Source organism: Micrasema longulum, unplaced genomic scaffold, assembly GCF_059751315.1.
Source record: "Micrasema longulum isolate JH-2025_06_02 unplaced genomic scaffold, ASM5975131v1 h1tg002977l, whole genome shotgun sequence".
NCBI lineage: Eukaryota > Metazoa > Arthropoda > Insecta > Trichoptera > Brachycentridae > Micrasema > Micrasema longulum.
In genome coordinates this window covers 1-53,302 of record NW_028280090.1, presented here as the reverse complement: position 1 = coordinate 53,302, position 53,302 = coordinate 1, and the positions used below count along the sequence as shown (strand labels likewise).

Genomic DNA, 53,302 nt, shown 5'->3' with positions numbered 1-53,302 from the left:
TCACTATTTTAAATCCTACTCAATCGACCGAAAATTTGGACTGTATAATTATAATGTATTTTTCAATACATAGACATATTTAACTGCAGTAAACTCACTTTTAAAACAAGAAAAAACTATTATATGAAAAAAAATATGTTTCATAAATCGGGTGTGGTCCCGAGGCTAGTGTTGCGGACTCACGGATCAGAGGTCTGAGGTTCGAACTACACTCTACCCCAACTTGATTTCCATTTTCTAATAGTGAGTTATTTACAACTCCTTGAAAATGGCCCCAAAATCGAAATATTTGGGTAAATAATAAAAACGCTAATATTTCCTTTTTTAAATTACATTATAAATTTAAGATGTTTATAGTAAATAGTTACTCATATCAAACACACACTCAACCTGTCCATAAACCCACCCTCACATACATATTCACATACCTACCAAAACCTCACTCCACTCACCCACGCATCCTCAAACACAAAAACTCGCACACATGCACTTCTACGTATTAATATCTAACTGAACTGGATTTTTATAATTGTGTTTATCTGGAAAACTGATTTGGCTTTATTTTATGTTTTTTTATAATGTTGTTTATATTTTTTTGTATTGCTGTTGTTTTTCTGAATAAACAAAAAAATAATAAAATCAACAGTTTACGTTTTATCATTGTATTATATCACCAAAACTTGCATATTGAGTTTGAGTTATTGTGCTGTGCGTCGATCGCAATATTTGTCGACGTTTCGGATCGGTTGCAGCGCCTATCACCAGGATTGTTGTTGACGTAAAAACAACCCAGAAAAACTCGGCGTGCTGATCATTCTTGTTTAATACAGAATTGTAAAAAGTACCGTATTTTACTTTCCAGCACTTCAAGCTTCATTTCCTTCTCCAACTCCGGTATTTTGACCACCGATTGGCTTACAAGACACACTCCCCAAAGAGGAAGCTGATAGTGGGAGAGGACCAGCTGAGGTCGGGGATCTGGACACCTCACGTGTACATCTCCAACGAGCAAAAGTCATCCATTATGGGGACAGACACAAAGGACGTGCTAGTGTCCATCAGCCCCGAAGGAGTTGTCCTGTTTGGGAGACGATATCAGGCTGTCATCTATTGTTGGATGAACTTACAGAAGTTTCCCTTCGACGAACAGGTCTGCTCCATGAACTTTGAGAATTGTGAGTATCTATTTATTTTTGTACATTTGCTTATGCACGCAATGTACTATTTCCAACTTCCTTGAGAATCATTCAAATTATGTAAAATATTATTGTGTTTACTAGACTGATGAACTACCTGTCGTCAAATGTAATTAATTTAACAGCCAGTAGTAATTACAAAAGTTTACATGCGATCAAAGCCTAAAACTGTTATCAACAACAAATTTGTCTTGGGAATTTAAATTGGGACTTTGTTTAAATCATCCGAATTCAACACCTACGGGATAAAATTTATGACACCAATTCTTCTCATATCCTGTATTTGGTGGTGTCTCGGCAGATAAAAAATATAGTTTGAGTGTGAAAAAGAACCAGAACCCGGGAGGAGCGTTTTTGAGTCAGATAAAAATCCTGAAAAAGGGAATATTAGTTCTCCTCGTAGTGATCGGCGCATTCGCCTACCATTCTTGAGGTCCTCAAAAATGGTGGGCGGTTTAATGGTCATTAGTCAAGACATTGGTATTAAAAGCGGTTCTGTAGTACAATATTTTAATGTTTCTGGACTGGCATCTGAAGCGTATGACTGATCATCTTGCCTTCATAGTGCCGTGCCCTTGCACCACCAAGGGTGGTTAGAAAACCGATGAATGATGGTGATATTTGGTGTAAGGAGCATTTCAATATGATATGATACATGGTTTCTACAAAATCAGAACGTTGGTTACAGCATTTATTTATTAATTAACGTCCAAAGGGCTTTTACATGTGCAGAGGTTATATAAAACTTACAAATATAATTTAGAAATTTGAAAAAAAAACTAGGTGCTCAATTATTATTTTTAACTTTTAAGAATAATAGTTGGTATCTTCATAGTAAATTATATGCTCGCAATATAATTTAATGCTTGAGATATCTATCATCATCTTCATCATCATTCCCTTTCCGCACCTAATGGTGCATAGGGCACTGTATTGGTAAACCAATCGCAGCGTATCTTGATCATTTTTGCTACATGAAGGTAAAATAATCAATATTACGCTTCGGGTACCAGTCCAGGGTGTATGAAATATTATAGTGAGAAAACACCATTTTAACCTATTGCACCACTAATAAAGATGACATAGTTAGTTCATACAACACACTTTAATTTTGACACATTTTTTTATTACAATAACATTAAGACTAAATAAATATTTTGTAATAAATAACAACAACAACAAACCATCACACCGTTTCCCCGTAAGGGTAGGCAGAGAGGATTGAACGCCATAAAAATCTATATTTGCATACAGATCTCGCTTCCTCTACGTTCATACATCTTCTCATGCACGCGCGCCGATTATTCCGACTTTTGACTTGTCCATTTTCAAGTATTTGTTTGTTTTTGGTCATGCCATGTCTTTCTCGGTCTTCCTCTATTTCTGCATCCATCAACATTCACATTGTAAATATTCTTAGCCGTTCTTTCGCTGTCCATTCGCTCTACATGCCCAAACCAGCGCAGAGCTTCTTTCTTGATTTTGTCGATAATGCTTGTCTCAGCCTTACATAATGTACGGATCACAACATTTGTGCATCTATCGTACATAGTTTTACCACACATTTGCCTGAGAGATCGCATTTCGACAGCATTCAGCCTACTTTCATCCCTGTTATTCTAAGTCCATACTTCGCTCCCATACATCAGGGTCGGGACCAGGACTCCATTGTGAACTACCAATTTTGCCATAAATAATATGAAATAAATTGAGATTATTACATTATATTATTAAATCGAAATATACTTATTTATGTAATTTTAATGAATAAAGTTATTGTCATTCAGTTTTAATGTAAAAAAAATCACTTTGAATACCTACCGGCGAATCGCCGGCTTTGTGAGTCAATGACAAATTGACCATGGCCGGTGACTCGCCGGCTTTGTGTTGCAATGGGTTAAATACATATTTCATATCAACCATGTCGGGAATCGAACCCAAAACCTCTTGAATGGTAAGAAAACGCGCTGACCATACACCACGAGGCCGACAATCACGAGGCTGAGATATCTATTACTTCATTTATTAATTTATTTATTTACATACATGTAGTTTACTACACATTATTTGAGACATAAGTCCCAACTCCTGTGATTGAGTCCTGTGTTGAGATGGGACGAGCAATTAGTTGACACAGACACGTGAGTATACCACCACAAATATAGGATCAGAAACACAAAAAACAATTCAAAAAACATATATATGGCACATCAATATGGTAAATAGTGAACTCAAACATTCGGAAAATTATCAAGGAGTTTCCTACTCAAATCTCTCCCACTAAGGAAAATCCAGTCCTTAACTCCTCTTTTGAAAATAGTTTTTGTCCTTGAGAGATTAATACGCTCTTCCAAAATATTAAACACTCTCGGTGCGACAAATGAGAGATGTTTCTGAGCAAAAGTCGTACGGGTTTGGGGTATGACATAATTCGTGCTAAATCATTCAATCATTTTGACACAATAAGCAATCAACTTTGAAGGGTACACGGCAAAAACGGGATCACCAAATATCGAATTTTGCCGGAGAGCAAAAAGATGAATAAACACGTTAAATTGTGTTATTATAAAATAAGTTTTTAATTAATGTTTAATATATTTTTACAAATGATCACGGAAAAATTAACAAATACTTCTACTTTAAATTGTTTTTAAAACTCCTTTATTTAACTGACAAAAATGAGCTCGTTGCTTTCCGCGCGTTATGACTTTTTTTACCACCTGTGATACCATATTTATTTTTTGCAATTTTACAAAACAGTCAGCCACTTTTAGTTAGTTTCAAATATTCCATTCAATCGAATGAGAGAAAAAATTGAGATATTTCTCGGAAATCCAAAAAAATTAAATATGCCCGTTTTAGCCGTGTGTTCTTCATCTATGATCGGTTTTTGATCGGCCAATGATTATAATAATTTCTGAGCGGGTCATCTCTCCACACACTGTGGATATTGTGCATTGAAACAGGGCGTATGTCGCAGGGATGTACAACGCCAGCGAAGTGCAACTCCACTGGGAGGAGATGGCGGCCGTGACCCTGGCTCCGGAACTCCACTTGGCTGAGTTTGCCCTGCTCCAGCACTGGACCAACGAGACCCTGGTGCAAGCCGACTGGAAGGATCCCAGGCACGGTGGATTCAGTAAGTCGTACCATCTTCTTTTCGTTTGAATTTCGTCTAAAAAATGGCCCTCGACACTCCTTATTATGTGTGGTGTCTTCCGTTTAGTTAAAAGAAAGTAATTTGTGTAATTTCCGATTATAGCAACCTGAAGTAATATAAGGTACAGCCTGTTCTGCTTATTATCCTATTAACCCAGATACAATAACTTACTCTTTGAATTATGATCACAGTCGATGTCCTTTACCAGTGATTAGTAATCTTTTTAAACTGAAAAAAACATAACTTGACCCAGGTGGTGTGTCACATCTAGAAAAATTAATATTTTTCGCAGCCCTTATTAAAGAATTTTGTTTTTAAACTATTAATTTAATATTAATGAAATCAAAAACAAATATTTTTTTATATTACTTATTTTTTTGTTGCTAAAATGAATTCGCCAAATCTTCAATTTACCTTTTCTGTGCCACTAGATATTGCTATGGCAGTTTCCAGCAGGCCGCGTAATTTTAGGCGATTTTTAGAAAATCTCATTTGATAATTTTGATAATTCCTCTTGTCCTAGTCTTTCATCAAGCGTCTAACAGATGTCTCCGAGTGTACAAAATCTAAAATCGTTCAGAAATTCTTCACCTCGCCGCATAAGGCACATACAAAGACACGCGTCTTTACGTGCCATTTTTGTATGGCCGGCCCTCCGAGCACCGAAACGGAGAGCGTGTTAACTCGCTTTCAGCACTTAACCCGTGAAAGGTTAGTATTTAATACATTTTAGATACAAGCAAGCGTTACAAACTTCTCCGGTCAGTCAGTTTCTTCTGTTTGATATTATTGAACGCCACGAATAATGTCTCACAAAAGTACATTGAGGGATATATTGTTTTTTTTTTTTTTTTTAATTTTAATGGAATAACCCGCTAAGCCTCTATTTTGAAGCTTGTCAGCAGGTGGGATAGAGGGGATATGAAAAGAGGTAATGAAAAATACACCACAACACCCAGACCAATTGAGAAAAAAATATTTCTTCGATTTTTTTCTTGCAACCGGCGGGAATCGAACCCGCGACGCCAGTTTCACAGTTGGCCGTCTAACCAACTGCGCCACGGCGCCTGTTAATAAAGCCATCGCTAGATTTTCAATAAATGATGCGTGTCATACGTTACCCAAAGTTGCCCTATATTTACACATTTTTTGGGGGATTTGACATCACAAGGAAAGGTTTAAAAATATTTTCCAAAACATCCCTTGCTTTGAATGAATCTTTATGGCAAATTAATAGTTTTATTAATGACACGGGTGAAATTTTTGAGCAATATGCGCTAATATAACACCTTTGTTCAAGCACTGCTCGGTAGCCTTGGTGGACGAACAATGTTTTAGCTTATAGAAGGAATAATCTTAGAATAGAAAATTTAGAAAAATACGTAATAAGGAAGTTCAGCGTCTTTTTTTTATTTGTTGATCAACTATTTAAATAACCCTTTTTTTTATACATCGTATTATCAGCGCTGTGATTTTTTAAAGTTTTGTATTTCTGAAATAACTCCGCGTGTGACGTCAGAGGCTGTTCTCTGTTAGTTCTTCCGATTAGTTCATTTACGGTAAGCCAACCGGATATCCTTCACAGTTCTCATATCATTGGTTGGTTCAAATGAACCAGTGACGTCGATCGAAGTACTGCGTTTTTATTAAAATATTTTTTTTTACTATATTTAAAAAAAAAAAATGCGTTACGACTTAATGCTTTAATTTTTCCGCGCGCAAAAAAACATTTTTTGAATAGAATTTCCCATAGGACTGAAGTTTCTCATTGTTAACAATAATAAAAACTCGGAGAATTTTATTACTAAATGTTATCAAATGTTTGTATACACCCACTTGCTGACTTTTCTATGCCTACCGGTTTTGAGGCGTACCCGTCTCTTCGTCAGGACACTAATTAAACCAACATTCAAAACCCACTACACACCTTCACCATAGTTGTTGCACAAAAATATAAAACCAACACGACATGCGTTTTAATAAGCACATGCACTGATGAGGACAAAACATTCACTAGATTATGAAAATATTTTATGTTGTTTGAGAAATAGCTGAAAAAAAAAGAAAAAAGAGGAGGGGATTGGTTTTATATTTTTGTGCAACAACTATGGTGAAGGTGTATAGTGGGTTTTGCACGTTGGTTTAATCAATGTCCTGACGAAGAGATGGGTACGTCTCGAAACCGGTAGACATGGAAAAGTCGGTAAGTGGTTTTATACAAATATTTAATAGCATTTAGTAAAATGTTTGACCACAAAGTAAATGCTTTAAATATTAAAAAGAATTTTATTACTCTAAGAATAAAAACACAAGTTGTTTCAGTTTCTCAAAATAAAGAAAATAAGTTTATGTTGCATATTTTCACACTTTAATTGTATATTTTAAGTATTTTTATGCATTTTAGCCTTTTTATTTTTCATATAATCCGGTCTTTAATTATACTTCTATTATAACTAACGCTAAACTGAGCTTAGAGGAATAAGCCTCTATTTTTTTTTAAATATTTTATTTTATTTAGTTCTATAATAAACATAACAGTCTTATATTTTTAGATCCTTTTGTTGCATAGTTATGAAAGAACTCATAATTTTTTAGTTTGTTTTAAAAATATCTCAGAAGTATTCCTTTAATAATTTTGCTAATTTCATTAGCAACATTGAATTTGATTCTTTGATCAATTGTCATAATATCTAGAAATTGAATCATTTTCTTAACTTTCGTGCGTCTCCCACATCTTAATATTATACTCATCGCTTTGTTTATCATTCATTTTGTTTTTCCTGCATTTAGATTTAGCTTATTTGCTTTAAGCCATTTGGAGACTGTTTTTAATTCTGAATTTATTTTCCTTATTGCTGCATCATAATTTTTATCAGCTACATAAATTAACGTATCATCTGCAAATAGTTGAATTTGGCAATCAGACAATGTCAAAGTCATATCATTGATGTACAAAATGAATAATAATGGCCCCAGAACAGATCCTTGTGGAACACCCAAATCATTTCTTTTGTTGATCCGACGTTTCATTATTTACTTTAGTCATTTGCATACGATTGGTGAGGTAATTTTCAAACCATTTTAATTCTATGTTTTGAATACTAATGATTCCAGATTTTTTAAATGTAAATACTATGAATTATCTTCCTCTTCTTAGACTTCTGTAATGAGCCCCTGTCTTTAGGTATTGTATTTTGTAATTAATGCATAGTGTATATATTTATATGTTGTACAACTGTACAAAATGAGACATGTTTACTCTTGTGCAAGCAACTTTAAGTCTGACAGGCCTATACGAGATAAAAAACTATTGAAAATTAACAGTGAGCAGTCTGTTATTATTTTTGTATATTGCATCATTTCTCCGCTGGGCACCCTTGAATCACTCCAATATCTGTAAGCTGCACCCTCACAGGACCGCCGCAGTTCTCACTCTGGTGTACAAATACAATACATAATTTAGATAAGCAGTTTCAGAGTATTTGTGCATTGAGTCGTTGCTTACTTTTCTCTTAAGTAACAATATTTTTGTTTGTTTCTGTAGAACCACAGTGGAGTCCATACCTCGGTAAGTCTTAGTAAAACGAACATACAAGCCACAGTCACTGGTTGATTCCTCGGCTCGCTTGCCTCATTTATGTTTGTATTTACATGTACAACCTTTCTACTAATACTACAGGGGATACAAATCATCCTTTTTACACCATTGCACGAGATTTTTTTAAACAATCTTGCAATTTCATCCGAGGCGCACATTTGTGTTACACAATAAAACTGTTTTATGTTCATAATGTTTTACTGGGTAGGTACTGGAAGAATTTGTAAATAAAACGTTTTTTTTCTGAATATTTAACTAATAATCGGATTTTCTAAATCTGTTTGGTTTTTTGCACCATCATAATATCGTGGGGAAAATTCTACAACTAGGTAACTTCAAAATATGTTTACATATTTTTGGATCTTGGTCCACGAATGTTATAAATAGACAAGTGGTGAGTTATCACAATCAATATTATGATGATTTGAATGCATGATTTGTCTATTTGTAGCATTCACGGAGGAGGAAAAAAAATGTGTTTTTAGAGGCTAACTCACAAATAGCTGGCGCCACATTCAACAGTATGAAGGCTGTCTGGAGATCGGATATTTACTCAGTGAAAACCAAATGCCGCCTACATAATGCAGGTCTCCTGGCCTGTTGTTGTGCAAAAAAAAAAAAAAACGCCTGCATCTCACCTATTCTCCTCTACGGATGCGAATCGTGGTACCTCACTGTCTCAGGAGAATCTTGGGTGTGCGGTGGTTTGACTTTGTGAGAAATGAGGTAAGAGAACGGACGCAGCAAACTACGGTGACAACTGTCGTCAAGCAGAGGCGATATGGTTGGCTAGGTCACTAGGTACGGCGGATGCCTCCTGAGCCGTCCTTAACGTACACTGCTGACAGTTCGTCGGCAGCTTATGTCAGAACTTCGGAACGAGAACCTGACTTGGGAGGACGCGAAGAAGTTGGCAGCCGATAGAGATGCACGAAGGCTCTTTGTGGATACCATATGCTCCAACTAGGGAGTGGACATGGAATGATCAACTCACAAAACCTGATTTTGAAGTAACCTAGTTGTGGTAATTACCCTGCGGTGCGTCTGTGTACCATTTTTTAAATATTTTTTCAGCACTGTCACCGTGGCACAAAAGAAATCAAAAACATTTCCATTCGCAACATGTTATTAAACTTTTGGTATTTTTGTTTACTCTCGTCTCGAAATCACCTTTTTCATAAATAATGTTCTTTTTAGTACAAGAACTGGTATTTTTAATGTTCATGGATGGATTTATGGAATGGGTGGATGGAATGGATTTAGAATGATTAATTGTATTTTCAAAAGCAATATGGGTATTGTGGAGAAATGTTTTCATACATAAATGTAAAAACGAAATTCAATAAATAAAAGCATTTTTTATGCTAATAATTAGCAAAAAAAAATTTTTTTTTACTGGACAGTATTTCAAAGATCTTCATTGCTTTAAAAATGTAAAGAAAAATGTGATTTTTCCCTATTGTGAAGCTAGTTTTGTGTTTTATTATTTTTAAGAGTCGCAGCAATAGAATGATTGAGAATATAATAGGTTATTTATCAAAAAGTTCCGAGTGTTAAGAGGATATTCGGTGGAAGAGATGTTCGAGGATTATTCCTCTTATACTTTTGTATTTAAACATAGTTTTTCTCTCACTTTCTCGCAAATGCCTCCCCAATACGGTGCGAAAAAGTCAACTGCAAGTCAGACTATGCCTAACTAATATCGACAAAATCGAGGTCTCGTATTACCGATTTCCGCACTTTAAAATGAATCAATTTTGTTTTTTTTTTTCAAGAAAGATTACTATAATGAAATTTTATGTGCCAGTACTTTTTAAGTTTTTTAATAATATTTATTCTATATATAATAGTCCTAGGTTCGATTCCTGGCACGGTGGATGTGAAATATTGATTTTAACGGTGGTTCTACAATACAATGTTTAGTCCCTGGACTGGCACCTGAAGCGGAAGACAGGTCACCTTCCCTTCTATGTGATAACAAAAATGATCAAGATTCACTAAAATAGTACCAATTTAGTGCCCTTTGAACCACTGAGTGCGAATACGAAAATTGTGATGATGCTGATCATATTTGATTAAAAATTAATAGCAGAGCACATTTGGTATAAAGTTATTGTTTAAAAATTCCTGCTAAAATTCTATATGTGTCATCTAATATTTTGTATGGTCGAGAAGAAAAGAGGTTTTCTAACTTTGGATCAATACCTCTTTTTTTAAATATATTTGGAGTCCCCAATACTACCCATAGGATCACAACTCACAGCCCATCTTATTCAAACTTTATTTTCAATGCGAAGAATTATCATTGTTGTTTAAAATGGTTACAGTTGGCAACTTCAGTTCTCTGTCGTTCTCCTTCAAGCTGGCTCGGGAGATGGGATACTACATGATAGATTACTTCATTCCCTCCATGATGATAGTGGCCATCTCCTGGGTGTCCTTCTGGCTGCAGGCCGACCAATCAGCTCCGAGGATCACCCTAGGTAAGTTATATTTATGATACAGTCGGTGAATTCCCTGTCATACTACATTAATACTGACCATTTCTCCAAAGTACCTACTTGAAAATTTAAAAAAAAAACTGTTTAATTTGAAATCTCATGCAGTACAGATCCAGAACCGAACCTATCATAGGTTCAGTTGTCACAAAGAACCAGGCACTTGCTAATAAGGGAAGGAAGAATAATATCTGTACTTAAAGCTGAAAGGCTGGAAGTCAAATTTTTGCCAAAATTGAGTTACGGGTGTCATTTTGTTCATATATTCAGATTCTATTAATGCTAAAAACATTGGAGTCCTCCGGTATACCACTACTGAAATAGCTTGTTCAAAAACACCAGTAGTGCAATAATACTCGTGCTTTCAACAAAATGCAACGGTTTGCTGGTATTAAAGCAGTGGATACTGAATAAATTCCACAATCTTTACACAAACTACCTCTGACGCAGCGAAGGATTTTGCACAAAATTAAGTCTTATTATTGTCATAATCAACCATTATATCATTTCTTTTGCCATTTCATTATTTTACTTTGCTTTTTTCACATACTGTTTTCTTTCAATTACTGTTTTATTGCTATAAATATTATGTCATTAAATTTATATTTACCTGTTATTTTCATTAATAATTAATGTTTTCATTTAAGAAAGTTTTATAAATACATTGTTTTGCATTCAATATTCTACATTAATTTTTAAACTAAAGTCCGAAGTAGAACAAAAAACATTGAAGTCCCATAGTTATTTGATAGTCCATATTTTAACTATTGTTTTCTCAAAAGCCTATAAATCTAAAATGACAGCAATAAATTGTGTTTTTACTTCGAGAGATACATTTAAACTGTTTTACAACTTCAAACCGCTCTCCTGAAAAATTTACCAAATGTGACTTCCAGCATTTCACCTTTAAGGTACAGATATGCTTGTCTTAATTTACAAACGTGTATATTCCCGTCCCTTTTCAGTAAGTGACAGGGAGCTAGATCCCGTTAGATCCAGCGCTGTATATTTAGATCACAAATGCTTTGACAGTATTGTGTTCTATCAGATTTTTTTATCTGTTTAATTAAAATTGTTATCATTACATGTTATTTTTCTAATCATCAGTTCCTGGCTGCCATGCACAGCACAAGACTGCAAATGATTATGCAAAGCTGTTGGACTTCTTCCACATATCTCCTCCTGTAATCAAGTCGACTGTGCTATCCGCTGAAATATCAAATAGAGAGATAAAGATTACAATACTCTAACTTTTGATACTGAGATCTGGGCGTTTTTATAATAAATTGCTCCTTGCTGTGTTGCCTGTGGGTGTGATACCATACCATACCATACCATGCACATACAACTTGCATCTATCTTGGTACCGGTTTACCTACATAGATAGATGCGACAAAAACTCACATTGGAAAATATACAAAATACATTGTATTAGGGATTATAAATAAAAAAAAAATCTAATGTGTACATTGTATAGTAAATTATTTTGTGCTATGTAAATGTGTTTTTTTTTTTTTTAATTAGAAATTAATATTTGCGTTCTTATGATTTACCCAAATATTTAATTTTTAGGGCCATTTTCAACAAGTTGTAAATAACTCACTATTAGAAAATGGAAATAAAGTTGGAGTTAAAATTCGAACCACGGACCATCGAACCACGGACCATTGGTCCGTGAGTCCGAAACACTAGCCACAGGACCACAACCGGACTCAATTGATTGCCAAATAAAGATATTTTAAATAAAATTTATTAGTTGACATACAACCATACAACTGCAACTCTTTTAACCTGTAAATAGTTCAGCGGAAGTTTTTACGCTACATACAGTTCAAAAAGTGATATGCACCCTAATAGATTGCCCAAAGTTACTATCCCTGATAAACTTTTGTGTACCCACAAGTACCACCAGACTCCGACACATGTTCCAGTTCACCCACCATTCTCCCCTCCCCCGGTGAGCATCCACAGAACAGCTAATAATTATGCTGAGCTAATATAATTATGATTATGGACTTGCTCCACACCACTCCTGCTGCTATCAAATCAACCATCCTATCCATCAAATAGCCATCCCCTCAATTCTCCTCTTTTTAATGTGTTTCTCTACTCATCTTCACTTTATTTCCATTTTCTTTCTTCTTTCTTTCTTTTTTTTTGAATTAATTACATGTTTGGTGTAATAGTTATGATTTTATTTGATGTTATTTTCTTTAATGCTTTATGTACTTTCAACTATATATTATAAGAGCCCTCTGGGCGTTTATTAAATAAATATATAAGTATGACTCGTTTTTATTGAACTTAACTAGTTAACTCATTTACTTATGTTCCAGGAACAACTACGATGTTGTCATTCATTACCTTGGCATCGTCTCAGGGGAAGACTCTGCCCAAGGTATCCTACATCAAGGCTAGTGAAATATGGTTCCTCGGATGCACGGGATTCATATTTGGTTCTCTCGTGGAATTTGCTTTCGTCAACATTATCTGGAGGCGCAAGTAAGACTACGTTACTCCTCTTTGCTACTCATTTGTCATAATATTATAAAAATGATCTGTCCAAAAATTTTATCTAAACTTTGTGTTTTCATCTAAATTTATTGCAACAGAGGGAAAATATTTTTGAGAAGGGAATGTGGAAGTGTAGGCATTTACAGGGCTTATGATCTGTCATTGTCTGGTTTAAGTGGCCACTTTACACACATTGCAATCATTATTATACATTATTTTATTTGATCAAAAGTCTTCAAATCTTTCGTCTAGAATGTCAAGTAGATGAAAGTGAACATTTTTGACAGCGCTGCTCAAATCAAATCTGCTCGTGATGTTTGTGCAGTGTACGGTGAAGATACTATGAATTATTGACTTATTTGTTGAAAAATAATGAAGGAGAATACATTATTGACTAATTTGTTGTAAAATTGATTTCCAAATTGATTCCATATACACTGACTTTTGGAAAGCTTTTGACAAGGTCTGTCATAAACTACTATTAGCTAAATTATGTAAAATGGGTTTTGGAGGTAAATTTCTAAACTGGTTAACTAGTTACTTGAACGATAGGCAATTAATTGTTAAAGTAAGGTCTTTTTCCCCTTATTGTTTTAAGGCTACCAGTGGTGTACCACAAGGTTCTCATTTGGGTCCGGTGCTTTTTTTACTTTTTATCAACGATATTACAAAAAATTTTAATGACGTAATGTTTTTACTTTTTGCGGATGATCTTAAAATATATAGGGTGATAAAGACCTTTGAAGATTGCCTTTCCGTTCAACAGAACTTCAATTCTCTAGATGAGTGGTGTAAAGAAAATAAAATGTACTTAAACCCTAAAAAATGTCAGATCATTCGTTTTCATCGAATAAAAAAACCGCTCATTTTTTGTTACAGTATTTGCGGTGTCAATCTTTCTACAGTATCAGTGATAAAGGATCTCGGGGTATTTTTTGATGAAAAACTGTCTTTTGTATATCATGTCAATGAAATTTCAAGCAAAGCATTAAAAATGTTGGGCTTTATTTTGAGAAACACAAAAAATTTCAAGTCCATCCGATCATTGAAAATATTATACTGTTCTCTTGTAAGAAGTAATTTAGATTTTAATTCATCAATATGGTCACCCTGTTCATGTTTATAATATAGAAAACATTCAACATAAATTTCTACGATATATAAACTACAAACTAAACATTCCAATACAAAATGTAAATTATGACTATTTATTAACACTGCTTAACCTAACAACACTTTCTGAAAGAAGAACTATTAATGATCTCACTGTACTGTATAAAATTGTAAACTCTTTTTATGACGCACCAAAAATACTTGAATTGATTAATTTTAGAGTACCTGCTGTCAACACTAGGAGTACTTTATTGTTTCATTGCTCCAGTACTTCTTCCAACCAACAAAACAATTCATTGATACTGAGACTGCATAGGTTAGGTAACGCTTATGGAACGGCTGCAGACATTTTGTCCAATTCTTTACTATCTTATAAGTCCACAATATCAAGTTTATTTGTAGCTGCTCCTCAAACTATTATTGACAATTCAATTCCATAATTGAAAAAATACTTACTTGTTTATTTTTATTACCATATACTTGTTTTTTATTTTTTACTATTATATCAAATTGCATTGTAGTATTGGCAAATACGCATTTCATAGATACACATTTTTATTTCTTCTTTTTTCGCGATAATATATGCTTGCTTATTTATTAATTTAACTTAAATTTGTCTTTCTTGCTTACCGTAACTCTTTATTTACTGTGTTTGCTTTACAGAAATGATTTTATAAGCTTATATCTTTGCATTTTTTGTTTATATACTTACTGTTTTTTTATGCATACCTTTGTTATTATTGTTTGTTTTTTTTTTTTACTTTGTAAAACTTTTTATTATATCCTCTTTAACTAATTTTACATATTTTTTCTGTATGTTCTGTGTTTATTATTTAGTATGGTAGCATGTATTTCATTTTTATTTTTTGTTAATGCCTTTTGGGCGTTAATGAACAAAATAAATAAATAAATAAAAAATAATGAAGGAACATTATTGACTAATTTTTTGTAAAATAATGAAGGAGAATACATTATTGACCAATTTGTTGTAAAATAATGAAGGAGAATACATCATTGACTAATTCGTTGTATTTTTTTTGTTGTGTTCTCTTTATTTGGTTCTCTGATTCTTTTCTAAACGGACACAACTTATGCTAACACACAATACTACATGTATTTCAAAATATGTCTTCTTTTGTTTAATGTAACACGATTTTTCATCATAGTCTAAAGAGTCTATTAGAATTTGCATGTAAATACATTAAAATATAAAATTATAACAATTAACAGTCTAACAAATAACAGTGTTTCTAACCTAGATGTGATTTCCAGGAAAGTGGTGGAGCTGAAGAAGGTGAACAGCAAGTACATCCTGAAGAGCACCCTGACTCCGCGGCTGGCCCGCAAGGAGTTGGGGCAGAGCCAGACACTGCACAAAGCACACTCCTGCTCCAGCCTGGATGGGGCTTCGGACGCTCCCAACAAGACCAACTTCAACAACTATCTAACTGTTCATGTGAGATAAACTCTGCACTTATAATATTTCACTGGGCAATACGCCCTGTCTTCGTTTTTTGGTATTTTTAGTAACATATTATAATTAATTACCCACTAAGTCCAAAAGCAAAACACAATTTTTTAAAATTGATTACAAAATAAACGACAGGTTTATTTTATGAACTTACATATTATCATCATCATCATTCCCTTTCCGCACCTAATGGCGCATAGGGCACTGCATTGGTACTTGGTACTGCATTGGTCATCTTGATGAAAAAAAAATGGAATCAGGCGTGATCACCATCCTCAGACATGAGGCACGAATTGAAAAGAGAGAGATATAATACCCTTTGTGGCTGGCTTCACATATAAACCGAAATATGCAGTCAATACACTCAAAACTACTTGCAGAGGAACGCTAAATCTCACCATTTTCTGTCAGGTCAAAAGATGCAGATCTAAAATGCTCATCGGCTTTTTTAGCTGGTTTACCCTGACTTGAAAAATAATGTGAATGGTCAAAAAATAAACCAAATGTGGATGTTCAGTGGTGGGCAGAATAAGCCTGCCGATGTCTCACTATCAAATATACAAACACAGGCGCCATGGTGGTGTTGTTTAGAAGGCTAACTGTAAAACTGACATCGCGGGTTCAATTCCGCCAGTTGTAAGAATCTCCGAGAAAGATTTTTTCAATTGTTCTGGTTGTGTGGTGTATATTTCATTACTTCCTTTCTTTCCCATCTGCTGACAAGCCTCTAAAATAGAGGCTTAGCAGGTTATTTCTCAAAAGAAAAATGTAAAAAATTGAAATTCACAGTGTGTAAAGTGGTCTCTTAAACCGGCCAATTACAGCTCATTGATACAGTCATAAAATTCTCCATGCCACAATAATTTCTTTATTTCTGAAAATTTAGTTTTTCTGGGTTATTGATCACACTGCAGAGTTGTCACCAGATTACACTTTTGTCAAAAGTCTGTCAAAACAGACTTTTGACTGAGCTTTAACAGTGAACACAAGGGCAGGCATCGACCATCTAGTACGAGTATTCTCTTGTATTTTTATATTTATCTTACGTCTCACAAACTTTGTATTATATTTATTTCATTACAGTCCCCCTCTTCTAGGATTTCTTGAATGGAAATTTTTCTTATAGTCTGATAAAAGACAAAAAATTTCTGGGACCAATTTGGTATTTGTCGGTTATTTTATCGAAGGGAAGCCTTCATACGGTTGATACTCGCCCAGCTGGCAATCCATACCATGCAGGTGATCTTCTGAGCATCTATATGCGTTGGATAGGCCAGTACTATGTGTTACAATGGACAAACGGCTATGAAAACCTACAAATGTTGATCTATCATTATTGAGAAAGATGGACTTCTAGATTTCCTTGTTGTTATTTTTTACTGAAATAATTCATTGATGTTATAATTAATTTGCAGAGTTTCACGTCACAAGCAAACCTCCCGACCATCACGACCCAGAGCTACGACGACCTCACGTCCACCAACAGCCGGGGCTCTCACGACGGCGACGGCACGGTGACCGTGACGGTCGACAACGCAGGCGACGACGTCCCCCACAAGGCCCAGACCTGGACGACCATGACCCCCCAGGAGATCTCCATGTGGATAGACGCCCGCTCTAGACTCGTGTTCCCAGTCGCCTTCCTCATATTCAACATCATCTACTTCACGTTTGTGTATTTTTTGTGACTTTTGTCGCTACTTTTTCAACCGGCTATATCATGTGCTATTCAAAATTATTTACATCGCACCCCAGAAGTACACTGTTGTATGTCTTAAAATATTAATAGAACAGTGTAGCATTATAATTACTGCGGTTTTTTCCTCACTGATATATTCAATTGATTTCAAAGAATAGTGAAGTTTTCTGGTATATCTCGCTCAAAAAAAATTACAGAGATACGTGAGTGCTCTGCTAAGAAAGAGAAAAAAAAAGTTGTTAAACTGCATTCATAATTCAAAACAGCCAAATTTAGACTTACAACAGTAACATGTAAATATCATATTATATACTATAGAAATGTTTTTTTTTTAACAGAAGAGTTAATAAAATGTGAGCATTTCTTGATAATTTTTTTTAAATCACAGATTTTTATTTTGAATTTATTTCACACCCAATTTAAACGGCTTTTACTTACAAATCATATTATATTTAATTTTTTTGCCATTTATGGCTGTTTTTATTAATTATTTGCTAAAATCTTTTAAAATATCTTAAAAATAGGATCACCATTATTAATTTATACCCAAAGCAGAATCAATAATTGATTAATAATCAACCAGTAGCATTCACAATACATTCACATACACTTTGTGGACTGACCTTTTTTATTTTAGGAACCTTTCTGAAAATGTTTGTGGTTTTATCTTTTGTACTATGAATCTTTGTCTTTTTTTTCTACATCTTTGAGATGATAATTTGTGATCTGATTTGTCACACAAACGTTAGTAAAATGTGCTTTTATATTTTTATGTACATAACCAAAAATCAAACCTAGTACTTTACATATACATGGATGATATTCTGACCACTACGTACTAATATATATATATATATATTATGTCTATCATGAATGCTCATGATGTCCATTGATGTAAAGCTACGCTGCTATTCTATATTCAATAATTTATTATATCTTTACCGACATAAAATAATTGCGTGTAGGTTTATGTATATATATATAATTTTGATTGCCATAGATATTTTAAAAGTGATTAATTTGAATTTATTTAATTTTAATAATCTTTTTACGGTAATAACACCTTAATGATTATCATGCGCTACATTAGTAGTAATTAGTAGAATTATCTAAGAATACTTTTACTGACATTCGTTAGCCACGCAAATGTTCTTTTTGTTTTTTGTTTGAGAATAGACATATCACAAGGGGGTATTTTCACAAAATTATGTCGACCGTAAATCATAGTTATAGACGTGGCCCCGGCATGTCCAAAAACCACTGTCTCGTAAAAATATCCCTTATAAATTAGTTAGTATCGTACTGTATTTCAATTAAAAGCACACTGTGTCCTTTTTACACTATGGAGAATCTCAAACAGGATACTTATTTGTCGATTACTTATTCGTTGTTGGGTTTTTCTCAAGCCCAAGAATTGAGAAAAGAGTAAAAATAATAATATAGACTATAATTATTCTTGTTTTGTGTTTTAAGATAATTAATTACCTTAATTTTTTGTTTGGTTTCATTTTTTAATATTTATAATGTAAAATGTATAATATGACAGGTAGAAGAAAATGTTGGAAATCTTATACTGCCCGCCTGTCACATTTTACATATTTTTGCCTTGTTAGTAGTTTTTACCGTTGCAAAATTTTAAATACTATTTATTCTAATTTCTGTACAGGAAGTTCAACTGTTTAAAGCCTATGTTAAATGTGTTAGTCAGTAAACTAAGTAAACATGTATATTTCATTTCACGCTCACTAGAATATTTTATTTAAAAAAATTCTGTCACGCAAACAAAGGCTATTGAAGATTTAAATGGACTGTAGAAAAAGGTTTTTTTAACTACACTATCATTTACAATCTCATATTGTCAAATCAAAATGTGTGACTTATTTTACATGACCAAGTCCTGGTAAATCGTTTTGCTGTGAACTTTTGTAAGCAGCTCAAATCTTCAATAATTTATAAATTTAATCAACATGATATTTCACAATGATGTGAAAAGAGTTTTATGAAATGACGTAATATAACGTCATATTAATTAAAAATACGTTTAAAAAAATATGGAATGCAGATTTGTAACTGAAAAAAAAATACTAATATCATATTTGATTTTTCATAATAATTTAATTTCGCCCACGTAGAAAGGTATTTGTGATATTGTTTTTTTTATTTAGAGTAATTCAATAAAAACTTTTAAGCAAAGCTCTAAGTCAATTTTATTGTTTTTTTTTTATAAATAAATCAATGCTTACATCACGAAATTCAATGATCATCAAGGGTACCTCATTGCTATATATACCTATCACGTTTAAGTAAAATTGTTTTTTCGTTTGTATGGTATAATATGCCCTTCTACATGGGCACGATCAAATTATTTACTTACATATGGATTTGCGATTTTGTGTTAATGTTACTCTTCTATTTTGAATAAAATATGTTTACAAATATTTCTAATTTTAACTTAAAGAGCGTTAATACATAAATTATGATGAAATTGTTTTAGTTTTACATTTTCTGAAATTTTCTTAGGCTAAGTTTTGCATACATTTTGATGCATGCTAAGAGGAAATGCTTTATTTGCATTTTAATTATCATATTTTTAGTTATTATTTTGATTTATTTATAGGTTTTTAACTGAGGCTAACGATTTTGAATACATAATTTGTTTCATTTTCTGACTTACATACAAAGTTCTTTAGTAAATACAGTAAAACTTCAAGTATCCAGATTGAGTGCCAGAGATTTCATTGATTTTGACATGTCCGGCAAAGTTAATTACACAATTAAAATAGAATAAAATACTACTCCTGTTTAGCTAGAAATTTGAAAAACGGAGTTCTGCTGTACTTTATTTTTATATAATAATATTTATTTTACTATTCCTGACCATTGTGGTTAGTTGTTAGCTTTTATTTGAAATACATGTGTACAGAAAATGGTTTATGAATATTTTTTTTTGTCATATATTTACTAATGTACTGTACCTAAAAGTAGTTTATAAACTTTAGATTAAGTAATTTAAATTAGCAGAATATTCGCCTTCTTTTGTTTGAGCATGTTAGAGTTTTAATTTGATTAATGTAAAAAATTTTCATCATATTTTTAATTATTGTTACTTTCGTATAATATTATAATTTAAAATGTTCTTTATAAGATGCTTTTTAGTTTTAAGCGTAACTATATTGTCTTTTGTTTTCTTTTCTATCTCTTGTATTCTTTTTGTACATTTACTTTTACTTCTAAATAAAATATTTATTGATTCTCAATGTATCTTTTATAATTATCGCTTAACACTATTTACAACGAGGAAATTCAGCGCTATGGGATGCAAAAAATGTTTTTTTATACGCGGTAAAAATTAGAGCTAGTGTAATTGAGTAATTGCTGGGTGAAATTTCTCAAAAACATATGAAAAAATGATTTTAATGAAAGTGAACTACAGTGGTCTCTCGGTAACCCGCCAGATATCGGACCGGAGCACTGCCGGATTACTGAAAATGTCAAATTACAGGAAATCACTAATAATGATGCATTTAAACGGCAAAAGCCATGTTTTATCGTATACATTACGTCAGTATCGTATTATACACAACATCAGTACATACACGCAATCGAAATGTTAACATAAACTAAAATTATAGTACTGGAAAAATTCTCACTTGAAATTATCAAGCTACGCGCTTGGTAGCTACCTGTATAAAACGCCAGATTACTGGCAGGGCCGGTGAAGCGAAGTGCTGGTTAGACTCTGTGAGGAATGAGGTAATAAGAGAACGGTCGCAGCAAACTCCGGTTGCAACTGTCGTCAAGCGGAGGCGATACGGTTGGCTAGGCCATATACTGCGAATGCTTCCTGAGAGCCTTAACCACGCTTGCTTACTTTACAAGGCATCAGGTTCTCGACGTCCTGGACGTCCACTGCTGACGGTTCGCCGGCAGTTTATGTCAGAACTTCGGGACGATAACCTGACTTGGGAGGAGCCAACTGGCGGCTGACAGAGATGCATGGAGGCTCTTTGTGGATACCAAATGCTCCAGCTAGGGAGTAGACATGGAATGATTATGTACTTTGGACTACGTTGTGACGTTGTGAGTTCTTGTGAATCAACCATTAAATTACAGAATTTTTATGCGTTGCGATAGATTTTCAGTTTCCGAGTGTCCTTCTTTTCAACGTTTAATATATTCTGACGCTACAGAGCTCTACTTTTATATGTTAGAACAACTCACTGATGACAACTCGTGACGTCACGGGCGGAGTAAACTCTAAAAATCATAATGATAATACAATATATTTTTTTTTTTTAAATTATTTTTGTTTTAGTTTAATAGTCTTTTAACAAATAAAGAAATTTTAAAAAACCACTGAATTGTAAACCAGAAAACACTTTTTTTAGTTTTTTACTAATTTATTCATTGGTAAATTTTACCAATTTATTAATTAGTAAAATTAGCAAAAATAAAATAGAGAATACATGCATATTTTTATACTTGGAACCAGATTATTATTGTAAATAATTCATACAGCGCCACTTTTGTAAGAATCACCTATGGGCTCTTTGTGCGGTAAGAGGTTAAGTATAATTATCTTATCTAAATTATATAAAAAAATATTATATGCTTATAGAATAAAACAACTTTGTATTTTTCAAACTTTATTATAATCTAAAAGCGATGAGACATTAAAAAAAAATCTCAATTACATGTATTACTAAGTTGTAAAAAAATCTATGGAAAATATAGCATTTTTTAGAAATTCCGAGAACTTCTCACACTATAATAATAGTTTTCTGTGTAAGTAATATTGAGGAGCACTAAAACACTTAAAATTAAAATCACCACTATCATATAAATGTATTTCTCACTTATTCGTTCACACTTCAGAGCGTTAAAATATTTTTTATTATATTTATTTATTTGAGCTATAGTTTACGATATGTTATTTTTTATTTACAGTGTTTACAATTGAAGACCTTGTGTTAAAAACCTCAATTGTCATAAACCAATTTTTTTTTCAAGAGAGTGTTTAAATTGAATTTAACTACTAACTGAATTAAACTGTTGTTTTTATATCATTTAATGAAATAAAATCATAGATATACTTTAAGTGCGCCGTACAAAAATTGATAAATGTGTAAATATTGTATGTACATATATTTAAATATTAAATCAAATTTAAGTGTGACATTTTTGTTGTTTTTAGACAATATTTGGACCTTTGTGGTTTTTAGTACAAACTAAACAAATATATGATAATTTTTCAAAAACTTGTATAGTAGTTGAACTTGTATTTAGATTTGTAAAAATTCTGTAAACTTTGCCAAAAACCTATATAAAAGCATTGAGGTATTTAAAATAAAATATTTTTTTTAAGGAATAACCCGCTAAGCCTTTATTTTGAGGCTTGTAAGCAGGTGGGATAGAGGGGATATGGAAGGAGGTAATGAAAAATACATCACAAAACCCAGACCAATTGAGGAAAAAATCTTTCTTTGATTTTTTTCTTGCAACTGGCGAGAATCGAACCAGCGACGCCAGTTTCACAATTGGCCGTCTAACCGACTCCGCCACGGCGCCTGTCATAACTAAAGCAAACATGAGCATTCGAAATATGCTCCCTCAACCTCCGGCCAATTGGCGTATGTTCGATAGAACGCACTTTAGTCTGTTGTGAGCTTTCACCGGCTACTTTTCTCCTTTCAATTACTAAAATGCCTATATGTACGCTAAGATACTGCACAAATCAATCTGGAAAAGCAATGATACAACCTTTCACCGATAATTAATGTTTTTATACTAATCAGTGCTTGTTTAAAATAGATATTTTAATCTTAAAAAATCTCTTATTAATATGTTACCAGTACATATATCTCCTGTCTCTGTCCTGCTCAGTTAGTCGGGCGTATAGTGAAACGAAACAAAGGTGACGGTTATGCGGAAGGGAGCGACACACTAATTAGAGCTTACAGTAGACCAATGTAAATGGTCCATGCTTTTTACTGTACTACTTGTTTTGCTTGTCAAAGTCGACATGACGATACTTGCTCTCACCGCTGGTCATTTCTTTCCTTTGGGGGTGACTTTTTATTTAGCTCGGATTTATATGGAATGTTATCTCTATATATTATATTTCAATGTATCAATGAATATCCAGAATACCTTCGAACTGTCAAACAATGAGTTATAGTGGCGCTATATGTAGCAGTATATGTATGGTAGTAGAAATACTAATTAAAGAACATTTTTTCTTCATTCATACAAATTAATGTGGACAATTCTGTTTTCATAAAAACACTGTTTTTTTAACAGAGACAAATCCCGTATTTCAAAAGATACCTATGATTTTTTCAGAAGTATTTGGAAAAAACGATTCTATGGACGCATAGTTTTGTTTTTTTTTTTTACATTTGATGGTTTTAGAACGAGGTCTTCAATTTAGAGGGTTACATCTCTGGTTTCTATGTGCGTAGTGCTAAGAGAAGTTTAAGTTCTCTCATTTTAGTAACTAATAGCACAAAACTCTCTCCTGGAGCTAATCACACTTTTTGGTAAAAACAGCAGAGTGCAATTCAAACTACTTCAATCCACAAAAGTAAAGTAGATGTTTCAGCAAACATTAATTGAGGTATGCTGTTAGTTGTTTATATTGAGTAGGTACTCATTGCGAAGAAACTACTAAAGGGGTACTCGCAAAAGTTTGCTTTCGACCTAGTGAAACTTAGCCGAAACCGAGTGAGGGTTGTCACTAGAGCCCTCACAGGGCACTGCAGATTGAATAAACGTCTTGCTAGAATGAACCTTTCTGAAACTTCTAGATATAGCTTCTGCAGTGCAGATAATAAAACATCAGAACACATTCCACGAATGTGATATTTTATATCACATTCGTGGAATGTGTTCTGATGTTTTCACATATCACAAACAAAGCCGCATCCTCATGGGGCCACAGGTTAAACCTGAGGATGTTAGAGCGCTCAACCCCTACCCGATAGCCCGATACTTTAAGGATCTAGCCTTGGAGGGGGAGATTCAGCAATATGAGAACACTCGCCCTCCACTCAGTAGCCGGGCTCTTCGAAGACTTGGGCTTGGAGAGCGAGAATCGATTTACGGGGATCCGTCACAATAGATCTTCACAGGTCACTGTGATTTCAGGAGCTTATAATGGCACTGACTCCCATTTTCAAAATATGAATAAGGTACTCATTTGGATTACCAAATTACCTTTAAAATTATTTGAAGGAAATTAATCAGTGTTTGCCCACAGTGCAAAAGGTATCAGGTTCAATCCCCGACATGGTTTACACGAAACATTTATTTTAAAAGATGTTTTTACATTAGAATATTTCATACTTCATTCATACTGAAGCGTACGCTTGATCATCTGACCTTCATGTAATAAAAATGATCAAGATACTCTGCAGTTGGTGTACCAATGTGGTGTCCTATACAAGTGTAAAAGTTTAGGTAAGGAAATGGAATATAGACAGAAAAAATGTTCTGTTGTATTTTCATAGACAAAAAAGCCATTATGGTTTTTTTCTTAAACGCTTAGTAAACAGTTTAAATTAAATAGCGTTTATTTATTTGATCAGTAATATTATATAATATGAAATAAAAGGTAAGTGATATACTTAAATCCACATATTTTAATGACTGGTTTCATCACTTCTAGTACCTTCATTATAAAATTAAATATTTATCATAAAGATACCAGTCTCAAAGACGTCGCGAAAGCAATGAAACCAGTCACTGATTCAAATTTGTGGTGGAGGACCAAGATTTTCGCCAACAAATTTGGACAATGATATTATTTCCATTATTTTTGAGAGAATTTGCTCCAAAGCTTTTTATTAAGAAGCTGGAGTATGGCTGTAATACATTTTGAACTCCTTTGTAAAATGCGGTATTAATATGATACTAATTTAATGTATTTTTCATTTTCCTCAATCATAAACTACGTCATCCGCTAGTCATTTGACATCTATGGCTCCTTCAGCATCATGTTTCTTCGGTATAGTATTCTCCTGGAAATCTGGTTGCGCCGCGATGATGCTGTCATCGCTCGATGATCTTTTTATTGCTCTACTATTTGTTTGTCTGTAACATAACAATCATTTTACTATATTTTAATTGTTTTTTTTTTAAATCAAAATATTAGCATCAAAATAAATCAACTTGCTTTATAATAATAAAATGTATTATAAATAAGTTTCTTGGTCTTCTTCGATTTCTGCATCCATCAATATTCGAAGAGTAAATCTTTTTAGACATTCTTTCGCTGTCCCTTCGCTTTACATGTCCAAACCAAATGCAGAACTCCTTTCTTCATTTTGTCGATAATGCTTATGCCAGCCTTACAAAATATATGAATCTGACATTAGTCCACCTATCATACATAGCTTTATCCCACATTCGCCTGAGAGATCACATTTTGAAAGCATTCAGCCTACTTTCATCCTAGTTTTTCCAATTCCATACTTCGCTCCCTTAGATAAGGTTCGGCACCCCGATTCCATTATTAACTTCTTATTTTACCTAAAGCATTTATTTGGCAAGGTTTATTTTTGAAGTAGCGCTCCCCCTCCTTTTAACATCTTTATGAGTCTTTTACAAATTCCCCTACCTGCTTTGATAAATTATTTTGCTTTCTAAAGTGACTTACAAGGCGGGAGTGCTGGGGAGGCGAGGCAAGCGGACAGGTGCCCCCAGGAGACGGCGGGCCGGACTGGCCGGGGCCGGGAGCCACTCGCTGTCCCCGCCAGAGCTTGAGCCCCGTCCCGAGCCGGAGCTACCACTCGACCACTGCACCGATTCCACCATGCTTGAAAGAAGATAAATGTATCAAATATATCCCGATAGCTAACAAAATACAGCTTAAGGGTCAGATATTGGAAACATCACTTTGCATCATTTCAACAGAAGCAATATTACTGATGATATAACAGTCAATTCCATAAAAGTAATTTGTTAAATATCTAGTGCTAGAAGTCTCAAATTGAAATATTTTAAATCTTATGAGAAACAAATGCAGGAACCAGAGAATTAAGAATAGTCCAGAAACCGCATAAACTACTCTTAAAGGAGTAGTTTTACGTTTTGGCCTATTAGTTTTTTTGTAGACGTCGCTCAGTACGCAGCTCCCGATTTGAATTCAACTATGCCGTGTTGTGTCGTTTTAAAGTATAGAAATACTGCTGGGATAAAAAAGGAACAGGATGGGATCACATTTCATGTGTAAGTAGAAAATGCATGTGTAAGTAGCAAATGCATTACTTAAAAATTGAATTATTTTTCCATCTGTCAGATTGTCAAAGAAAACAAAACGGACATTTTGTTAGTATTGCCAGGAAAGTAAAATATTTATGCTACTTTGCTCATCTACTGAGAGAATTAATGAAAATTGGATCTCTTGGATTAAAAAACTGTTAACCACTGTTAAAAGGCCGCATACTTGAGACAAATATTCGGTCGGGAAAAATGTGCCCGTATACAACACATAATGCAAGGAAAGCTATCTTAGCTTAGTATACGACGCAAAAGAGCATCATGGCTCCGAAATCTTCGCCAGTAGTTTGGAATACCAAATGCAGCAATACTCCTCAGAGTGGCCTGAGATCGAGAGGAGTTTCAAGCGATGGTCGCCAACCTTCGATAGAAGCGGAACGAGAAGAAAAATACTGGATTATTCCCTATTTTGTACTCACTTAGAACTGATGGGGGGTAGTGTGAAGGAGTTGAACACCATCGCACTGTCTGTGTAGGTAGAGGCGTGGATTTCTTGTTGGTACAGAGTATACAGCTCTTGTAAGTCTGGAGGTAACTTCACTCCCCCCTCTGAAATCCGCAATTAACATTAATATTGTATACAAAACCATAGCAGGGCACAAAATCATGTAAGTACATAATAACAAAATAGTTTATATTTGAGGGTACTACAGTAAAACCTCGTTTTTACATTCCTGAACTTTACGTTTTCCCGCTTTACACGGAAATATTTAGGTCCAATTTTTTTTCCATATATTCTCATTCAAATATTCCCCCCAATTAACGTTTTATACGTTTTTCATTACCCCGATTTTACGTTTAAAATTTAAAATTAAAACTCATTTAATCTGTCAAAAGACAAGCCGCGCGCCGCCGCCGCCGCGTGAATGGAGAAGAAAATCGAGGCAAATAAAAAAATGTGTAAATGGTGCAGTGTAATTGACCGTTTTGTTTAAGAGTCTAATTTTGACATTTCACATGCAGTTGACGCATGTTTAGGAAGAATAAAGTTTTTACATCAATAAATTACGCGATGCAGAAAGTTCAAAGGTTTGGCAATAGAAATTTTATTTGAAGTTATAATCATAATGTGAAAAGAATATAGTTTAAACAGTTATTATGAAAGTGTGAAACAGTTTTGCCGCGATGTAGATGACAGTTGAAATTTTGTGATGCCATACTAAAAAAAGTGATACCGTATAAATAAAATTTCCCAATATTTAGGGAAAAAAACTTAGTATGCATTTTATGCTAATTCAAATTTTTTTTTCGTGTTTTTAATGTTGAATACCTACATAAAAATATTTAAACACTAAAAAAAATACAAATAATAATTACACATTGTAGTATTGCTTGAAAAATTACAATATATTTTTAATGAAATCATAGATGATCATGAGTAATCCCCAATCATGACGGTTCTTACAATTTTTCTGCTGTATATTTTGTACTAGTCTAGTCTAGTAAAATAATAATTATATTTTTTTATACTTTCTTTTTTTCCATACATTTTTAATTTCCTCACTTTAAGAGTTTTCCTCAGTTTTAAACTTTTTTTGTTGCTCCCTTGAAAAACATAAAACAGGGGTTTTACTTTAACAAACCCGGCGAAATCCATATTTCTTTATTTTGATCAAATCACAAAAAACTGATACAATAATAGCTAGTTCTACTCAAAGATGGAAATCAGTTCTAAATAAGCTCCTGACGTCACTTCGACCTGTGTCCTCTTGTAAATTGATTACTGCCCTTAAGGCTATAAATGCTTTCATATCTAGCAACTTTTGCAATCTTCTTCCGGTTACTCACCGTCCATAATCTGCCTCTGCCTGGTGATGATCTCGTCGCTGAGCTGCCTCTGGCGGTCGTACCTCAGTAGCTGCAGGTCCCTCCTGCGCAGGTCCGCGGCCCGACTCGCCCTCTCCCCCTGGAGGGCCAGCTTGTCGGCCTGCAGCTCGTGGACCCGGCAGGCCAGAGCCAGCAGCTCTCGCTCCTCCTCGCTACTGGTGCGGGAAGGTAGCTCCTGGTAAAACAAAATAAAAGACATTATAATAATTGTAATTATCCAAATCTGTTCTGGCTTCTTGCATAGTAGAACTCGTTGAAAATACATTTTATTATAATATATACGGTGAAACCCCTGTTTTACGTTTTTCAAGGGAGCAACAAAAAAGTGTAAAACTGAGGAAAACGCCAAAGTGAGGAAATGAAAATTGCATGAAAAAAATTAAATTACATAAAAATATAATTATTATACTAGACTACACAAAATATACAGCTGAAAAACTGTAAAAACTGTTATCATTGGAGATTATGAATTATGACCTATGATTGAATTAAAAATATTTTGTGTTTTTAGCGCGGTGGCGCGCGGCTCGTTGTCTTTTGACAGATCGAATGAGTTTTGAAAAAATTTCGACGTAAAACCGGGATTATGAAAAACGTTGATTGGGGGGAATATTTTAATGAGAATGAAAAAATGGGACCTAAACATTTCGGCGTCAAAAGCGGGAAAACGTAAAATTGAGCAACTTAAAAACGAGGTTTTACTGTAATGCGTGTTGTGATATTTATTTTATTATTCTTTATGGTGGCCTCTGAGATCTAATGGCTGAGACGCTTGACCCACACATGTAAGTTTTCGGGTTCGATTCCCAGTTAGAACACAACAAAAATAAAAGTGTTTTTTCTCAAGCCTAAGTAATAAAACTTTACTGTATTAGGCTTTAAAGTAAGCTGTGTTCGTCTTTTTCCAAATTTAAGCATCAAAATTAAAATAAAATGTTCTTTGCCTTTCTTTGAACATATTGCTAGACGTGAGCCAGACAATCTAGAAAAGGCAATAATGTCTGGCCGAGTTTAAGGTAGAAGAAGCCGGGGTAGAATCCCATATCGATGGACTGACCAAACTAAGGTAGCTACGGGGCTAAAACTTGATGAGTCGGTTCGTCGGGCTGAGGACAGACTCGAGTGGAACACACTAATCAGAAGTGTTCGTGGTTGTCACGATCCTCAGCATTGAGGGACCGACTTGGAAGAAGAAGAAGAATTAGAATGATGAAAATATGGAATGAATTCTTCACTGACAGAGATAAGTCAGTGGGTTAGTAATGAGGATTTTCCCAGTCTCCTTATTCAGTGGCAGACTCACATCCTCGAGCGCCGCTCCTTTCTTCCTGACAGCTTCCAGTTCCCCTTCAGCCGCCGCCCTCTCCGCGCGAGCCCTCTCCTGTTCCTGCTCCAGAGCCGCGAGCTCTCCCCACGCCTGCTCCACGGCTACCGTGCCTTCCTCCGCAGAAGCGGTCGCCGACCTTCTACAAACAGACATGGATAATAAGTGACAATATTTTTACTACCTTTACTTTATTAATACACCAAAAAATATGTCAAAAACTTCTGCAGAATAGGGAAATATCACGTACTATGAATACCGATATAGCCATTGCTAATGGGAATTCCATATTTGCAAATTGATTTTTTTATGCTACTAATAATTAGAAAAAAATATTTTTTTACTGGACAGTATTTCATGGACCTTTATTTAAAAATTTAAAAACAAAAAACGTGATATTTCCCAATTAAATGTTGACATTGTCTTCTGTTCAATACAAGAAAATTTCTTACTAATTAAAACAGACATTTAGCCAATTTGGGTGATTTATTACATGTACGCTTTTCTTCTTTATAAATGACATCATCATCATTCTCCTTTTTGTATCCAGTGGTGCTAAGGGCACTGCATTTATTGAACAAATACAGAAATCTTCGATCATCTCTTACACGAAGGTAATGGGATCAGTCTTTTACGCTTCAGGTGCAGCTTAAAAGATCTTAAAATCAATATTTTACGTCCATCCTGACAGAAATCGAACCCAGGACCTCAATCACTACACAATGAGGCAGACTTACCTCCACTCGATTTCATTATCCTGGATTTTTTCATGAAAGCAGTCATCCAGTCAAAAACATTCGTCCAGTATTTTGGTTCTATTTCACATATTGAACAATATTATTCATCCACCTTGGCCATGGATCAAAAAATCTAAATTAAACAGATAACAGGTTGAAGAAAGGGTAATTTCGTATTTTTCGCTTTATTTTAATGCTTTATAAAAAATGTTACAATCATCCGATTTAAGTCAAATATGCATCTTTCTGCTGAATAATTTGTTGCTAACGAAAATCCAACTTCGTAATGCCCCTCTCGTAGGAAGTCCTTGTCCCTATTGGCAAAAAACTCGGACAACCGATTTTCACAGGCCTCAATTGAGGCCAAATTTGTACCCCCAAGCGCGTTGGTTATAGACAGGAGCAGGTAATAGTCACTTGGTGCCAGGTTTGGACTATGGAGTGGATGCATAAGAACTTCTCATCCAAGCTCCCGGAACTTTTAGCACGTCATCAAAGATGTGTGTGGCCAGGCGTTGTCCTGATGAAACACGATTCCTCTCATATTCAACAATGCTTGCCGCTTCAGTTCAATCGCCAGCTTCAAACGGTTGAATTGTTCACAGTAGAGGGCAGAATTGAGCATTTGGCCATAGGGGAGTAGCTCATAGCAGAGTATTCCCTGCCAATCCCACCAAACACACAGCAACACCTTCCTGGCCATTAGTCCTAGCTTAGTCACGGTCTGGGCCGCTTTGTTGGCTTTTGACCACGATCTCTGTCGCTTGACATTTTCGTAAGTAACCCGTTTTTCATCATCAGTCACCATCTGCTTTAGAAATGGGTCAATTTCGTTGCTATAGCAACGAAATTTTATAAAGCAGCAATTCGCAGATGGCAATTCGGTTCATGAGGTTTTTTGCATCAGCTCGTGTGGCAGCCAAACATCGAGCTTTTTTTAAATCCAGCTTTCTGCAAATGATTCAAAACGGTTTCATGATCAATATTCAGCTCCTAAGCAATGCTACGACTTCTAACATGACGGTTTATCTTGATATTTTCCATATTTTTACCTACATTTTCGACGACAGGCCTGCCAGAGCGTGGTGCATCATTCACCTCCACTACACCAAAACGAAATGCTCGAACCACTTTTGTGCAGCATGAACCAAAAAAGTATTGATTCCGTATACACCGCAAATTTTTCTGGTCGCTTTCGACCCGTTTTTCCCTTTCAGGTAGTAAAAAAGTAAAATATGGCGAATTTTTTCCTTTGAAACCTCCATACTCGACGCACGATAGTTCACGGCTGAACCCACCAAGTGCAATACTGACAAAAAAACGTTTGTAGTTTACGCTCAAATCTTTACAACGCCGTATCATATAATCAAATATGACCAATAATGAACGAGATATACGAGATAGTTGAAAAAAAGGGTGCGAAATACGAAATTACTTTACCCCCAACCTGATATTATCACAGGTACACTTTATTCTTTTTAAAAAACAAATGACTGGTAAACATTTAAACTCAAAATGATAAGAAGTAGTACAAAACATATCTTGGTGTGCTGCAGAACCATTTGAACCAGAATCCGTTCTCCAAGACTAAAACCTGGTGGAGAAGTGAAAATTGAACAATGTCAAAAACATAAAATAAACTCACTTGAAGCTTTGTTGTGTAGAAAGTCTAGATGTGGTTGGTGCATTATACAGCCTATTATTTCTGGACTCCCAGTGGCTAATGACTAGGTGCTGTCTCTCAGCATCCATGGCTAGTCCCAGAAGATGACTGTCTAATTCCATTAATTTTTTTCTAAGCCTCATCTGTTCCTGGAAAGTTCCTACAATGGCGTGCCTCAAGGCTTTGAGTTCGCCACTTTTTTCTACATTGTTATTTGCATTTGGTCCTGCCGCCATACCAGATCTGGAAAAGTAAATATAAGCTTTAGAGATTAAATGTTGGAGGCTACCGACGTAGAAAGAAAACGATCTCTTTTGTTTTTTCCTTCCGTGGCATTTTTGACAGCACTGGGTGTGGTCGACCAACAACCGCGCGAGACCTTGCGTACTGTGCAATGTTCAGGCATGACACAGAATTAATATAATCAAAAGGAGAAATAGAATTTCCTACAATTGTAGAATAAGTAATTAAATAATTTCTGATTAGCGCCCCTTACCTTGGTCTTTCTTCTTTCATTTTAGTTCTTAATCTAGAAATTTCATTTTTCAATTCATTTATTACAGTTCTATATTGTGTGACGTGGTAATCTGTATCCAAAACATTTCTTTTGACCTGAAACAAATAAAGCACACTATTACACCCATTCATTTCTTTTGACGGGGACAAAATACCAAGTCAGCTTTATGGAATGCAGAAAAATTTAGACATTCGGAAATTCTTGTAATAACTACCTTATTGGTGATGTGGTTGGCTCTATCAGCATACAGAAGAGTGTTTCTACTTTCCTCCCGATGTTCAGCAGCCGGAGATACGTGTGCCACCATAACCGTCCGACAATTCCCACTAAGAGCTTCCTTCAAGAGTCTCGTTAACTTAGAATCTCTGTAGTTCACATATCTGCAACAAACATTGTATAATTATTTTACAGACAGCAGCCCCGGATCTAACGGGATCTTGCACCCCGTGACTTACTAAAAAGAGACGAGAATATACAAGTTAGTAAATTAATTCTATCATGTTATTCTCCCTTCCCTTGTAAGCAAGAGTCTGGTTTTTTGAGCCGACTGAATCTATGGTAAGTCCGGTCCGGCTCTGACAAGCATCTTCTTCTTCTTTTTCTTCAGCCTTACTCTCTCCACTGCTGGATAAAGGCCTCTTTCAAACGTCTTCATTCCTTCCTATCACCCGCTTTCATCATCCACGTTTTACCGGCAATTGAGGCAATGTCGTCGACCCATCTTTTCTGTGGCCTTCCAACACTTATTTTGTTTGCCCATGGTCTCCACTTTAATATTCTGGGTGTCCACCTGCCATCATTTTGTCTCGCCAAGTGTCCTGCCCACTGCCATTTCAATTTCGCTGCACGATCCATGATATCCACGACTCCGGTTCGGCGCCTTATTTCTTAATTTCTTACTCTGTCTCTTGGACATACACCGAGCATCTGTCTTTCCATGGATCGTTGCGTGCATTTTAATTTCTGGCCGCTTTTTTGTGTTATAGACATGCATAATGAATAATATTTATTTCATTTTGTGACCAACAGAAAACGTGGTAGTATAAAACTACCTTCTGTAAACATTTGGTTGCGCCCTCCTGATCATTAGGTACTAGGTAGAAGTGGAAAGTTTACCTGGCGCCCCCCGAGAGAGCGGTGATGCAGTTGGCCAGCGCCAGCAGCGAGCGGTTGATGTGCGCCCCCTCCTGCAGGCGGCGCCCCCGGGAGCGGGCCACGTGCGCGCGCTCGCTGCCCGCCAGGTCCACCAGGAACAGGCGCCCGCTGGCGCCCCCCTGCCCCTCCCCCTGCCCCGACGCGCATGACGTCACTGTGACACTAAAGACAAAACTCGCATCAACATAAAGCTATAACTGAAACAGCCATGAAACTACACGCATTGCTAATTCAAACAGTAAAGATAGAAACTTCAATATCCTACACATACTCGTATTTACTAACCTCAAAAAATAAAATACAAATAAATGCGGGATTGAGAACATTCAGACATCGAGAAATATTGAAACTACTTTTGTTTTCAAGTAATGCAATATACCACACACCTATAGCCCGCATCTGTCGGGAATATAATATATACTGCCGAAACAATAAAATTGTCATTTTTCATGGTACTCTCTCAGCTTTTGCGAATAATCTCTTAGGAATAAAATTTATTTACTAAGTACACACGTGCAACTTATTTTTTATTGCATTGAATCCTGTATAAAAAAAACAAATATTAAAAAATATGCATTACATCTTAATATATAAAAATCTATTTTGTGTAATTCTATAATTGAAGATATACTCGTATATGCATGTAAAATTGTATCGACGAATGCTTTCAAATTGTATGTTTTCTAGTATAAATCTTTGTTGAATTACCTAATAAAATATAAATAAAAAAAATTTAAAAATGTAAAATCAATTACCTAATAAAACTTCGCTGATCTGAAGTGACAGCTATTTTTAACAATTACAATGATCGAGCGATCTCACACTGCTAACATCAAATAAATAAATAATAAAATTAGGTAAATATGGTAAAATCTAAATTTGTTAAATATTGAAAATATTTTTGAGAAGGAAATATGAAAGTCTAGGGCTTATGATCAAGCTTACGAATGGCCACTTTACACACTGTGTAACATTTACGTTTCTGCATATGCCCACATTTTTTCAACTCCTCCATCAGTTGACTTTTGTGAAGTTAAAGAGCTGAAACCTTTATTGATGCGGGTGAAATTCATCTGACTGAATTTTTTCACCTACTAGGCTACCAACACATTTTAAATCTTGTAGGTACTTCTCTTCTACCAGTTAGTTTAATCACCAATGTTTCGGAAATGTTTAAATGTTTAAATGTTTGTAATGCTGTTTTTAAGACCGGGGTCTTATCGGTTTCACTCGTACAAAAAGCAATGTTTTTTGTCAATAAACGAGTCACTCTTTTCAAATCTACCAAGTCGGGTTACCTGAGCAGCGCGTGGCTCCGGGACGACGTCTTGTTGGCGGCCGTGGGCTCCACGGCGCGGGCGCGCGCCCCCCGCTGCAGCAGGGGCAGCGCCTCGGCCGCGCTGCGCACGCGCGCGGCGCTCAGCCCCGCCACGGCCGCGCGCCCCCCGGCGTCCTCGCGCAGCTCCAGGCCCCCGGCGCCGACGCCGCCCTGCCCGCTGGGGCTCAGCAGGTCTCGAATGTTCTCGTTGTAGATCTCCAGGTAAGACATGGTCACCTGAAGAAAAAAACAGCATTTTGTGTCTGTGCAGAAATTTAAAAAAAATTAAATATAAACCTCTATTGAGTTTATATTATATATATTACATCTTCGTCATCATCATACCCCTGTCTGCATCGCACGGTGCATAAGGCACTGCACTTATAAACCAAATGCAGCTCATATTGATAATCTGTTTTATGAACCCTTCAAGTGCCAGTTCAGGAACATGAAATGTTGCAGTGAAAGCCCTACCTCCGCATATCCTAACACAGTTTTAAAGACCAAGGGTCTTCCTGTCCTGTCGGTTTCGTTTATAGTTAAAAAAAACATGTTTTGCCAAATATTGAATAATATTCTGAGTTTGTCCAAATGTTTGTAGACAAGGGCTGGATTCAACACCCTGGGGAGCTGTTGACATTAACATATTACAACAGAGATAAAGAACATTCAAGAGAAGGTTATATAGAAATCTAGGCATCCGTAGGGCTTATGTATGACCTGTCATTGGCTGGTTTAAAAAAATCCAGCCTTTCTGGAAACATTTGGACATACTTCAAATATTTTTGATTACACTGGTATAAGAAGTATGGGCACGCACTCACGTTGCATTTTTACCGCTAACAACATCGCGTAAGGCACACCGAAACTGCTCGGCGTCGACACGATCGAAACTCAACAGAATCTCCGTGTCCCGTGTCGGCTTCGGTTCAGTTAGCTCTTTGCTCTCTCACTCTAAGAGTTTCAAATACCCACATAATATAAATTCGTGTCACGGTTAATTCATTCAGTGTTGTAATTAATTTAATCATTATTTTTTAAATGTTGTATTCATCCTATTATCTGTTAAATCTTAGAACAATATAAGTGAATCTTCCATTCAATTTCACGCAACCTTACAACAAAACCACGGTAAGTCGAACTAATCATTTCATTCCGACAAAAGAGTTCACTACAGAAGTATAAAAATTTAAAAATTATTTTCAAGCGTTGCGTAGTAGATGAAATTTTTTTTTTTTTTAGAGTATTTAATAAGAAATATTTACCCATTAGATTTACCCAAATATTCAATTTTGAGGCCCATTTTCAACGAGTTGTAAATAACTCAATATTAGAAAATGGAATCAAGTTGGGGTAGAGTGGGATTCAAACCACGGACCTTTGGTCCGCGAGTCCGAGACACTAGCCACGGGCCCACAACACGATTTTATGGTTCCGCCGGATGAATCTTACCCACATAATAAAGACTTCAGGTCTTTAGATTTGCAAAAATTTTGCATCTTTGAACAAAGTGAATGTCACATGTGACGCGTAAAGTGGCCACTTAAACCAGCCAATGACAGGTCATAAGCCCTGTAAATGCCTAGACCTCCATATTGCTTTCTCAAAAATGTTTTCCCTCCCTATTGCAAAAAATCTAGATTATTATCTTCTACATCGCCAACAGAAAAAATAACACTTTAATGCCATAAAATAGTTTCATTCTTGAAAACTATACGGTACTCGTATACACGAATAACGCAAATAAACATTTTTTTAAAACTAATTTATGCTGGATATCTTTATCTGGATATTCTGTCAGATTGAATATTTATATTTAATTACTCAAATTTATAAGTATCCTAACACTTTTGATAAATTTCCCAATTAATATGTATAAATATGTGGTATATTCAGTAATAAACACGATACTTAAAGCACATACCATATTTTACCAGGCTTCGGGGTAGTAATATATTTTATCAAGTTCCATTAATCTGATATTCTAAGGCTTATGAAATTAATAGGCAGTCGGATTCTTATAGTTACCTAATAAAATAAAATAACCACACTGTTTGTGTGATGAACATTTTTAGTCGAATGGGGAAATTTCGGTTTTTTTTTTACATTTTCAAAGTACCTAATAAAGGCCCGTGAAATACTGTCCAGTAAAAAAAAAATGCCAATTATGGAAAACAACTTTTTAACTTTTTAATTCCCGCAAAAACGGTCATTCCATTGGCCTAATCCTAATACGTCAAGATTCATATTTATTTGTTCCTGTCAATTCAAATTTGTTTAGGACATTGTCACGAATCTTGACGTCACAACTGTCAAGGCCAAACATGTTGCGTTCTTCTGGCGACGTATTTAAAAAAAAAATCTTTTTTAAATTTATGTATGTAACATTTCTCCACAATATCCATATCGATTTTGAAAATATAATCAATCATTCTAAATCCATTTCATATATCTGTACTTCAGAGGCAGACAAATCAAATGCAAATCCTAACGTGATTTCTAATAATTTATAGCATTAATTAGTATTTTCAGTATCTTCATACATCGGTTCTTTTATTATAAGACTTGCATTTCTTCAAAATCAATAGACATGATCATGATCCAAGGAACTACAAAATATTAAATTACTGGTACAGTTTAAAGTAGGTTTGAGGTCTTGGATTAGCATTGAAGGAGCGGTTAGACATATTCATTAAAAAAATAAAAAAATAAATGCATACTGCAAACAAATCATATTTTCGTAATATCAACATATGTTAATTTAATTTTTCCTTTATTTTTCTTTTCTTTTCTTTTTATTGTCATGTATATGTGTAAACTTTTTAATAATTAAAAAGGAATGGCCCACGCTCAGACGCTGTAGTCTTTGTGGGCATTTTTTCCAATTCATGTTATAGCTAAATTTTAAGATGTATTTTTCTAAAGCGTATTTTTGTAATTATATTTCTATGTAAATAATATAAGCATGGAAAAATAAAAAGAAAATAAAAAATTGTATACGAAAATCGAGATGACATTTCATGAAATACTGGATTTGCACCCGTCTGCCTCTGAGGTTCGTAGTATGTGATATTTCTCTATTATAATAGATATCTCGACAGATATGAAGGATGGAAATTAGACATGTGTAGTTCGCGAACGACCCGATCATACTGACAAGGTCGGAACTATCGAACTAGAGATACGTTTCTTTCATCTCGGGTCAGTTAGTTCGCGAACGAAAAGAGCGCCGAACTAAATGGCTCTTCGTGTCATTCGGATATTCGTATCTTTTGTATCATTCGTATTTTTTATATCTTTCTAGCTCATTTAGTGCATTCGTTCGCAACGATTGTGTCCGTATTTCGTGTCACCATACGGCATGCGTAGTTAGTAGATAGGTTAAGTAAAGGTAAACTATTTTATGTTGAGGCCACGCATACATAGTCATTTGCTCTATCTATAAACATTTTCGAAGTGTACAAGTGTGTGTTTATTGGCCCAATTAAAACAAATCATCTAAATCCAAACGGCACGGGAATATTTATGTTTAACTATTGTTATTGTAATTATATGATATTTATTTGTTTTAATACATATTAGAATTTATACATGGTATCACATAGCTAAAGTCCATGTGTTTATATTATTTTACTATCCCTACTTTAAAAATTTGTCGCGTTCGAGAAACATGGTTCTATCTAGCAAAATATGTATTTTTTTACATTCAACTTTTATTATATTTATATTTATTATCTGGATCGATCGCTATTTGAGTGAGACAACCGGAAGTGTAACTAAAATGTTTTTCCCTATAATTTTTCATGCCTATGATTTCAGAAAAATGCAAAATGCTGGCTACGAGCTCACCCAGATGCTTACGGGTCATGGTGGCTTCATGAGCTACCTGCATCGCTTCAAGCTCTCAGAGATCGACAGCTGCCCATGCGACGATGAAATTCCTCAAGATGTCCCTCACCTGTTGATGCATTGCCCCTTTTTCAGCTTTCAAAGACAACAGCTGGAGGCGCGATGCAGAGGCCTGGGTGAAAATCTATGCGACATCCCATCGGTGATAGGTAATAAAGAACTCACACGAGAGGTAGTATCATACATGATAAATATAGGGCAGGAAATTGGTAAAATAAACCAAAGTAGGGAACAAAATGCCGAACACTCCTCTAGTGGAACGGAAGGCCTGTTGACTACTGCCAACAGGCTGGCTTCTCCTGAAGAGTTTTAAGTGGTTTCCTCTCCACGTGAGCAAATGCTGAGAAGTTCCTGATTAGCCCACATTAATATATCCCTCCTGATCCCAATAGTTTAGATAAACTTTAAGATATTTAATTGCAGAAAAATCCACTTTTTGAAATATAAACCTTGTATATTATAAGCAAGGTAAATAATAAAGCAACTCCCATATAAAAAAAAAAATTATAATTTTTTCTTTTTTAAATGTTTATATTTAAATATCGGTCCTAACTGCATCAAAATTTAAAAAAAAAACGAAATCAATCCTTAATTATTATTAAGTTCATTTAGACAATATTAATAAAAAATATTAGATAAAATAATGTCTTCATTTTAAACTTTCCTGTCTCAAAAAATTATGAATCTACATAGAACCTTGTTTTTCTAACGCGACAAATTGTGTACTTTTTCAATTTTAGTATTTACTTTTAAACAAAGAATCTATTTTTTAATATTACTGCTTAAGCGCAAACGTTCGATGTACAATATGATTGGTGAGTCAAATTACTATTGATTATTTACCATCATCAACTTTACCATTTGTAAATAAATGTTCACGAAAAACATAAATATATTTTTTTAATACACCTTGGCAAAATATTAGCACACATGATAAGTTATTGCATAGCAACGAGGCGCTCAATGGAAAATATTAATAGGGACTTAAATAAGATCTCGCTGCTTCCTAACAAATGGTGTTATCTTCGCCTTTTTACGTCGGGCAATACTACAACTGACTTCATCGTGAAGCTCACCTTAAATAGAATTTTATGTCATTCTGCCGAAGTGTAAACAACATATTTTTTAATGGCGCTAAACATTTCGTGCCGAAAAGAGTATTAGCGGAGGAATTTTACAGCATTATTATTTTTTTAATCTACCGCCGAAGCACATATATTTCTTTAATACGGTATTTTAATTACGGTAACCATACTCTGTCGGAACATCGTCATCAGCATCATCTTCTCTGCTCTTAACCATGATCAGCTGGCAGGGGCGAACCGTGTATAGAAGCGATTATGTACAGCTTACCATTATATTTGACTAACCATAATAATGTTTTATTGTAACTTTATTTACAGAAAAACGAATAAATAATTACCATTTATTTTAAATCATTTCCACCGTTTATATTTTTATCCTAATATAAATATAAATTTTAATAAAACGCGCCTAGCGCCTGCGGTGAGCCAAGAAACTAGTCGCTTATTCCAGCTTTTTTTTTCATACAAATAAGTATACCGTATTTTGAATGTATTAACTCCAGTGCGGGTTTTTTCTCCTAAATTAAACTTGCAGATTACACAAATTATTTGAAGATTGTTAATTTAGAAAACGGTATTTCAAACATTGTTTCTTAAGGACTATTTTTCTTTGAGATGGTACTTTTGACATAAGACCATAATTACTTTCATGCGTCATATTGCAGAACATATAGCACCCCACGCGGTCGTTTATAGCACTAGTAATTAGTAGAACAATGCGGCCAATCGAAATTTCAATTGAATACCTAATATCGACTGAATTCATAGTGGTATTTTTTATTTATTTTTTAATGAATTAAATGTTAAATTAATGGATAATATATCTATTTTAATGGATAATATCACGAATTTACATCGTTTGAGTTAATTTCATGGATGAGAGTTGTTTTATCACACAGAACCACAGAAAAATATCAATTTATAGTAAATATTACTTACATTATATAATGTACCTCCTATGTAGGTACAAATATATGATATTTTTTATAGCTTACCTGTAAATAAAATCACCATTCGCCACTGTCAGCTGGGTGTAGTGTATCCGAGCTCCTCAAACCCAACGAAACCATCACGGGAGATCGTTATCGACTACAATTGATGCGTTTGAGACGAACATCGAAGGAAAAACGGTCCCAATACAAAGACAGACATGACAAAATAATTTTGCATCATGACAACGCTCGGCCACATGTTGTAAGGCCAGTCAAAACATATTTGGAAACGCTTCCCCCCGTATTCACCGGACATTGCTCCTTCCGATTATCATTTGTTCCGTTCAACGACTCGCGGCCTGACTGAGCAACATTTCCGTTCTTGTTGAAAAAAAATAGCTAGATTCGTGGATAACCTCAAAAGATGAGTCGTTCTTTGACGTTTAAATGAGACCCTTCAGCCCTACAGGAAATTGGATGTAAAAAATGTTTTCTTATGCGCGGTAAAAAACATTTTATTTAATTTATTTATTTTGAAAATCATACAGTCTTTTTAACAAAATCAAGGTACAAGAAAACCATACAGGGTGTTCATCGAACCCTGTCACATCTGAAACCACGATGATCAGTATGAGCAAGAAGACATATTGGCACTTTAAAATATTTTTTTAAATGAATAAGATTTAAAAAAATAAAATATCAAAAAAAGCAAATGGTTGTTTACTTCTGCAGGGGTGAAACGAGGAGGGGGAAGGGGCGCGCTGATACTGCGCCGCGCTTCCCTCACTTCTCCCCTGCAGAAGTAAGCAACCATTTCTTTTTTTAATATTTTTTTTTTTTTTAAATATTTGTTCTACATATTTTTTAAAATATGCTAATATGTCTTCTTGCCCATAATGATCATCGGTGCTTCGGATGTGACAGGGTTTAAAGAACACTCTGTATATAAAGGTAAGCCCAATTACAGATTTCACATTAATTTATTGTGAATACAGGAGAGGGGAAAAAAATAAATTCTAAAAAAAAGAAATATTATAAAAATTAAATAAAAAGTACATAAAAGGGAGAAGACATGATATAATTCCAACTCTATCTTCCTCTCCTCTCTCTCTGCTTCCATAAACATTTATATTTATAACTAAAAAAAATCACAACCTACAATAATTCATTAGATACAGGTAGTAGATGTTTGTAAAAGTTAAAGTTAAAAGTTAAACGGGAAATAAATTTAAATGTCTTTAACAGATCTGATAAAACTATAGTATTTATAGTGTAATATGTCGATGTCACTAAAACTGTCGTTATAGGTAGTTTGTATTCTTCGAAGAGTGCTATTCTTCATATTAGTCTGTGAGCTCGGAATGTCGAGGAGTACAGAATGACAAATTCTACGGAGATAGACTCGATATGAAATGCCTTCAACAATCTGGGCTATCGATTAGGTTATTAACAATTTTATAGAAAAAACTCAAGATACGCCGAAATGTGAGACTTTGAATTTTATAAAAATTAGCGGACTCAGTCCTACTTGAAAACGTAACATTATTTCTAAAATCTAATTGTCTAAGAAAACAAGTTTGAATATGTTCAATGTGATTTTTATAAATATAATATTAAAATTATGGCATCAAATTATTTTTAAAAACCACTAAACTTCCTCATCAACTCTTTTAAACGTCAACAACGTTTTAGTATGTCCAAATGCTTGCAGACTGGCTGGATTTTCTCCCTTGGGAGTCACTCATTTTTTAATTTATTTTCTGTGAATGCCCAGACTTCCATATTCCCTTCTCAATAATGTTTTCCTACTCCCGACTCCCTAGGGAAAATATCCAGCCAGTCTGCAAGCATTTGGACATACTCAAGCATTGTTGAATTAACTACCTGGTAAAAAAAGAAGTATAAAAATAGGAAAATTGTTTTCAGCCGTTGCCTAGTAGGTGATTTGGTTCAGCCGGATGAATCTCATCCACATAATAAAGGTTTTAGCTCCTTTGCTTCACAAAAGTCAACAGATGGGAGAGTTGAGGAAATGTGGGTGTTCAAATATGGGCAGAATGGTGAATGTTACACAGTGTGTAAAGTGGCTACTTAAACCAGCCAATGACAGGTCATAAGCCCTGTAAATGCCTAAACTTCCATATTCCTTTCTCAATAATGTTTTTCCTCTCTGATGCAATAAATTTAAATCTTTCAAACGTATTTAATTTTAAAATCTCTCATAGTCAATATTCAAAATTTAAAAAGTCTTAGAATAAGTTAAGTATAACTAAAATTACAAGTAATATTGTAAAGGGTTTACGACGTTTGCAGGGTCGTAAATATTCAATGTTAATGTCTCTAACGTAGCCTCGAATAAAAAATAAGGCTCTGACAACCGATTGAGTGATTGTCAGTTGGTCGATAATGAATAATTCGACCCCTAACTACTAACATCGGAGCATAGCTAACCTTCACATTAAAGCTCTTGGAACATTAAGGAACATTCAACTCCGGAATAATAAGGACGCGATCAATCACTCGAATTATTAACTCGTTCTACTTACTAACTACCCCTATCTTCCATTCGCTCCTTTCGTGTCTTTTCTCTTTAAATTTAATGGTGGCTAATTTATCATGTCAATGATTAACGTTCATCAACGGTCTTTTGAGGTGGATCAAATGTTTATAGACAAAGACTGGATTTCACCCCCTGGCATTGGAAAACGTTTTAGATAAGGAAATATGGAACTCTCGGCATTTAAAGAACCCATGACCCGTCATTGCCTGGTTAACCTTTTGGTCCTTAAGCATAGATTTCAGTTATTTTTAAAATTAATTTGTGGATTAGGAAAAATAATATTTGCTAAGTTTGATCAAATGTGTTAAACTTAACATTGACAAATGTAAAATAATATATTTTACGCGACGAAAAAAACCTATACAATTCATCTACAAACCAAAAAATATTTCCATTTCAATGGTTTCGTCAATAAAGGATCTTGGCATTACTTTAGATAGTAAACTCTCCTATCGTGAACACATGGATAATATTGTTGACAAATCTCTCAAACTTCTCGGTTTTATGACGACGGACCTCAAAAATATTAATACCATCAAAACTCTTTATTACTCATTAGTTCGAACCCATTTAGAATACGCTTCTTCTATTTGCTCTCCATTCTACAGGACTCATATTGACCATACCGAGTCTGTCCAACATCGTTTTCTAAGAAAAGTGGCATGGTTGCTCGGATTACAAAGGGGTATTTATTCCTATTTTGAAATAGAGCAATCTCTTAATCTTTTTTCATTGGAGAAACGTAAAACTGAGATGAACCTTATATGCATTTTCAAAATACTTAATACTATAATGTCCCCGTCATCTCTGTTGCAATCAATTTCTTTTCATATTCTCATCGTGTCACCAGGAGTCAAAATCTGCTATTTATTAAATCCTCTTAGAGCAATTTTCGTTTTTATGCCCCAATGTCCAGAATGTGTAGATTAGTCAATTCGTCACATGACTTGGAATTCTTCTGGAAAGATCTTCCGGTTTTTCGTAGATCTCTTAGACACTAAAACAGTGAGTGATGAAGATGGATTGGCATGATTTAGCTCGAAGTCTTATATGTCGTTTTTTTTAAATATATTATATACCATTATTGTATTGCCCTTGTTTGTCTTTGCTACATAGTTTTATGTTCTTTTTGTCCCAGTTTCTTGTGTTTATGTTTCTTCATATAACTGTTGTAATTAGCTTAGGCCATATGATATATAATAAATAAAATTTAAAATGATATGCATTGCAATTTTATTTATTATATATATTTATATATATCATTTATAAATATATTGAAAAGCAGGGGACCAAGGTGAGAACCCTGAGGAGCTCCCGAGGAAGCTGAAAATTCATTTGACAAATATCCATTGAATTTAACAGCAAGTTTGCGTCCAGTCAAATAACTTGATAACCAATTAAGGAAGGTACCTCAAATGCCTAGTTTCTGCAATTTTTCTATTGGAATTTTAAGGCTTACAGTTTCAAATGCTTTTCGAAAGTCTGTGTATATGGAATCTACTTGAAAACGCCTCGCAAATATAATTCTCATATAAAAGGAGGTTTGTTAGTTGATCTTAAAGATGTGAATCCGTGTTGATGAGATGTGATTATATCCCTAAATCATGTTTAATGTTGTCCGATACGATACTTTCGAAAAGCTTTGGCATTGCTGATAATATGCAAATCGGTCGATAATTAGAGATACTGTGTTTGTTATCTGATTTGGAAATGGGAGTTATATGACTAAACTTCCAAGTATTAAGAAATGTTCCAGTTATAAGAGAGCTATTAAAAGTAGAGTTGAAGTATTTTTTTATGCTTGAGATAGTTCAGAAAAAATTTCTGAGGTATCTTTACTTAATAGGAGAACGGATACTATCCGTAATTGTGCCCGTCAGATCTTATACTAGGAATGCATGGCTACAGTAGTTTGGAGGAAAGAAGAAAAGCATATTTGCTTATGTATTTTTGCCAATTGATCCGCGGTATTACAATCAACTTAGGTGTAACGGAGAGTATTTTTATATATGTTCTTAGGAACATAAAACAGCTAAAGCTGCCTATGTCTAAGGTAGTTCGTTATTAGTGACTCTTAGACATAGGTAGCTTGCTTGCAGAACCAGCCTGCTAATGGTAATGCCAGTAGGAAAACGTTTATCTTCGGATATAGACATCTTTCGTGCTACTGAAAGAAAGTTCTGAGAGGATAGCTTTCTTTTACTCTTATAATATTAGAAATCAAACACTGATTTGAGTCTACTGAACACTTTATTTTATTTTTACAAATAAAAAAAAAATAAAAACAAAAATTGTTGACAATTGTTTCGCCTTGTTAGGGCATTTTCAAATACTTACTTTGTAATATTTTTTCCGAAATTCAAATATTTTTTTATTTTTTTTAAGAAATGGAAATGTTAGCTTTCTTATGATTTACCCAAATATTTCATTTTGAGGGCCATATTTTCAACTAGTTGTAAATAACTCACTATTAGAAAATGGGAATCGAGTTGGGGTAGAGTAGGATTCAAACCACGGACCTTTGGTCCGTGAGTCGGAGACACTAGCCACGGGACTACAACCCGATTATATAAATACCTAAATTCCCCATTACCTAACATAACAATTGTCACGAAATTTTCGTTTTTATATTTTTTAGATTTGTATAAACAAAATAAAGTGTTCAGTAGACTCAAATCAGTGTTTGATTTTTAATATTATAAGTTTAAATATGGGCTTCTTCAAAATAAACACCAAATCAATCAATCAATCATTTAACTCTAATTACATTATTTATATTTTATACCATTTTATCACATATCAATTGTACCGATATTTTTTTTTTCGTGTTAATAAATTTTGAATCAATAAATTGAAATGGAGTTTGACGGCAATTTAATCAATATTGTAAAATATCGATCGATATGATTTTAAGTATCGCTTATACTTAAGTATCGTTTGAGTAATAAATTACGTATCAAACGTGGAATATCATTAGCCATTGAAAGTAACAATTAAAATATCATTAACAGAAATTTCTCATGGGGTAGGTATTCTGAAACGGAATTAATAAACAGAAATAAACGCCTAATTGAAGGGTATTAGCAGAATGTCTACGTTACACAATAATTATAATTTAACGAGATCAAAAGTACTTACGGAAATTAAATAGCCGATAAGGTGTACATGTTTATACACTTCCGTAAATTATTAGTATAGTTTATTTTATTCACATTAGATACAAATTGTACACGCTTTGAAAGTTGATTTATAAAAACGGTTAATTTAAACAAAATTCGTAATTAAAAACAAAAAAGATATGAATACACTAACAAATACGCTCGTATTACCTAAATATATGGACAGCAAAACTCCAATTATTTGGGTATTAATAGGTGCCAGATATTATTTCTTTTGAAATAATACAACGAGATTTACGAACAAAGAAGTAATAATGATCTCCTGTACAAAACAATCAAAACTCTGCCTGTTCGAGGATAACTGTGGCTTTGCATCATTTTAGAATTATTTAATAGTAATACATTCAAGTTTCCTCTCAAACATAACCATAATACACGGTTCACGTACAATGATGGTTTGGTAGTACCAAAATTATGTAATAAGTATGGTAAGAGAACTCTCAAACATTTAGTACCTACCATTTTTTATTTATTGCCGAAAGAACTTAAATTTAACTCACATTGTAACAAGAGCAAAATAAGAGAGTGGCTACTCGATCAAAAGTTTATTTTATTTAAGCATATATTTGTTTTTTTTTTTGCACCACAACAGGCCAGGAGGCCCAATTACAGTGGTGAATTACATCACAGAACACCCAGGCTTGAGAAAAATCACATTTTTTTTTAATGTTTGTGTTCTCACCGGGAATCGAACCCGGAACCTTTCGTGTGTGAGTCAAGCGTCTTGCCCACTACGACACGGAGGCCGCCTATGATGAATATGTGTAAATATTAAAAATTTTCATGTATTATTTCGGTATTTCAAAAATAAATTTATATATTATTATTTGTATATGCATGTATGTATATTTTGATCTTTCCGGCTGTTCATTTATATCTGTTATTCATTGTTTTTATAAATGTAAATAATATTACATAAGTTAGTATAAATTTAATCTCTACCAACAAGATACAGAAAGTGGCTTGGTGGGATTTTAGTTTTAGTAAAAATATAACATTTGAAATTTTTTATAAATTGTAAAAATGTAAAATTATATTATTTAAATATTTATTTTTTTTTTAAATTGAAATCATATTAAAAACTTATTTGAACATGTTGAGCAAAATTAATTGCACAATTAAATTAAAATTAAAAAGTTGTCTTTTATTTTTTATTTCCCGATGACGATCTGGATGGCTGGAATTTGGATAAGCGGAGTTCTACTGTACAAAACTAGCAGATACTGAGTTGTACTAACAGCGATCATCTTCTTCCTCTTCATCTAGATCTGTTGATCTGTTCTAGCAGGAAGCTGGGTCGTTGAGATTTAATTGTCTCTCCATTTTCATGTAAACAGAATGGATTCCTAAATCCCTCGAATTGCAGCTAATGAAATTCCACCTGGAATCTCATCCGCATCAATAAAGGTTTCAGCTCTTTAACTTCACAAACATCAACAGATGGAAGAATGGAAAGTATGTAGATGTTCAAATATAGGCAGAATGGTGAATGTTACCCATTGTGTAAAGTGGCCTCTTAAACCAGCCAATGACAGGTCGTAAGCCCCGTAGACGGCTGGACTTATAAATTTTCCCTATTTAAAATGTTCTTCATCTCTGTTGTAATATGTTAATATTAACAGCTCCCCAAGGAGTTGAATCTAGTCCTTGTCTACGAGAATTTGGACAGACCTAAAATACTGTTGATAAATCCACCTGCTCCATGAAGAAGTATAAAAATTGTAAATTTCAGATACTAGTATGTAGGTGAAATAATTCAATCACATGAATCTTACCCGCATAAATAAAGGTTTCAGCTCTTTAACTTCACAAATATCAACAGATGATAGAATTGAAGGAATATAGGTGTTGCATTCACCATTCTGCAAATATGGGCACAAAGTGTTACAAAGTGTGTAAAGTTGCTACTTAAACCAGGAAATGACAGGTCATAAGCCCTGTAGATGCCAAGACTTCTATATAACCTTCTCTCAAATTTTCTTCATCTCTGTTGTAATATGTTAATAAACATAATTATTACAAACTTTTATATTTTTAAAAAACTTCGTATAATTATAACACGAAAGTAAATGTTGACTTTAATACATGAACTTTGTACTCTATTATTATTTTCTCTTAAATTAACTACCTTCATATTATATTTACATTTAAGGGGACACTTCTGACATTAAAATGTCATTTCTTTAGAATGTTATAATTAGCGCGGTTGAACTTTTGTATTTATTCAAAGCTTTTGTAGTTACCTTACATTCATGAACATTTAAAATGATAATTGCATTTTATTCGTTAACCCGTGTAGCTTTTAAGTCCATTTATTGATTTAGTCAACTGTAAAACTGTATTCAGAGACAAAATTCAAGGTGAGGAAAGATTTTTCTAATTTAATGTGCAGAGAGAACTTGGACGTGCAGACAGTAGAATGTGCTTTCCTCACCTTTAGTTTTGTCCCTGAATACGGGCAATAGACTACAAAATTCTGTAAAAAAGGTTTTTGTATTCAAGTGCGTTTGCGTCAAATATAATGTTTTGTAGTAATTGATTTTATTGGTTACTAGTGTTATTACCAAACCAAGGTAATGCAAACATTATATTTGATCTGCAAAATGACACCTTGGTAGGGTAATAACATAGTTGATAATCTACGAACTGCTGAGGCCTTCAAAACACCCTTCCGGTCACGGTAGGCTCAAGTCGAGTGTACTTCATAATGGCTGATTTCATTCCCCCGGGGGTCGTACGAATCCACACGACACGGTAAAATTACGCAGGTTGCGTGTATGTACGTGTGTGTGTATGCACATGTGTATGTATATGTATATATGTGTATGTGTGTATGTATATGTATACGAGAAAGTTTATATTTTATTAATCTGTGCTCTCTATTAATTTGTTAACTATTATCATATATTAGAATGTAATTGCCTAGCTTGGAACGGGGTATGTACCCTTGTTAGCTGGGCAAAATGAAAGTAAAATTGTATTTTTGATAAAAGGTGTAAATAAATAAATAAATATGCCCTGTAAATGCCTAGACTTCCATATTTCCTTCTTTTAAATGTTTTCCCTCTCTGTTGCAACAAATAAGATCTAAATAACTCCCCAGGGAGGAAATCCAGCCAGTCTGCAAAAAGTTGGACATACTTAAAACATAGTTGTTTAATTTTAACTCAAAATATTTTTTTAGTGGTATTGATTGATTGATATCGATCGCCGGCCTCGTTGTGTAATGGTCGTCGCGTTTGCCTACCATGCAAGAAGTCTCGGGTTCGATTCCCGACATGGTTTATTTGAAATATTTATTTAAAGGGGTGTTTTCACACTAGTATATTTTATAATACCTGTACTGGGACCTGAAGCGTAAGACTGATCATCTTACCTTCCTATAACAAAATTGATCAAGATGTGCTGCGATTGATGTACCAATCCAGTGCCCTATGAACCATTAGGTGCGGAAAGAGAATGATGATGATGGTATTGAAATAAGACGATTTAATATAGAGTAGAAAGTAAAATGTTCACGTGATAATAGAATGTCAGAAGATTTGTGGATTACGGTATTTTTTTATTTTTTTTAAAGAAATGGAAATGTTAGCTTTCTTATGATTTATCCAAATATTTCAATTTTGCTGGCCATTTTCAACGAATTGTAAATAACTCACTATTAGAACATGGAAATCAAGTTGGGGTAGAGTGGGGTTTGAACCTTGGACCTCCGGCCCGTGAGTCCGCAACACTAGCCGCGGGACCGCAACCCGATTCTGATCTGACCCCGATCTGTATATCGTCACTTTAGTGCGTGTTTGTCCAACAGACTATTTATAACGAAATGGAGTTATGTGTATGAGTTCTGAGAAAACTTATATTTATAAAATTCAAATGATTTTTTTACGAATTTTGTGTCAAGTGGTGGTCATTATTTATGCCGATTTCGTAAAAAATACATTAAAGCTCTATTCCTGGAGATATGTGTTTTGGCCGGTTGAACAAAAACGAACTGAAGTGACGATATGTAGGTTTTCTAAATATTTCGAATTCAATTTCATTGTTTGTATTAATTCAAGTTGAATATAAAAAGTTCAGTTGTGAAAATGATTCAATTTCTACACCATGCTACTAATTGAATATTTTAAAATAAAATAATAAACATAATTTTCGATTTCCACCATTATTCTGCCGTGCTAGTGTACCGTGAAATAGGCCAGTGTGTAGAAGGTACTTAGGGTAACCATTCGCATTATTAATGGATCGGGTAGGAAAACTTTAACCCCCACCGAGCCGAGTACAAACAACTGATTTCTACTTTATAAACCTTGACTTACATATCATGTAAATATATAAAAAATCTTTAACACCTACTACACAAACAAACATTCAGTTGTAGTGATATTATTTTATGTTTGGTCTTAATTGACTCAAAGTGCGTGTGTGTAGGAAAATCACCATTACCATGACACGAGTATGTAACTTTTTATTTAGATTTTCGTCAGTGAATGTATTTTTTTTTTATTTTTACAACTTACTAGCTGAACCCGGGCACGCTTCGCTGTGGCTTTGTCTGATATTGATTATTAGGGAAGTAAATAAAAACAGTCTAGCAACTATACATTTCCTGAGAAAACACATTGCTTAATTTAATATTTTTATTTGCGTTGCTGTGACTATGCTGTAGAATATAAGGATATGAAATTGTAACTTTGACTAGAATTGATAAAATGGCAGCACTGTCTAGAACTGTCATTCAATACTTGTTAACTCTTGTGTGGCTGTGATGTCACACTAGTCGACATAGGACACAAGATTTAATATATCTCTCTTATTTTTTTAAATGATGAATTCGTATTTTTGTAATCTTCAAATGGACGTTTTCACACCCGATTTGGAAAGTAAATTTTTTATCACTATGATAGCATATAGATGTAAATACAAAAAATATTTAACCTTGCTACGCGAAGCATGAATGTCCGCTAATTTAGCAACACATATATACAGATACCTTATACAAGACAAAGCACGAAGAGAGAAGTCATAACTAGGAAGACTGAGACACTGTTCTGCGGTGGGTGTCATCTAAAACAGATTTAGTCTTCAGTTGGTTAATGACAATGATGGGGGACGCACGCGCGTAACATGAGCGGCGTATTTGTGATTTTCAATTTGTTTTGCTATAACAGGGTTAAATTATATGTTTTATTCCCATAAATTATGGAAAAGGAGTTATTAAACAGTAGTCTCCATGTTTTCCATTTTTTTCAAATGTCTGAACTTTAGAATATTCCGTCTTTTACTAATGGTAACACGATGTTACATCACCGCGCGCAAAGGGATTATTTACCACAGTCTTTTAAGAGTTAACTCTGACAAATTAGGAGTCAATTTAAAACGCACAGAATGTCCCGTTTCCGTTAGAACTTCCAAATATTTTTTTTAAATTTTTTTATTATTTATTTATACTTTTACAATGTTTGTATTCTTTTTTTATACATGATAATGTTCCCTCACTGGGGTGTCCCGTGCCGAGGGAAATATTTTACAATAAATTGAAACATGCCTTAAATTAGTTATTGTATAATAATTTAGAAACACTATTCTGCTAAAATGCAATCTTTCGGAAAAAAATAAGTCAATCCATCGATTACTTTCCGAGATTTGCGGCAACAAACATACGGAACCTAAATTTTTATAATATAAATAGGTAAAAGTTATTCCCACGTATCGGATATATTTAGTACAGGGTATTGTTACTATAGAATAAACCTTTTAAACTTTTTCTAAGATATTATTTGAATCAGTACTTTATGATTTTCTTATTACATTAATACTTTAAAACATTTTATTACTTAATTAGATTTTTAATTGATTTAAACTTCTGCTGAATATATATTTTTTGAGTTTAATTTTTTTGTTTTCCAATTTTGGGCAAAAAGTAGTGTGTTTTAAAAAAAATAATTTGCACTTAATATGTTTATACCATTAGTTTTGTAAAAGGCAATTTAGCCGGCTAAATTGATAAATATTAAATTACTCTGAGTGTGACGTCTCAAGCTCTCTTCTCAGGCAGTTCTGCCGATTAGTTCGTTGACGGTAAGTAAACCGGAAATGTTCCACAACTTTCTTATCATTGATTTATATGACGAAGTGAAATAGTAAATAAATGCGAGCCCATGAAAATGATGTTTCATCTTATCTTATGTCTCTACAGCCCTTGAAACTCATAATAATCTGTATCTTAAGAGGATAAAACACATGAGTCTAAGCTATTCTATATGTGAATAAACCAAGTCTAATTCGTACCAAAAATGTTTTTTTAAGTTAAATTAACAACCAGGGCCCCGATTACAATGGGAAGTTAACATTTATTTTCAATTTTATCTACAAAGTAAAATTAAGTTTTCTGTATATAAAAGCAGAATATGTATACGTTTTTTTCTTCTAAATATGTTTAGTTATAGGTTACCGAAGAAGATACTTTAAATATTAATGCAAATATATTCATTTTCGTTCACAAATATTGTTTTTTTTTATAGACAGTCGAAGACAACTCTGTGAACTTCCCATTAGGATCGGGGCA

At 34.2% G+C, this 53,302-nt stretch overlaps 2 protein-coding genes across 2 annotated transcripts; one reads left to right on the top strand and one right to left on the bottom strand.

Moving 5' to 3' along the window:
- Positions 1–842: 842 nt before the first annotated feature.
- LOC148271275 (pH-sensitive chloride channel 2-like) lies at positions 843–17,484 on the top strand (the record flags this gene model as incomplete). Its single annotated transcript, XM_088241587.1, has 6 exons — positions 843–1,175; positions 4,177–4,335; positions 10,282–10,437; positions 12,789–12,954; positions 15,352–15,535; positions 16,966–17,484. Coding segments are annotated over 6 exons (1,271 nt in total), but the record flags the coding sequence as incomplete, so codon positions are not given.
- Positions 17,485–25,213: 7,729 nt separating this feature from the next.
- Positions 25,214–35,306, bottom strand: Kif19A (Kinesin family member 19A; the record flags this gene model as incomplete). Its single annotated transcript, XM_088241586.1, has 11 exons — positions 25,214–25,340; positions 25,906–26,064; positions 26,948–27,077; positions 28,317–28,530; positions 29,659–29,821; positions 30,413–30,421; positions 32,062–32,322; positions 32,576–32,691; positions 32,811–32,976; positions 33,713–33,913; positions 35,050–35,306. Coding segments are annotated over 11 exons (1,803 nt in total), but the record flags the coding sequence as incomplete, so codon positions are not given.
- Between the last annotated feature and the right edge of the window lie 17,996 nt (positions 35,307–53,302).